Source organism: Zootoca vivipara, chromosome 5, assembly GCF_965207765.1.
Source record: "Zootoca vivipara chromosome 5, rZooViv2.hap1.1, whole genome shotgun sequence".
Taxonomy (NCBI): Eukaryota; Metazoa; Chordata; class Lepidosauria; order Squamata; family Lacertidae; genus Zootoca; species Zootoca vivipara.
This window is the reverse complement of record NC_142588.1, coordinates 44,053-105,000: the sequence shown is the minus strand read 5'-3', so window position 1 is coordinate 105,000 and position 60,948 is coordinate 44,053. Positions and strand designations below refer to the sequence as shown.

At 44.6% G+C, this 60,948-nt stretch overlaps 4 protein-coding genes across 5 annotated transcripts in view; 2 read left to right on the top strand and 2 right to left on the bottom strand.

The window, feature by feature from the left end:
- The first annotated feature begins 1,158 nt into the window (after positions 1 to 1,158).
- On the top strand, positions 1,159 to 25,333 carry TTLL12 (tubulin tyrosine ligase like 12). Its single transcript, XM_035137845.3, has 14 exons — positions 1,159 to 1,325; positions 9,405 to 9,580; positions 10,449 to 10,647; positions 11,188 to 11,347; positions 11,987 to 12,120; positions 14,786 to 14,862; positions 17,045 to 17,161; positions 17,267 to 17,461; positions 18,570 to 18,681; positions 20,031 to 20,182; positions 20,285 to 20,366; positions 22,281 to 22,349; positions 23,573 to 23,711; positions 24,656 to 25,333. Exons 1-14 carry the CDS (start codon positions 1,206 to 1,208, stop codon positions 24,805 to 24,807), a joined length of 1,884 nt encoding a protein of 627 aa, XP_034993736.2. The 5' UTR covers positions 1,159 to 1,205; the 3' UTR covers positions 24,808 to 25,333.
- Positions 25,334 to 27,085: 1,752 nt separating this feature from the next.
- On the bottom strand, positions 27,086 to 37,904 carry TSPO (translocator protein). 2 transcript variants are annotated; one of them, XM_060275196.2, is made up of 4 exons: positions 37,833 to 37,904; positions 33,865 to 34,054; positions 28,028 to 28,166; positions 27,086 to 27,413 (listed from the first exon to the last, which is right to left on the bottom strand). In XM_060275196.2, exons 2-4 carry the CDS (start codon positions 34,050 to 34,052, stop codon positions 27,240 to 27,242), a joined length of 501 nt encoding a protein of 166 aa, XP_060131179.2. In that variant the 5' UTR covers positions 34,053 to 34,054; positions 37,833 to 37,904; the 3' UTR covers positions 27,086 to 27,239. The 2 variants fall into 2 exon arrangements, with proteins under 2 accessions (XP_060131179.2, XP_034993737.3); XM_035137846.3 differs by having other exon boundaries at positions 37,861 to 37,904.
- A 520-nt stretch (positions 37,905 to 38,424) lies between these two features.
- On the top strand, positions 38,425 to 44,500 carry MCAT (malonyl-CoA-acyl carrier protein transacylase). Its single transcript, XM_035138478.3, has 4 exons — positions 38,425 to 40,627; positions 41,195 to 41,282; positions 42,398 to 42,615; positions 43,713 to 44,500. Exons 1-4 carry the CDS (start codon positions 39,962 to 39,964, stop codon positions 44,124 to 44,126), a joined length of 1,386 nt encoding a protein of 461 aa, XP_034994369.2. The 5' UTR covers positions 38,425 to 39,961; the 3' UTR covers positions 44,127 to 44,500.
- Positions 44,501 to 48,018: 3,518 nt separating this feature from the next.
- The window catches only part of LOC148685540 (uncharacterized), a 31,973-nt gene continuing 19,043 nt past the window's right edge, over positions 48,019 to 60,948 (bottom strand). The window contains exons 5-7 of the mRNA XM_088669670.1: positions 56,826 to 56,974; positions 53,301 to 53,402; positions 48,019 to 48,544 (exon numbers count right to left, since the gene is read on the bottom strand). Of these exons, the coding sequence (XP_088525796.1) occupies positions 48,526 to 48,544; positions 53,301 to 53,402; positions 56,826 to 56,974 (270 nt within the window). The 3' untranslated portion in view covers positions 48,019 to 48,525. The remainder of the gene's footprint in view (positions 48,545 to 53,300; positions 53,403 to 56,825; positions 56,975 to 60,948) is intronic.

The window sequence follows — 60,948 nt, the reverse complement described above, 5'->3', positions numbered from 1 at the left end:
TATGTAGAGAAAGGGTGGGGGAGGGGTATGGGTGATTGAATGACTGATAGCTGTTGACGACTGTAAACGACTGCAACATTTGTATGCCTGTATGTAGATTGAGCCATCTGCTACTAAAAAAGACACAAATTTGCATAACATTTGCATATATTTTATGTGACATGCAAATTTCTACCCTCCTTTAAAAGTGGGGCAAAAAAAAATTCAGGGTTAAGAATATTAATATACCTGACAGGCAAAATATCAACCGGCCAATCTTTCCCCATAATTGTAGTTATATGGAAACCAAGCTTTATGAGGGACTTTAGGATGCTTAGTCTAGAAAAGAGGAGATATGATCGCCATCTTCAAATATCTCAAGGGCTGTCCCACAAAAGAGGGAGCAAGCTTGTCTTCTCCTGCTCCAGAGGGTAGGACTCAAACCCATGGCTTCAAGTTGCAAGCAAATAAATTCTGACTAAACATCAAGAACAACATCCTGATGATGATGGTAAGAGCTGTTTAGTTTGACTGTTCTATGTGATCTGGGATTTATAATTTCACTGCTAGTTCTTCCAGAAGTCATCACTGGGAACAGAAAGCACATTTCCTTGTGAGCAAAACCAATAGCCTTCAGAGTTCTTTTACTCTCTAACATGTTGCATTCGGACTTCCCTGATCGCAATAAAACCCTTAAATAAATATCTATTTTCTCTAAGTCGGGGTTTGTCTTTTGGAGGACAATGTGCTTTTCTACTTTAAAGCTCCACTTCAAGTTATCACAACCCGTGCTGCCAGGCTGTTTTGCTTCTGCACATCATTAGAAGATGATTATTTTAGTCTGAGGAGCAGCTGCCCGGACTCGGCTGCTGCAGGTGAGTCATGCAACGGGAGGCGGGTCTCTTCCGACGCTGCCATTCTCTCGGAGGCGCCTAGAAGACAGGACTGCCTTTCGGGCCCGCCTGGGGGGGGGACCAGCGGCGAACCACCCACCCGTGGAAGAAGCGCGCCCGGAGCGCGCGCTGCGACTGCTGTTGCTGCGCTTCGGCTTTCGCCCGCGTCCTTCGCTGGCGCGCAGCCCAAGGAAGCCGCTGCCGCCGGGGCCCTTTAAGAGCCGCGCGCCCGCCCGCCCGCCCAGCCGGCCTCGCGGAAGGAAGGGCTGCGCCACAGCCGCCGCCCGGAGGAGGAGGAGACGGAGACGCCGCAGCAGCAGCAGCAGCAGCAGCATGGAGGGCGACTGCGCCGACGACTACAAGGCGTTCGTGTCCCTGCACGGGCCGGCGCTGCGCGCCTCGGCGGTGCCGCCCCGCTACTGGCAGAGCCTGTGGCGCAAACTGGAGAGCGAGGTGGGCGCAGCCACGGACGGGGGAAGAAGCGCGCCAGGAAAGGGCGCAGGCAGGCAGGCAGGCAGCGCGCTTTGGGGCTGGCAAGGCTTGAGCGCAGCCTCCGGTGTCCTCCGGGGACCTCGAAATGCCCCTGCTGCAGCGGAGGCCGTAAGAGGAGCAGCCCAGCTGCTGGATCCGGCCCGCGGCAGCCTGTTCTCGCAGGCGCCTGTTGCGGCAAACCAGCGAGCCCCAAAGGCTCTCTCCGGCACTTTCCGGCCGCCTCCAAGGGGGCAGGCCGGACCGGGCCCGCGTGCCTCCTCGCCCCCTGCGGCCCTTTCTAAGCCTCCCTGTCTCCTGGGGAAGCGATTGTCCCCGAGACAGGGAGGAAAACTATGTTTCCATCCTCTCTTCCCATACCGTGCATGGTTATATAAACTTCTATCATGAAGCCTCTTGCTCACTTTTTCTGTAACTAAAAAGCCCCAAACGCTGCACAGCCAGATCTTGGCAATATGGCACCCTGAGCAAGGACGAAATCTGGCCACTTCCCCCCCCTTTTTTTTTTAAAAAAAATTCACAATACCTTTTGGTACAGTTGCCTTTTATGGGTTTTCTCAGTAGGTACTGTACTGTACCTGCATAAATACAGGGGGAAACCGACTGCACCACCCTAAATCTGGCAGTGAATCCTGCAACCTTTCTTCATAGGGGAGTTTGCTTAGCTGGGAGTAATTTGAGGAGGACCTATTTCTCTCCCTTGCGCCTGCTTCTGCCTAAAGGATCATGGTGAACGACTAAGCCAAATTTTGGGAGTAAGCATCATTGATTTAAAATTGGTTACTTCTAAGGGAGGATGCTTTGGGCTGAAATGCTAACCCTGCACAGCTAGTTGTAAGACCCATTGAATTCAATAGGGTCTTAGGTGAGTTGTTGGTGATTGGTTTTAGAATCGAAGGCTTGTTTGAACTTGCCCTTTCTGGCTTTCAAAAGAAGACTGAGACTTGAAAGTGAGTTTGATGAAGGGATGAGATTCCCTACCAAGTTTTTTGAGCGGTTATTGGTAATTAACTTGGGGGGAGGACTGTTTTGAAAGTGGCTTGTGTTTTTCTTTTAGGAGGTGGCTTAATTTTGTTCCCTGGTTCTAAACATTGCATTTAGTTATATATGACGGAACTGATGAGAGGAGCAAAGAGGAGGCATTAATTCCAGTTAGGAATCATGTAGGCGGTGGACTAGAAACTTGATACCTGTGTTTATGGACAAGTGATGTTTTTTAACCGAAGTGTAAAGGCTTTAGGTACGGTAATTATGATTTAAAAAAAAATAGAGGTGTTCAGCAGCCCTGTTTGGAAGTACCAAGCAATTGTGCTTGTGCAAAACATGTGAAAATGGAGGGAGGTTGAGAAAGAAACTTGTCCAAGAGCAGATGTGACAAAGAATTTTAAATCCCATCTGCGGAAAACTTGTTGGACTCTTTATTTTCACAGTTAATAATTCTTTCAAACACTGCCGTATTTTGAAATCAAGCAGTAAGTGTAATACTAAACGTCCAGCATTTTGGCATTGTCTCGGTTAAGATGTGCAATCAGCCAAGGATTGCCTGCCTGCCTGCCTTTGGGGACCTGTGGGCACATTTGCAAGCTGGAGGAACTGTCACAGCCTCCTCCACAAAGCATGCGCTGCAACCTGTTCTATTGGCTACAGTAAAATGAATGCATCTTTCACGCCAAATTTCAGCAGCCAGAGGGGACCCTGTGGGCACCAGGAAAGGCCCTTGTGAGTGTGTAGGTGACCATGGCTGTTACCGGTATGTTGACAATCCCTGCCGTCTACCATGGCTAAGGTAGATTAGGCTTCCCTCATGTACCCACTTGCCTGAGTGTCAACAATGGCTTGCTGCCCTAGAGCTACATGGCCTTAAAGCATGAATCGGAATGAAGCAATTTAGAAAGCTGTGGCTTTTGCTGATTGTGGTTTGACTTGACGTCTGAATTGACGGTGGGCTATTGCTGCTCTGTCACCAAGACTGGAATGAATCTATCATTCTGAGTTCTTTTAAGATCCATTTTATATAATCAAGAGATCGTGAAGTTTGTATAGGGGTGGCCAATATATTCCATGTAGGCTGTGTTGCACCCTTAGCAGCAGCAGAAGAAGAAAGTGTGAAGTTATATCTACTAGTTGTCCCAGTTTGTGCAAGGACTTCTGCCAGTGCAACAGGACTCCCCCGCCCCCCAAAATGCCCTGGGTGGTTGAAGCCTCATAACCGATCTGAGAGGGGCCACAAGGGCATAGGAAATTCTGTTCTGGGTACAACCCATGGATTCTGCTTTTGTTTTTAACCTATACTTAGTGGTTCTTGTACTGTTTTAACAAGTACTGTATTTTAGTTGTTTTTAAGGGCATGTTTGTTAATCACCTTGGGATATATATGTGGAAGGCAATTCACACATGAATGAATAATAATACATGAAATGTGAGTTACTTCGGATAACCTGCCCCACCCATTCCTGTACCGCCCGCAGTGAAACAAGAATAAAAAACATGTTTGTTGTAGGCTTAGGTTCTTAACTTGCTTTTCTTGCTTTCCCTTATCCCCCGTTTGGTTTTTTCCTTCTTTATCCCAGTGTATGCATAGCTTATATGAATAGCTTTTTGTCTGTACTTGTAAAAGCAAATCTGAGCAATGATTCCCCCCCCCACTCTATGAATTAATGTTTTTCACTTCATTTATAACCTGTGGACCTTTCCGTCTTACTGCGATGACTTCAGAAGAGCAGTTTTACTCTTTCATAGTTGAGTATTAGCCTAGCTTGCTTTTTAAATTGCTCCATGTCCAACATAATTTACCTTAGAATCATAGAGTTGGAAGAGACCACAAGGGCCATCCAGTCCAACCCTCTGCCAAGCAGGAAACACCATCAAAGCATTCCTGACAGATGGCTGTCAAGCCTCAGCTTAAAGACCTCCAAAGAAGGAGACTCCACCACACTCCTTGGCAGCAAATTCCACTGTCGAACAGCTCTTACTGCCAGGAAGTTCTTTCTAATGTTTAGGTGGAATCTTCTTTCTTGTAGTTTGAATCCATTGCTCCGTGTCCGCTTCTCTGGAGCAGCAGAAAACAACCTTTCACCCTCCTCTATATGACATCCTTTTATATATTTGAACATGGCTATCATATCACCCCTTAACCTTCTCTTCTCCAGGCTAAACATACCCAGCTCCCTAAGCCGTTCCTCATAAGGCATTGTTTCCAGGCCTTTGACCATTTTGGTTGCCCTCTTCTGGACACGTTCCAGCTTATCAGTATCCTTCTTGAACTGTGGTGCCCAGAACTGGACACAGTACTCCAGGTGAGGTCTGACCAGCGCAGAATACAGTGGTATTACCGGTATTATTTCTCTTGATCGATGCTATACTCCTATTGATGCAGCCCAGAATTACATCGGCTTTTTTAGCTGCTGCATCACACTGTTGACTCATGTCAAGTTTGTGGTCTACCAAGACTCCTACAGTAGATCCTTTTCACATGTACTGCTCTCAAGCCAGGTGTCACCTATCCTATACTTGTGCTTTTCATTTTTTTTGCCCAAGTGTAGTACTTTACATTTCTCCCTGTTAAAATTAATCTTGTTTGTTTTTGCCCAGTTGTCTAAGGTCATTTTGAAGTGTGATCCTGTCCTCTGGGGTATTAGTCACCCCTCCCAATTTGGTGTCATCTGCAAACTTGCTCAGGATGCCCTCAAGCCCATCATCCAAGTCATTGATAAAGATGTTGAATAAGACTGGGCCCAAGACAGAACCCTGTGGCACCCCACTAGTCACTACTCTCCAGGATGAGGAGGAGCCATTGATGAGCACCCTTTGGGTTCGGTCAGTAAGCCAGCTACAAATCCACTGAATGGTAGCATTGTCTAGCCCACATTTTACCAGCTGCTTTACAAGAATATCATGGGGTACCTTGTCAAAGGCCTTGCTGAAATCAAGATAGGCTACACCCACAGCATTTCCTTCATCTACCAGGCTTGTAATTCTGTGAAAAAATGAGATTAGATTAGTCTGACATGACTTATTTTTCAGAAACCCATGCTGACTTTTAGTGATCACAGCATTCCTTTCTAGGTGCTCACAGACTGTTTACTTAATGATCTGCTCTAGAATCTTTCCTGGTTATTGATATCAGGCTGACTGGGTGGTAATTGTTTGGGTCCTCTCTTTCCCCCTTTTTGAAAATAGGGACAACATTTGCTCTCCTCCAGTCTGCTGGGACTTCGCCTGTTCTCCAGGAATTCTCAAATATTACTGCCAGTGGTTCTGAAATCACCTCTGCCAGTTCTTTTAATACTTTTGGATGTAGTTCATCTGGCCCTGGAGACTTGAATACATCTAAACTAGCCAAGTATTCTTGTACTACCTCCTTACTTGTTCTGGGCTGTGTTTCCCTTGCTGAATCATCTGCTCCATATTCTTCAGGTCGGGCATTGTTTTCTTTCTTGGAGAAGACTGAGGCAAAGAAGGCATTGAGGAGTCCTGCCCTTTCTCTGTCCGCATTTCACCATATTCTCCTCTAAGTGACCCCACTGTTTCCTTGTTCTTCCTTTTGCTACGGACATACCCATAAAGCCCTTTTTGTTGCTTTTAACCTCTCTAGCAAGCGTGAGTTCATTCTGTGCTTTAGCTTTTCTGACTTTGTCTCTACACGTGCTGGCTATTTGTTTGAATTCCTCTCTGGTGGTTTTTCCCTTTTTCCATTTTTTGTACATATCCCTTTTAAATCGTAACTCAGTTAAAAGTTCTTTAGATAGCCACCCTGGCTTCTTTAGGCACCTTCCATGTTTCCGTCTCATTGGTATTGCCAATGATAAATAAAAGTTGTGCTTTTAATATCTCCCTTTTACCAAACTCCCAACCATCATGAACTCCCTTCCCTTTTAGTATTACTGTCCATTGGAATCTCACCCAGCGTTTCCCTAAGTTTTCTGATGTCAGCTTTCTTAAAGTCTAGAATTTGAGTCTTAGTATGCTTGGTTGCTCCTTTCCGCTGTATAATAAACTCCAGAAGAGCAGGATCGCTCCCACCTAATGATCCTGCCACTTCTACCCCACTAACCAGGTCATCACTATTGGTTAGGATCAGATCTAAAATGGCTGATCCTCTTGTTGCTTCTCCCACTTTCTGGACAATGAAATTGTCTGCAAGGCCAGTGAGGAATCTGTTCAACCTTAAGCTCTTGGCTGAGTTTGACATCCAACAAATATCAGGATAGTTGAAATCCCCCATTACTACTATCTTACTTCCTTTTGAATGCTTGGTCATCTGTTCCAGGAAGACTTCATCTGTGTCCTCAGTTTGGCTTGGGGATCTATAATAAACTCCCACAATGAGATCACTGTTATTTTTCTCTCCCTTAATTTTGACCCAGATACTCTCAACTTGGCTTTGAAGTTTTAAATCCTGGATCACTTCACAGGTACAGTGGTACCTCGCAAGACGAATGCCCTGCAAGATGAATTTTCTGCAAGACGAATGCGTCTTGCGATCTGATGGTGACTCGCAAGACGAATTTGTTTTGCAAAAAAAATTGACTTGTGAATCGCGGTTTCCCATAGGAATGCATTGAAATTTAATTAATGCGTTCCTATGGGCAAAAAAAGAGGAAATTTCAATGCATTCCTATGGGAAACCGCGATTCACAAGACGGATTTTTCGCAAAACAAATTGACTCGCGGAACGAATTAAATTCGTCTTGCGAGGCACCACTGTATACACATCCCTAACGTATAACACCACTCCTCCTCCTTTCCTGTTTGGTCTATTTCTCTGAAATAGATTGTATCCCTCTATTGCTACATTCCAATCATGAGACTCATCTCACCAGGTTTCAGTGATGCCTATTATGTCGTATTTAGTTTGCTGTACCAAGAGCTCAAGTTCATCTTGTTTATTTCCCATGCTCTGTGCATTAGTATACAGACATTGAAGACCATTGATCATTCCCCCATGTCTCTTATTTAAGGATTTTTTTTCTCCCACCACTAGGTCTGCGTGCTGTTTGCTCCATTTGGTACTTGACATTTGGATTATCACCTTCAGCACTCCTACCTTCAGGACCACTGTCTCCCTCCCCCACATAAGTCAGTTTAAAGTCCTCCTGATGAAGTTTTTGAGTTTCATGGCAAAAACATTCCTCCCAACCTTTGTGAGGTGCAGCCCATCACCTTCTGCCTCTCCAAATACGTGCCACAGTGAAAGGAAACTTCCTCCAGAGTGCAAGACTCAAGACAATTATGTTTGACGAGTTTAAGGAACTGCTCAGTATTGCAGATGATTTTTGGTGGGAATGTTTGAGTTGAACACTCGGTTTACATGGGGCACTGGGCATGCCAGTTAGACATTGCTCCAGAATGCTTCGGATACTCCAGTTCAGCTCCAGAATGCTTCGGATACTCTGCAGATTTGCACTGTATCTGGAAATTGGAAATAAAGGACAAAATGATTTTCAGATAGGGGCAGCCAAGGTTCTCCTGATCTTTTCATTGAAAAATATCCAAATAGCTTCTAGGGACAGGGGCGTCTTAACCATTGGGAGTGGTGGTGCGGTGAACCAGGGTGCCAAGCTATGGGAGGGCGCCATGAGGAGAGTCCGGGGAGGGGAGCAGGGAGGTAAGCAAGGCAGAGCGGGGGCTTGGTGCCTTTGCGCCTCCAGTGCCCGTCTGGAGGCACTAGGACCCTGTTGCGCTCTGCAGTGCCAGGGTCATCTCTCATTACAGCACTGTGTTTCATTGGTAGAGCTCTACCAATGAACCGCAGCGCCGGGGTCATCCTTGCCAGCGGGAAGGCTCCAGATGCTTTTCCGCAGTCCATACCACCTCTTTCCTGCTGGCCGATCTGGCCTCCAAGCTCTCCCCGCTGGCTCTGCGGGGGGGGAGAGAGATCCATGTGGCAGCAGGCATTGACACTTCTCTCTTTAATTTTGCCTATGTGGGGAACAGCAGTGAACGGGGGGATTTTGGGGGGATAGGATGCAAGAAGCATGGAGAGAAAGTGGGGAAAGAAGATATGGGGGAAAGGAGGCGAATTCAGAGAGATGGGGCCGTTTTTAAAATGAGTTGCCTGGATCGGACCAGAAGATCTGTCTAGCCGAGGATCCTATTTCCTCTGGGAAGGCTCTCCAGCAGGGCTGGCACAAATGAATGTGTTGTCGTGTCTCCTGCATGTATATTTTTCATCTCCTATGGGAGTTTAAAGTGATATTCTCCTGTCATTGTGGATGAGATCGCTTCTCAGCCATTGGAGAGTGAACTAAATGGCAGAGATAATAAATATTGAATAACACAGCTGAGACTTGCTGCTGTTAAGGTGTGAACAAAATTAGTAGTATTTTTTAAAAAACACTGTTTTCAGAGATTTGTGACAAGTTCTAGGTGCTAACCGTGATCCCTGTGCTGCCTCACTAATATCTAAGACAAGCGCTTGTGTATTCAGTGTTGGTGTGGTATATTAAATAAGGACCATGCAAACTGCTTGTAAATGGCCGAAACCGTTCTCTAAGCCCCAAAAGCCACTTTGGGATGAAGGAAGTGGGAGGGAAAGGCTTCTTGCCATTTACCTGGCAGTCGTTTCTCTACCAAGGCTCCAACAGAACTTTTTGAATGTTGCGAAGGGAGGATACTTGGAATGATTTGGAGCCGAGAAAGTAAGAGCAGGTTGCTTCTCCTGACTCTCCACTCTAAATCCTCACCTCCCAAAACATCTCTTAAAGGGGGGGGGGCTAGGTTAAATATGCTTGAAAGGAACAAGTATTTAGCCCCAAAGAACAGAAGTGAGCAAATCTCTGAACCCTGAACTCTGGAGCCATTGTTTTCTCAGCCCCGCCTGCAATGTACAGATAAGGATGGGTTAGTGGAATACATTCCCCAATACAGGTGTCTCTCCACTTACAGACTTAAGCACACTGTACTTTGTAGTTCATTGGTATTATATAGTGGTGAACTCCTACTTGATGCTTAACTTTCAAAGTGTTTTTTTTTTAAATATGATGCTCAGTCCGCTGGGTCTAGTTTAAGGCTTTGCCCCTTCATCCTTGTGTACGATTTTAGGTGTTTGATGCCGGGGAGTATTTTGGGATAATGCAAGTGGAGGAGGTGGAAGAGGAAGAAGACGGCGATGAAGAACTTGAGGGAGAACTGAAGAAGGTTTCAAATCCTGGGAATGAACTCTGCTACAAAGTGATAGTAACTAACGAAATGGGACTTCAGGCGGCAAATTCTAACAGGTGAGCCATTATTCTGAAGCAGATCTGAATGTTGTGGTGTTTGCAAGGTGCCCTTATGCTCATGACCTTTACAAAGTATGAGAAGATAGGTCCCTGCCCTGAAGCGCTTACAATATATGCCAGGCATAGGCAAACTCGGCCCTCCAGATGTTTTGGGACTACAACTCCCATCATCCCTGACCACTGGTCCTGTTAGCTAGGGATGATGGGAGTTGTAGTCCCAAAACATCTGAGGGGCCGAGTTTGCCTATGCCTGACATATGCAATCCTTGGAGCAACACAAGCAAGACAGCAGAGCAAGAAGAGGCAACAGAAGGAGCACAGGTAGATCGTGCAGTTATTTTTGTTACGTGTTCATGGAGTTAGTTACAATTTGGGGGATTCTGGGATGGTTCTGAAGGATCCATGGAGAAGGTGGGTTTTGAGGAGAGATTTGCTGGAAGAAAAAGGGGCCTTCAGGTATTCTGGAATGTGGTTCCAAGCATATGGAGCCGGAAGGGAGAAAGGAGAGAGGTTATTTTTGGGAAGCAAAGGGCACAGATAAGGCTATATTGGGATACAAGGACAGGGAGGGTTTTGACACCTGTCGGGATCCAGCAGTGGACAGGAGGGTTATGGATGGATGTTGAATGGCCAAAGCAGCAAGAGAGATTAATAGTTTTGGCAGGAGAGTGCTGATGGCATCAAAGATGGCAAGGTGGAACGGGCGGGGGGGGGGCGGCGGCAATAGTCACAGTAAGTGGTGGCCAGGGTATCAGCAGTTTTAATTTGGACTGTTATTAGGGCAGAGTTTTAGAATGCCTTCAGAGCATTTGTACCTGTGTTCTGTGTTTTGCTCTTAACCTGGCATGTCTTGCCGCCTTCAAAGCATTTTCCTCATTGACCATGCCTGGACATACCGCGTTGAACATGGCCGCCAGCAGCTTCTGCAGGTCCCTGGTCTGCTTCACAGAATGGCCAATCTGATGGGAATAGACTTCCACGGAGAAGTGCCGGATGAGAGAGCCGTCACTCAGGTCTTGGAGGAAATGTGGAAATACAACCAGACCTACCAGCTGTCACATGGGGTATGACCATAGTAGGAAAGCGGAAACTCATAGAATTGAATCATAGAATTGTAGTCGGAAGGGACCACAAGGGTCATCTAGTCCAACCCCCTGCAATGCAGGAATTTTTTTCCAAGGTGGGGCTTGAACCCACCCTTGAACCCTTTTTTCCCAAGGTGGGGCTTGAACTCACACTGGGGCCTAGCTATAAAATTAAGAGATTGTGAAGAACAAGCTTTTAAAAGCATTTTCCGGGTGCAAATGAATGATACTTTACATCACAGGCACAGATTTAGCACTTCCTGCTTCTGCCTCATTTGTTGAAATGGAGAACTAGTTGGGTATCATCTGCTTATTAAAGACACCCCACCTCCAAACCTCTGAACAACCTCACTCAGCCTTTTGTGTAGATATAAATAACATGGGGCAATACCAGAGCCTGTGAGACCCCATAGCGTGACTGCCAAGGAGTCGAGCAGCAGTCCTGCAGAAACGCCCCCTGAAGTCAGATGTTACAATCATTTTTATAACACATGACCTGAGTTTGTTCTCCTTGTACAGACTGCAGAGGAGAAGGTCCCTGTGTGGTACATTATGGATGAATTTGGATCCCGAATCCAGCATTCAGATGAGCCCACTTTTGCAACAGCCCCCTTATTTTACATGAGGCAACAAATTGCTTATACGGTTCTCTGGCCCTTAAGGGACCTTGAGACCGGAGGTAAGTGTATCTGTATACTAATTGTGCTATCTGGGTAAGTCAGTATTGTCTTTGCCTATAAGACTTCCTTGCAAGACGCTTCTGCGTTGTTTTTTAAGAGCAGAGGGTGAGGAACAGGAAGCGGTGTCTGTGCCGAATCCTGAGCTTCCCCACGGACCACTTATCGGTGCAGCTACCCACCTCTCAGTTTCCTAACATGACCATGACTTCAGGTGACCCAACTTCAAAGGAACTTCAAGCTGGGTTACAGAAGAAGATGCCTGCCAAAAATGGGACTCGTGAGCTCCACCTTGGCTGATTGGGAACTCCCTAGTGTAGTTGATGCCAGCAGGGTTTCCTATCAGTATTGATCAGTTGATGGGCAGTCATATCAAGCCTGGATTTCAGCAGGTGGCCATGACTTGGGGAAAGCAGTCCTGCAAGCCAAATCAAGCCTACATTGGCCCAGTGACTGTTTCAGAGGACAGGTGAATTAGTAGTCTGGGTTGTGTTGTGATTTTTTGTTTGTTTTAAATGTATGGAAATTTTCTGCAATTTTTAGTAATCTCTGTTTATGCATAGCTATTGCATATTCATATCGACGACACTGAGTTGATGCCAAGTGTACAAAAATACCTACAACTTTTCATTTTCTTACAGAGGAAGTGACCCGTGACTTTGCCTATGGGGAAACTGATCGCTTAATCAGGAGGTGTCGGCTGTTGCCATGGCTACCCAATGATGTTCTGGAGATCAACTCTTTTACTGCAGAGCCATCAGATGATCACTACCAGGTACAATTTTTATCTTTAACCGGATTGGTTTATTACAGATAACTACTGTAACTCGCTATCGGTGTCAACTATTTCTGCATTTACCTGTTATACACATAGAGTCCATTCCTACTCACCAGAAGTACTGTAAATTAAAATCCTGGGGACTAAGGCCGATCTCCTGACCATAGTTACATCGGCCATGAAGGGGGAGCAGGAAAAAACTTAAACACGTAGCTGAGATTCCAAAAAATTAGACCAGAGGCAATTGTACTTCATCCAGAAGAGCTTTTACTTGCTACTGAAGCCAAATGAGCATAATGGCCACAAATCCAGAACATAAGAAATCCAGTTGCAGCACTTAGGATAAAACTTACAAACTTAAAATAAGACTAAACTGTAACACTATAGCATACAGAAAACAGAACACTGAGAGAAAGAGTGAGACCCAGGCTCCTCCTGCCCTGACTTTTCTAGTCGGCACGACCTTGACAAAAAGGATAACAAAACCAGTTTAAACCAGCTGTACTCGGCTTCCCAGCAGAAATAACCCAAACAGAAACCTCCTTCCTGTTTCTTTCACATAGGAAGGAAACTTTCTTTCACAAAGAAAAGAAACCTTCAACCCTCTTGAACTAATCAGAATAGGAAAGGTCTCTAGACACCAGATCAATACTTTCTGTACTAAGAAATGCAAACTGACATGTTAAGAGGTGGGGGGCTCACACGTCCACTTCTTCATGGACTTATACGTCACACAACATTATGCAGACGTGTGATTTGCTTACATCAGTTCTTAAATTTGTTTTAGATATTTTATTGACCTGTATTGTTTTTAGATCCCTTTTTATCTTTCAAATGTGTTTTTATTTTATTTTTAATGTGTGTGTGTTTTTAACTACAGAGGTGTTTGCCTTCTTGTCTCTTTTAAAAGGAAAGGCAGGTTGTAAATTTAATAAAGGAATAATAAATAAATTGCATCTCCACTGGTGCTAATCCAGTTGTGTACATTGTTGCGCCATACTCAGTCCAAACTACAGGAGGAGGAAGGGAGAAAGTTTGCAGAACACTAGTAGCAGATAAAAATAGGAATACTTGTGTCAGTTTACATTTTAAACTTTAGCAGAACAAAGAATAGCCTGGGAATGAGATAAATTTCTGGTTTTGAAGTGTTCTCAGTCCATGTCCTCCCAAGCACAGCTCCTGTGCCTGCCCTTGCGAGAGGCGGGCGGCGGCGGTGGGTCCAGGGGCGAGAAAGGGCTCCTTTCTCACTGCTCATCTCTCCGCCACTGCCCGCCTCACTCAAGTATAAGCTGAGGGGCTTTTTCAGCACAAAAAATGTGCTGAAAAAGTTGGCTTATACTCGTGTATCTGTGTATCTGAAGAAGTGTGCATGCACATGAAAGGTAAAGGGTAAAGGGACCCCTGACCATTAGGTCCAGTTGTGACCGACTCTGGGGTTGCGCGCTCATCTCGCATTATTGGCCAAGGGAGCCAGCATATAGCTTCCAGGTCATGTGGCCAGCATGACAAAGCCACTTCTGGCGAACCAGAGCAGCCCACGGAAACGCCGTTTACCTTCCCGCTGTAGCGGTACCTATTTATCTACTTGCATTTTGACGTGCTTTCGAACTGCTAGGTTGGCAGGAGCTGGGACCAAGCAACGGGAGCTCACCCCGTCCCAGGGATTCGAACCGCCGACCTTCTGATCAGCAAGCCCTAGGCTCAGTGGTTTAACCCACAGCACCACCTGGGTCCCTGCATGCACATGAAAGTTCATACCAAAATAAAAACTTAGTTGGTCTTTAAGGTGCTACTGAAGGAATTTTTTTTATTTATTTCGCGTATATATGGTGATTGTTATTTAATACTCAGCATTTAAATCACAAAATACTGGCATCCTTTCTCCCTAGGACTGGGGTGAGGCAACTGTGCCCCCCCTAGAGTGGTTGAGCTCCAACTTCCATCAGCCACAAACACAATTAAGAGTTGGGGATTACAGATGTTCAGTAACATCTGGAGAGAGCCACAGGTTCACCCCCCCTGTATTCCTGCCATAGAGGGTGCCTAGATTTATTATAATAAAAAATACAATACTAGGAAGAACATGGGGGGGAAACAGCAAAACTCAGGTTACAAAAGTGGTTCCCAGGTAAGTATTTCAGCACAAAACTTATAGCAGTAACAACAAGGAGCTTGCTTCTGGTGTGAATTTTTGTTTAAAAAAAAATCATTGTCCATTTCTGGCCTATTTCATCTTTCTGTGATTCAGCTGGCTATACATGTCAAATAAGAAACTCCTTAAGAGTTCTAAAATATTTTTTTTTAATAGTGATGAAAATAACTTCTTTGAAGGGCTTCATGAAGTGCAGATTACTGCACACAAATCACTAAATAATCCCAGCAAAATTTATCTGACGGGTTTTTATACAGCTTGATAGAGTTGGAAGAGAGTGGATTGAGCGAGAGCGGAACTAGATGAACAAGGAATTTAACTGAGGCGTTATGTCAAAATAGATCTTTAATTGAGTTTTCTGACTTCTGCGCTTTGCTGCATTTCAGTAGGACTTACAAGTCAACACATATGTGGGATTGGCCTGCAAGTTGTTCTTACCACGATTGATAACTGTTGTGTGTTCTATAGTATAAATTATCTTCCTAACACTGGTGCTGTTTTCTTTTTTAGGCCATCTTAAGTGAGAACAAGGAGACACTTCCCATTCCAATAAAGCTTCCTTTTTATGGCAAGAATAAAATCTTCAGGTACGTATTTCCAAATGGTGTGTTTTGCAATAAACATGTGACTTCTGTGGGTGGTTTTCCAACAGTGAAGGATTAGTTCCCTTTATTGTATACTGTAACATTTAGCACTGGATTCAAGTTCAATGTGATGCAGAAAAGAGAGGAATAATGTTGCTTTCAAATAATTGTAGTGAATGAGTTTGTGTAAAATTGTAAAGATTATAGGTTGTTAATGTGAATCTTCATGTCCAACCCTGGGGAGAAAAATAACAAGAAGGCAATGCATTTTAAAGAGAGGCTATATCAGTAAGGAATACTAGCAAGAGAACCATTTTAATTCTTGCAGTAAAAACAAAGGAGAAGATGAGTCATTGCAGAGAAAGGAAAACAAAGTTTGGTGTGTTTGTTCTGCAGGAGGTTTGCCAATGTTTTGCTTCCTAGTTAACTGAAAAATCGGCAACAATGAGAGAGCAGGTTTTTTTAATACACAATTATGGGTGTTTGCTGCTAGGTAGAAATATAGTATGTTTGGATAGTGGCCTAGCAAGCAGCTGTTGTAGCATGCCAAAAGGTCTGATTCCTTTATTTGGAAATCTGTATTCCCTATTGACAACTGTTAAGTGGTATGTGCTAGATTGAGTTAATGCAAATCCATCTCCTCTCCATCACACATTTTGAGGGGGAAGTGTGTTTGCCTATATACAGTACATGTGTGTTTTTGAAAGACTTGAGAACAGGGTTTTTAGGTTTTAATGGAAAGATTTTTATAGAGGCATGACTGTATTCTTCTAAATCAGGGGTCAGCAAACTTTTTCAGCAGGGGGCCGGTCCACTGTCCCTCAGACCTTGTGGGGGGGGCGGACCATATTTTGGAGGGGGGAAATGAATGAATTCCTATGCCCCACAAATAACCCAGAGATGCATTTTAAATAAAAGCACACATTCTCCTCATGTAAAAACACGCTGATTCCCGGACCGTCCGCAGGCCAGATTTAGAAGGTGATTGGGCCAGATCCAGCCCCCCTAGCCTTAGTTTGCCTACTCATGTTCTAAATAGACCAGAGACCTATTTGCATATTGCACTAAGTCATAATTTATTTTGAACAATGGCATTTTTTATTTTTATATACCACCCTTCATCAAGGGATCCCTGGCGCTTCACAAAATAAATTTCAAGATAAAACACAAGTGAATAATTAAACCAAAACAACAAAACCACCACCCCCACAGGTAAATTTGTGAACATGCTTCCCCCACCCCATGGTTTGTCATATTGTCCAAAGCTAAGTTTGTTTGCTTGCTTGCTTGCAACAAACCCCAAGAGGGGAAACAGAAATAGGCCATGGTTTCTTATCATGCTATAAGGAACACTTGGGGGACGGCACATTCATGATGAAGTCATGTTTAAAATAAACTATTGCTTAACGTGACATGCACACTAGTTTACTGTTTTGGCTAAGAGCAAGTAGAAAATCTAGTGAACTTTCCTTGTTTTGATGATGTGATATTTTGAGCAACGTGATCTCATGTTAAATTCCCAGTAACATATTTCTGCTACTCGATGAAGGTGGTACTTATATCTTACTGGGACCTCAATTCTTGGTTCCAAACTCAGTAATTCCAAAAGTGACTTTCAGGTTTATTTAAATAAGCACCTACCTTTTGGGTAAGCATTTTTGTGAACTGTATTATCTAGGTACAACTGGCAGGTGTTGTTGCTTTCATATTATGCTAGCACTTGCCCCCCCCCCCCCCCACTTTTTAAAATTGGTTTAACATCTTGCCTAATAAAGACTTCTGGGGAACACAAAAGCTTGCTCGCTCTTTTGTGACATTTTGGTTAGTCTTTTTATTCCTTACTGTGGGTTTTGCATCCAGGTCGGGTAATGGGGAATTTAGCAGTCGTGTTTGTGTGTATGGACGGATGTATCATGGATGTATGGTTGTATAGAGGGGTCACGAAGAATCGGACACGACTAAACAACAACAACAACAATGGATGTATACTGGTGATTTTTTTATTGCTGTTTTGAATTGATAGTTCTAGTTACAGGTAGGTAGCCATGTTGGTCTGGTAGTCGAAACAAAATAAAAAATTCCTTCCAGTAGCACCTTTGAGACCAACTATGTAAGTTTGAGACTCCCGCCTGAGATCTATTTTCATATATTTTCTTTCTCCCCCCCCCCCTTTTTTTTTTACCAGAGTTTACACAGACCTCCAACAGGTCCTTCAGAATCTGACTCACCCCCGTTTTGAATTTACGGACTCTGAGCAAGAAGCTGACATTCTCTACAACTTCTCTCACTTCAAAGATTACAGGTTACACAGCTATTTCCCTGCAAGTAACAATTTTTCTTACCTGTTCAATATGCGTATATTCGGCTGTGCAGTTCTCTGTTTTTAAATGCACTCCTTCTCTTGTAGGAAACTGAGTGAGGAAAGGCCTCATGTGATGCTGAATCAGTTTCCTTGTGAGAACCTCTTGACCGTGAAGGATTGTCTGGCATCCATCTCACGGCGCATTGGGGGCTCAGAGGGCCCAAAATGGCTGCCCCGCACCTTTAATCTTCATACAGAATTACCACAGTTCATCAGTTACTTTAAGCAGCGTGAAAGGAGGTGAGTCCACTCGCTTCTTGCACAGAAATTACAATTTGCACCTGTAGTCAGTATCCCTAATTTTATGTGCCAAGCCTGATTCGTGCTGAGCCTAATTTTATGTGCGAAGATAAAGTAAATAGTGGCTGAAATAATTGGAAACTATAGTGGAATCCCACCCTCTTTGTCTGCTTTGGCTCTCTGGGTCACCCCTGTGGGAATCACATAACTGGGGGGCGAGGGAGAAGTGAGAGGTGAAGCGAAACCACCTCCACCCATTGATTTGCTCTGGCCTCATCTGTTGCTGGCAAGCAGAGGCTGACAGGTCCACTGTTAAAGTCATGTGGCACCGGGAAGGGAAAAGTGACCCCCTACCCCGAACGAAAGCTTTTATTACTTAGTTACTTCAGAGGGACAGTTTTAATTGGGGAGAACAACTTTTAATTGCTGGCGCTAAAAGTGGAGGAGTACCCAGTGAGTGTGGTGGCTGCCTTCTTCCTAACCATGAGTGGTAGCCTTTATGTTTGCATTGTGATTAATACTTATTCGTTATCTCTGAAAACAAAACGAAAGTTGCTAACCTGAGAAACACATAAATTTTGGCAATGTGTAGACCGGAGTGCCTGGCGTGCTCTGGTCCATGGGGTCACGAAGAGTCAGACACAACTAAACGACTAAACAACAATAACAACAACAGATATATCTCAAATTCATCTAACACAGGGAGAATTAAAACAGATGATAGTCTCAATTTAAACCAATATAATATAATCGTTGGGTGTAAAGAGGGCTGCCTAACTTGTGGTCCACACAGCCCACCTGCTATGCCTGTTGCCGAGCTTGATGAACCCATTTCCGTTGGGCATCTTTTATCCACTTGTGCTTTGTGCCTCTTCTGTTGGGCACTCTGCATCTCTTGATCGAAGAGGAAATGTGGAGGACTAAGCAGAACATGCATTTGTCTTGGTGAATCACAAGTTGTGCGTTCTTGCCTGGGAGTGTTTGCATTCAAACATGCAATGGACAAACGCCTGCTCTTTCCTTCCTTCCTTCCTTCCTTCCTTCCTTCCTTCCTTCCTTCCTTCCTTCCTTCCTTCCTTCCTTCCTTCCTTCCTTGGGCCCACTGTAGGGAAGAGGACAACCACTGGATATGCAAACCGTGGAACTTGGCCAGGAGCCTGGACACCCACATCACAAGGAGTCTTAGCAACATCATCAGGCAGAGAGAGAGCATCCCTAAGGTCAGAACAAAACAGGTCTTTGTAACGTGGCTTCTTATTCCCTGGAGCATCTCACTGTCATTTCCTTTTACATTTAAAAAGGTTCTCGTATGTCTTCGCTGCGACGTGATCTTCGTTGTTCATGTTAAACTTGCATACAAATGTTTATCAATGGTCATTGCATTACAACATTTGAAGTGTTTTTTCCAGTGACTCCTTTCAGTCCATGTCTCTGTACATTTTTGACAGTAATAAACATTGGATAATTGCCACTTTATGCCTTGGCTACCACACTGTTTTGCAGAGAAGTAAATGCCACTTGGGTATTAACGTCAAGAAGTGTATTGCTCCTTCTTCCTAGACTGGCTATTAAGTTTCCAGCATTAAATAAATTTTTAATGCACACCTTTTTCAACTCTAGTATCCAAGTATTTAATACCCTTTTGTAGTCCAAGGCAATCAGGTAATCTTGCATCAAATTGTTTTCATAATTTCTGGTGATACTTGGTGATATGTTGGGTTTGTTCCTTAGAATCATAAGTTCTTTTTAAGCGCAGTGCAGAAAATCACTTTTGAGTCAAAACTACATTAAATTCGAGTATAGAATCACAGAATCATAGAGTTGAAAGGGGCCCCCGGGACCATACAGTCCCCCCCCCTGCAGTGAAGGAATCACAGCTGAAGAAGAATCCATGACAGATGGCCATCCAACCTCTGCTTAAAAACCTCCAAGGAAGGAGAGTACACAACCTCTCGTGGGAATCTGTTCCACTGTTGAACAGCTCTTGCTGTCAGAAAGTTCTTCTTGATCTTTAGTCACAATCTCCTTTCTTGTAACTTGAAGCCATTGGTTCGAGTCCTACCCTCCGAAGCAGGAGAAAACAAGCATTCTCCGTCTTCCATATGACACCCCTTTAGATATTTGAAGGTGGCTATTATATCTCATTTCAGTCTCCTCTTTTCTAGGCTAAACATACCCATTTCCCTCAACTCTTCCTCATAAGGCTTGGGTTTCCAGATGCTTTGCTTGCTTTGATAAAAAAGCAGGACAACAGCTTAAAGGAAAACAAAGCTGAATAAAGGAAAGCACGTTCTTTTTTATTTATAAGCCATCTATGCCTGAGAAGAGGCAAATCCACATTTGGCAGGTTCATTGTGAGGTTCGGAGATTTGCTACTCTCACTGTTGTGTGTGCAGCACCTTCACTTTGCTTTTTGTAGTTAATCCCACAATTTTTCTTAATCGTGTTACTGTTTTTTACACAAATTGTAATTATAAGCTGCTTTGAGGGGCCAGAAGGCGAGGTACAAATATTTGAAGTACAAAGTTGAAATTGTCTGATCTTAGGTTTCTTATTCTTCTGTTTCCAGGTGGTATCCAAGTACATTGAGAACCCAGTGTTGTTCTTTCTTGAAGATGTGGGATTAGTTAAATTTGACATCCGTTACATTGTGTTGTTGCGATCAGTTAAGCCACTCCGGCTGTATGTTTATGATGTGTTTTGGCTACGGTTCTCAAACAGGTAAGAAGGCAGCTTCTACCACACATTGAGAAAGGCTGGACTCGTGGAATTGCTGAATTTAATGGAGTGAATGTTGTATTTCATTCATTTTTTCCTATTCAGAGCATTTTCACTTGATGACTTGGATGATTATGAGAAACATTTTACGGTCATGAACTATGCTTCTGGAGTCTCGTTAAAACAGGTCAGTAAATTATACAGGAAAAGGAGAGCTTGGTGGACCAGATGGTGTGATGGGTTGGAATGTGGCCCACCTGCCCCTGACTCCCTTTAGCCCAGTGGCTTGGCTTTGCTACATGGTTGTTTGACACCCTGGGCTTATTGGGGAATTAAGGGTGGGATAGAATTGTAATAAACAACAAATTACAGTCGTACCTTGGATCCCGAACACCTTGGTACTCCTCCGTTTTGGCTCCCGAACGCCGTAACCCCGGAAGTGAGTATTCCGGTTTATGAATGTTCATTGGAAGCCGAACGTCTGATGTGGCTTCTGATTCCATGCAGGAAGCTCCTGCAGCCAATCGAAAGCCATGCCTTGGTTGTCAAATGTTTTCGGATGTCGAGCAGACTTCTGGAACAGTTTCCGTTCAACAACCAAGGTGTGACTGTAATGATAAATCTGAAGCCACCTTCTGCAACAACCCTATCAAAGCTAACTAAACACATATGAATTGGGGGGGGGGGCGGCACTTGGAAACTCCCATATGCTGCCTGGAACAAACGCAGTATTATAAATGCAATACCCCCACCACTGCAACTGCACCCATGATGCAGCGGCGAGGGTGCAGGTGAAGCCGTGGCGAGGCTGGTAGTGGCACAATGACAGGACAAGTCTGGCACCTGAGGCAAATCACTTTGCCCTGCTATATGTAAGCAGCAGCCTTGCTTATTACCTACTAGTGTAATTCAGCCCGTTGAATAAACGGGCACTAGAACATCCCGGGGTTCGGAGAAGCGCTTGCGCAGCGCTTCTCCGAACCCCGGGACCTGTCCTTGTTGTCGGCGGCTGGGGGACAGGAACGAAGGAGGAGAAAGCAGCCCTTTCTCCTCCTTCCTTCCTCTCCCCCAGCCGCCGATAGGAAGGAGACATCCCGGGGTTCGGAGAAGCACTTGCGCAGCGCTTCTCCAAACCCCGGGACCTGTCCTTGCTGGACGCACACACGCGCTCTCTCCCCCCGCCGCCAACGCTCAGTCCGGCTGGGAGCAGCGGTTGGCGGCCGCAGGGAAACGGTAGGTGGGGGGGTGGGGAGAGCGTGTGTGTGCGTGCAGTCTCTTCGTCCAGTCCCTGTGTCCGTGGGGCACATGCGCAGTAGCGCGGACACAGGGACACAGGGAATCTGGACGCAGAGGCACTTGCACTTTATTATATAGGATTTAATGGAGCCTTATGTGAGCCAGTGTTGCTTATTTCCAGGGAAGGGATTTCCAAATCCAATCAGCCCCAGTTGACAAGAGTGATGAGCATTGTGGCTATATTGTTGGAGTGCAGGCTCCCCATTTCTGGAGTTCACCCTCAGCCTTCTGAGGCTGACAGTTTCCCTTGGAGACTTAAGTTTTATGGGCTAGCACTGTGGTCTAAACCACTGAGCCTAGGGCTTGCTGATTGGAAGGTCAGCTGTTCGAATCCGCGACGGGATGAGCGCCCGTTGCTCGGTCCCAGCTCCTGCCAACCTAGCAGTTCGAAAGCACGTCAAAGTGCAAGTAGATAAATAGGTACCACTCTGGCAGGAAGGTAAACGGCGTTTCCGTGTGCTGCTCTGGTTCGCCAGAAGTAGCTTAGTCATGTTGGCCACATGACCTGGAAGTTATACTCTAGCTCCCTCTGCTAGTAAAGCGAGATGAGCGCTAGAACCCCAGAGTCATCCACGACTGGACTTAACGGACAGGGGTCCCTTTACCTTTACCTTTTTATGACAAGTCTTCAGAATGGACTGTGGGAGGGGAGAGAAAGCAGCCTTCAAATACAGGACATAAAATTGCAAGAACTGGACCCTAACGTGTAGGGGTGTTGTAAGGATGACAGAGGTGGAAATTGGTAAAGTTGCGTGATAATGCTTAAAAGAATACCTTGCTAACCAAATGGTCTCTTCTTTTTCAGATCCACTATGATGAATTTATTCCTCTCTTTGAGAAACAGTATGCTGAGTATTCTTGGAAATCTGTGCAAGTAAGGCACCTGTGATTCAGTAATTTAATTTTTTTTCTCCTAGTGGTAAAAAATGACCAGAGCTTCATTTTTCTGCCATAGATTACTTTATTATCATAATTACCGTGTTTCTCATATTATAAGACATGTCTTATATTTATTTTTTCCTCAAAAACACACACTATGGCTTATTTTCAAGGGATGTCTTATTTTTTTCCTCCTCCTCCTGCCGTGGCCAGCATTGCTGCTGCGCCTATCACTATGTCTTATTTTCGGGGTATGGCTTATATTCCTTGAATGCTTAAAAATCCTGCTATGGCTTATTTTATGGGTATGTCTTAAAATATGAGAAACAGGGTATGTCTCACACAAAGGTCATCCTATATAATAAAGTGCAAGTGTCTCTGCGTCCAGATTCCCTGTGTCCCTGTGTCCGCGCTACTGCGCATGTGCCCCACGGACACAGGGATTGGACGCAGAGACTGCACGCACACGCTCTCCCCACCCCTCTGCCTACAGTTTACCTGCGGCCGCCAACCACCGCTCCCAGCTGCTACCCCCAGCGACCAGCAGCCAGCGGGCGTCGCACACGTGCGCACGCACTCCGCCCCCCACCCCGGCCGCTCCGCTTTGACCTTTCGGTCTTCAAAGCCCCGTCTCATGCTGGAGGTGCGCGGCAAGGCAGCGGGGGAGAGAAGCTGTAGCGCATCGGGGAACAGAGCCGAAGATCGGCGGGCGCTGTTTGCCAGGGTTGACAAGCCCCGGCAAGCAGCGCCCGCCGATCTTAGTGTCCCAGGGCTTCCCCTCCGTTCCCGCCCGGCTAGTGCCCGTTTACTAAACGGGCTGAATGACACTACGTAGTTAATCCATAAAATGGACCACGGGTTGTTCTAATCATACCTACTGAGATTATCCCCCCCCCCCCTATGGCTTCAGTAGTGGTTCAAGATTTCACATGGTTGCATCCTGTGTCTTGTGCTAATTTGGCAGGAATAGTCATCAGTAAGGTCGCTTAGACTCAATCACTGCCCCCCTTTCAAATGCTTCTGCTATTATTTGACAAGTTTTTGAGTTGAGCAGAAGGAAGGAGTCTCAACTTAGTCTGAGAGCCTAATGCTTTGTGCGAAAAGGGTCTGTGTTTCATTCCCCGCCATCTCCAGTCAAATCACCTCGGGAAATAATGTTAAAGTTTGTTTGCTCTTACACCTGCATTTATTGCAAATGTGACTTTTTGTTGTTGCTAGGAAGATATTTTCAAGGCATTTGCTGAACTGTTCCAAGCTGCTTGTGCAAAACCTGCACCATTTGGCATCTGTGATTATCCATCCTCACGAGCTGTTTATGCCATTGACCTGATGCTTAAGTGGGATACATCCAGCACTGGTAATTTCTTCTTCTGTCTGGTCCTTTTTGTCCCGCATATTTTTAGGGCTCTTCTGAAATTTGGGAAACCAAAAAGGAGATTTAATTGCTTTTATTAGTGGCCATTATATAGGGACCCAGGTGGCGCTGTGGTTAAACCACTGAGCCTAGGGCTTGCTGATCAGAAGGTCGGCGGTTCGAATCACTGTGACGGGGTGAGCTCCTGTTGCTTGGTCCCAGCTCCTGCCAACCTAGCAGTTCGAAAGCACGTCAAAATGCAAGTAGATAAATAGGAACCGCTACAGCGGGAAGGTAAACGGCGTTTCCATGTGCTGCTCTGGTTTGCCAGAAGTGGCTTTGTCCTGCTGGCCACATGACCTGGAAGCTATACGCCGGCTCCCTCGGCCAATAATGCGAGATGAGCGCACAACCCCAGAGTCGGTCACGACTGGACCTAATGGTCAGGGGTCCCTTTACCTTTACCTATTATAGCTTTGGTGTAGCTAAAGAGCAGAACCTTTAAAGGGGTTACTTTTTGGGAAAATGGAAAGATATTACAGTGTTTCAGAGCAGAGGGTCTTCAAACTTTATGTGTAAAGGGGTGTATATTGAAAAAGTTCTTCACTGCCAGCTGAAAGGGTCTCCTGGAGTGCAAGTGAATAACTTGGGATGTGCAGCAGGTGGGAAGCATTCCTTCTCTGCCTGGCCCTCCTCTCTGGACAACCACCCACCATCCCGGCCACCTGGAACTTGGGTAGCTGGGAAGTTCCCATCTCTCGGGGCCTTTGGGCCTCATCCTCTTCTTCCAGCAGGAGGGCTCCTCATAAGGGTCCTCTGAGAGCTGTCCAAGGTGCAACACAAGTGCTAAGGGTAAGCAGGAGAAGGTGTGTTCCATGTTGGAGAAGCCTCTTTGTGTTTAACATACGTATCTCAATAAAACTGTGGTATCTCTCTCTGTCTTCTAGGCAAACGGTTTATGCAGCCTCAGATTCTGGAGGTGAATTTTAACCCTGACTGCGACAGAGCCTGCAGGTATCACCCAACTTTCTTCAACGATGTCTTCAGCACCCTCTTCCTGGACGAAGCCAAGGATTGCCATGTGACTGCCATTGTCTAGGGCTCGTCTTGGCTATTTTGTGCTTCACAGCGAGATGCTTATAATTTCAGTTCTATGAGCTGCTTATGCAAGAATCTTTCCTGTACTGGCAATCAAGACAGAAATCTACTCAGTCAGGTGGAACATGCATATAATGTGCTTGAAAGCAGTTGTCTGGGTTGCCTTAAAAAAATATTTTTTTTTTACTTTCTTGCCTGTCTCAATTACTTTATCACTAGTTCACTTTCGCAAAGTGTATGTTTTATTGCATTCTGATGCTCACAGAAATGCAGTATCAATTTATTATTTTTTTCTCAGTAGTTGGTATATTTTGTTGGTTACAAAGAAGTATCCATACAGCTTTTCCCAACGTGCTTTGTGTTTTTATAACTTGCTGCAGATTTACTGAGGCCATTGTTTTTATTAAGACCATTGTGCTCCCGCATCTTAAAAGCCTTTGTTTTACAAGTGAATATGAAGCAAATTATTTGAAAGCCATAGCCGGCTCCTGTGCCCGCAGAATGTCAATAAACCATGTCCCCACAAATACCAGAAGCTGCCTTTGAAATGACACAAGAGCATCTGTAATTTATGTTTCTTGGTGTATCAAGTCTTCACCTTGAGAAGTCACTTCAGCTTCCTTGTTTTGCGGTATAAACCTTACTTGCTTCCAATATTTCCATTCTTTATTCTAGCAAATAAAATGGTTCAGCCACTGGCTTCCCCCTCCTGCCTCCCCCTACACCTTAAAAGCATCACATTTACATGTTCATCCCTTCCTTTATTCTTGGCCTGACTACAGTGGTACCTCTACTTACGAATTTAATGCGTTCCGAACGCACATTCGTAAGTCGAAAAAAATTGTAAGTCGAATCCCATAGGAATGCGTTGGGAGAAAAAATTCGTAAGTCGAAGCAACCCTATCTAAAAATTCGTAAGTAGGAAAAATCCTATCTAAACCGCATCCAAGATGGCGGACGGAGCTCCGTTCATAAGTAGAGTTATTCGTAAGTAAAGTTATTCGTAAGTAGAGGTACCACTGTACTGCCCTCCCTTTTAATGAGCTCTTAATGTATTTGAGTTGCAGCACTGCTGGGGCAGGGGATAGTTCCCGATATCCCAGGCTTTTGACAACAGGGATGGTGGTTCAAACATATTTTTTTAAAGAATTCACCTTTTGACAGGAGTACATGTGTTTTAAAGCAGCAAGCGGACTTCCATCTCTTGCTTAACACAGCACATCTTCTGCCAGCTGGACAACTCCAGTCAGATAAAATGTTCCCCCTGTAATACAGTGTTTCTTCCCTGCAGTGGGGTCTCCAGTACGGCAGCAAAGTAAAAAAAAGTTTTGCCTGGAAACTGAGTCTTGTCTCGCTGGTTTTATGTGGGGCCAGAATCAGGTTGCCTTTCAGCTCAGCCCCTTGGCAAATTGCTGTGCTCTGGTCTTGTTTGTCCATGCCTAAAAATGAGCAAAATGCCACATCTGCCATTAGCACTTACCGTGAAGAGGCATTAGACGGGAATATAAGGGATTGGTTGTTACAGCACTGCTTTTAAATGCTGAATTCTGCCAGCGCATATCTTTGCCAGATAAGGTGCCATTAGATCGCGTCATATCCCCGATGGATAGGTTCTTCCTTCACTACTGAATACCAGTTGCTAGAAACTGCAGGAGGGGAAGAGTGCTGCTGTGCTCAGATCCTGCTTGCAGGCTTCCCACAGGCATCTGGTTGGCCACCTTGAGAACAGGACGCTGGACCAGATGAGCCATTGGCCTGATCTGGCAGCCAGGCTGTTCTTACATCCATACTCCCCATGTCTGGCTGGCCAGTATCTGCTTTGTTTATAGCATCAACAAGTCTCGTCAAGAGTTTCTACCCAGCTCTTAGGAAGCCCAAAGGGTTTCCTGTGTAGGCCGGGAGACTCAAATACACAATATATTTTTCTATTAAAGGTAAGTTAAAGAAAAGGTCTTTAGTTTCTCTATGAAAATCTCAGCAGGAAGAACTTCCAGACCCCTTGAAGCTCAAGAACTCCATGACTTTTTCTACAGCGCTATTCACCAATGCATGTGGCTACCAGACGGCTGCACCTGCAGGTCAAATGTGCATGCCGCCTCAAACACGGTACTTTCTGAATGAAGACAGCTCATAATCAGACTGCAAACTCTTGTGATGAGCAAGCAATTGGGCGTACGTTTGTGTGTCAGTTTTAAATCAAACCTTGCCAAGTGCAGATCCCAAATCAAGGACATGTGGACATAAGGACAACCTGGCTACAAATACATTCGTAATCACAATTTCTGGGTCCGTTACTGAAGTTTATTAGATTTATTAAGCAATAAACCTGAGACAGCATAATGGTTTAAGCAGTGGGGTGGTGGAACTGGAATCCAACTTAGAAAATGTTTCTTTTTTAAAAAAAAAAAAGCTCGGGAAAAATGTGCATTACAGTTACAGATGTTTCTTATTGCGATTGTCTTTCCAGATACGATAGTTCAGCACAGAGGCAAAAGTTAGCCAGGCTAAATAAGGGTACATCAAATAGGCTGCTGTTTTGTTGACATGGTACCAGACAGTAGTTGTAGCTGTTGCTGCTCCTGTGGTGAGCAATAAAGTCACCAGCCCCTGAAAAAGAAATGAATGGCATTAAAATGAGCTCTTCATATGATCCTAGAGCAGAGAGGGCTACAATTTGGCCACACCCTCCTTTGCCTTGTTTTTGTGCTGATTACATGGCATTTACCCAGTGTAGTACTTGACCCCTTTAACAGCAACATACCCAAATATCCAAGGGTTTTTGTAAAGCAAAAAGTCAAATAGCCAGAGCTCCAAGGATTTTGGTTGGGCTTGCCGACATGATCTGTGTTCATTATTGCTCACATTCCCAAGTCCTTATTGTGGAATCTCGTTCCCTCTGCCATACATGAAGGATCTTCAGATGTCTCTGAAAGTCAGATTTCTGGCCAGACTTCACGTGACTCATAAAATTGGACCGCATAATTGCTGCTTTTCGGTTGTATTTTTGTATACCGGTTAGCAATTTATGAATATTAAGCACTTTAAAAATGCTTTAAAATTAATTAAAAACAAATAAGCATTCCTCTGACAACTCTACAACACGCACAAGTTTCCCAGCAGGTAATTTATTGCTGAAAGAATTCCCTTAAGGCAGAAAGCTGGCAAACCACTGCTCTAAGCCACAAGGTCACAAGACTGACACACAGCATTGCCCCACTTACCCAGCCTGTCTGGTGCTTTCCGAAGAATATGGGGACCCAGGACCAATTTAATGCCAGGTTTCCTGCGTACAGCCCAAGGGGAACCAGGGATTTTTCGTTGAAGCCTCCCAATTCCCTCCACACGAGGTAAGAACCATATCTGAAAGAATGGGAAATGTCATTTGTCAGAAAATGCCGATAAATGCCCAAATGCCTCACTGATAATAGCAGGCGATTTTAATGCCAGAGTGGGAACCAACAATGAACAATTATGTAGCAAACTAAATGGGAATACTGACAATGATATCGCACGTGCCCTGAAAATAGGACGATTCTCCAGAGATAGGGTTGTAAATAGCGAAGGCTTACACCTACATGAATTATGTAACAACTTTAATTTGCAGATTGTGAACGGTTCAACAAAAGGGGATAGAAGCGGGCAGGGCGCCGTGGCGCGAACTATCCCTCCGGCGCCCCCCCTCCCGTTGCCGTGCATGGCGCTGCGCCCCCCTGGCGCCTTGCATCACCCAGCCTTGCCTTAGGGCCGGCCCTGGAAGCGGGGAGTTTACATACTTCTCCCCCCTGAGGATGCAGTGTTAGCCATTACATTTTTGTCCCTTATAATACTATAAATTCAATCATGGACCTCAAAATTGGAACGTGTACTGAAAGCGGCCATCAGCCATTATTGTTGTCTATTAACTTAAAGCATGAAACCAAAATAACCAAGTACAGTATCATAGAACTTTGTCAACACAAACAAATGACCCAATTAAAATGGTCCCAGGAAATGAGTGCAGCAGTGGGGCAAAAACTTACAGCCAACCAGAGAAAACAAGTATTATCAAACTTAAAGACCACTAATTCCCACAGTGATATTTTGAAAATTTATAATGAAATTTTCCAAATGTTCGTAAAGCTTAATACTCCACCTAAAGTTTGGGTACTTAAACATAGCGCCAGCCCTTGGTTTGATGGTGAATGTTTCCAGCTTAAAAGAAAACTGCGCCAAACATTTAAAAATAATCGCACTAAATTAGAGCCCTCTTATTTAGATGAAAAAAGAAAATATCATTACATTCTGGCTGAAAAGAAACAAAAATATGCCACAAAAAAATGGTTACAACTATTCAACTCAATTCAGAGTAAAAATAACAAAGCATTTGGAACCTAGTGTACGGAGGATTGAAAGCCAAAAATCAACTAACTCTTCCACCAATTGCAGAATCCAAATGGTCCCAATACTTTACATATGTATTTAACAATCTACATAGTGAACTTAAAAGAAATGAGGCCACTAAAAATAAAATCGACAAACTTCCGGAGTGGCCAAGGGTAGAAGAAGAGGAAATTTGAGAGAGACAGTTAAAAATTTCAAATCGTGGAAATCTCCCAGGCCAGAAGGTTTACCGATAGAATTATTCAAGACATTTATAGATTGGTGGGCAGAACCCTTAGCACAACTGTTTACTCTCATCGATAAATATGGGATAATACCTGAGATATGGTTAAGATCAATAATCATCCCAATCTTTAAAAATAAGCCTATTATCAGTGATAGGGAAAATCTACGCTAAGCACCTTTTATCTAAACTCCTTACCTGGATGAAAAATCTAAATTTACCAGGGAAAGAACAAATAGGTTTCTCTAAAGGCTGCTCTACTTTAGACCACTGCCTTATACTTATGCATTTGGTCAAAAAATACAGATCCCAAAGGCAATCTAAGATATATGCTGCTTTTGTAGACTTTCGTGGTGCCTTCGACTCAATTGACTGCCCAAAGCTGTGGAGGAAACTCGCTGAATTAAAAATTGACCAGCGCTTACTGATTCTAATACAAAATCTATACTCTTTCAATACCTGTCAAATCAAACTTAACACCAAAGGTCACCTTTCATCAGATATTCCAAACTCGAAAGGGGTAAAACAAGGGTGTAGTCTTGCCCCCTTTCTATTTAGCTGATTTTTAACAGACTTGCCAGATCACCTCCAAAAAATAGAATCACATGCCCCCAAACTTAATCAGAAACCAGTTCCTCTCTTATTATACGCAGATGATGCTGTCTTACTATCACTAATGAGCTTGGGTCTGAAACGTCTTATATCTTCTCTGATCCTTTATTGTGAATCTAACAAACTATAAATTATGAAAAGACAAAAAATTTGGTCTTCTTGAATGGTTGGAAATTAGAGATATGGAAAATAAGAGGGCAAGAACTCCAACAAGTGAAAATCTATAGGTATCTGGGAATTTTATTCCAGAGCCGTTTAGGGTGGGCAAATCATTGTACAAATGCCATAAAACAGGCAAAGTGTACCTCATCAGCAGTTGCCCATTTTTATTATCAGAAAGGTAATAAATTTATTCCTGTGGCCAACCAGATACTGTATTTCAAACAAAAGTGCTATACCAGATATTCTATGGAATCCCGCTATGGGTCCAAGCATATAACAGTGATTTAAAAAAGATTCACTCCAGCTTTCTGAGATGTATTCTTGGACTCCCAACTGTGATCAAATATGAAACAATGTGTGCAGAAATAGGCATACACACAATGGAATATTGGGCTTGGACCACCTCAATAAAATACTGGTTACGCTGCCATTTTCGCTGCTCCCCATCAAGTCTGCTCGCTGATTTGCTCAAGGACTCCTATAAATCAAGATGGTATCAGTACCTTGAAAAAAAGATTGAATCTATAGGCATCGAGTTGGAGCCCTTGTACAATTCTAGCGAGCAATACATTTCCCATAATATCCTAACTAGACTAAAGGATGTTGAGAGACAAAATATTGTGGCAGCTGTAAACAAAATTTGCTCCCCTATATTCTATGATTTAAATATCCTAGATAGCGGAGCCAATTACATCACTATGTTAATAATCCCAGCCCAACGTAGGGCTTTTATGTTGGCCCGTCTGAATGTTTTTTCCTCAGCATTTGTCAGGGGAAGATATCAAAACATTCCTAGAAACGAGATTCTGCAGATGTTCCTTGAATGTCCCGAACACTGTAGAGCATATTCTCTTTCATTGTCCATTGTACAATATGCTCAGTCAATGTGTGCTGTCCCCTCTTTTGGGTGGTCTGGAACCCCAGCAAGGTGAAAGTGTGGGATTCTGCCTATCTGACGTTGACCAAAGGGTAACGGTAGGGGTAGCCGAGTTTATTTGCAAAATGCCTAATAAAGGATTGGTAAGTAAGAAAGAAAGAAAGAAAATGGACTGGGTGCATGAGGACACAAATCCTAAACTCCATACTGAGAATAATGCAAAAGTCATGAGACACTAATACTTGCATACAGTACCTTGCCAGGGTTTCTGAGCCAATAGAGAACACTGAAGTCTCTCATCCTCTACAAAGCCACAAATGTCTCTATATATTGCACAGTGTTACTGTAACTATTATGAGTAAATGTTACAAACCTGTTAACAATAATCCTCGATAACCCACCCCACCACAAAATGAGTTGAATACTTGTCACAATTGTTAATGTCACCATGTTTTTTCACAATTATCTATGTATGTTTCCCCAACTTCCATTATTACTAACTATAACTTATTACCTTTCTAGAACATTTCAACAAATTGATAGATACAAGAATTAGAACAGAAATAAAACAATTTATAATCTTAAAAAGTAGATTAAAACTAACTGAAATGAAATGCAACTATTAAACTTTTGGCCCTTTGCCCAAAGGCCTTTCTAAACAAAATGTCCTCTCACCCAAACCTGCCTCCTAAAAGACAGGAACCATCAGGCATCTGGCTGGCTTTTTGAGAATAGAAATTCCATTACTGGGAGTGTCGCAACCAAGGAGATCTTGCTTATTGGAGTGTGAGGACAGTTGGCATAAATCAGGAGACCAAAGCTCAAATTCCTATTCTGCCCTTAAGCTTGTTCAGTGACATTTGCTGCTGGACTCCTCTGATAAGGATAAAAACGAGTTTCTTAGAGGAAGGGTGGAATATATTGCATATGTGAGAAGTAGAAAATAAATGTGAAAACATTAAAAGATGAGGTGGAATGGTCATATTGTGCAGATGCCTGATTATCGGCTTCCAAAGCAACTACTCTATTCTGATCTTAAAAATGGAAAGTGTAGTGCTGGTGGTCAACAAAAGAGGTTTAAAGACTGTCTTAAGGCAAAAATTTTAAAAACGTAGTATAAACAACAACAATTGGGAAACACTGGCCTGCGAGCGCTCAAATTGGAGAACAGCCTTTACCAGAGGTGTCATGGGCTTTGAAGACACTCGAACTCAGGACACAAGGGAGAAACGTGCCAAGAGGAGGAGGAGGAGGAGGAGGAGTAGGAGTTTGGATTTGATATCCCGCTTTATCACTACCCGAAGGAGTCTCAAAGCGGCTAACATTCTCCTTTCCCTTCCTCCCCCACAACAAACACTCTGTGAGTTGAAGGCACGCTTGGCAAATCCACACAGTGATCAACTCCTGCCCGAAAACCAATGTCCCCACCATGGAAGGACACGTGGATCCAGAATCCACAGTCTCTTACGGACTCACTGTTAAAACCATGTTTACCCGGCTACGAGTGATCACCAAAGAAGAAGCAGATGTGTAATCTTAGCTTGTGAAAACTAGCTTTTGCGTTCTCTTCCACCAGGTGGCACTGGACAATGTGGAAAGCACTTTGTGGAAACAACCTGTTCAAACAGACGGGATCCTTTCCTTGTCCTGCTAGCTAGGTCCCAGTGGCAGGGTTTCAAATCCTGCTTTTAATAGGCAACCCAGTCAGATGGGCAGGGCACAAAAAATAACATTGTTATCGTGATTGCTTGGGTATGCAAATACCAAGGGGCAGGGCTACCTAACAGCCATTCCCTAAGCAAGTTCTCACCTGCAAACCACACTATGGCTGCAGCTCTGAAGGAAGCTGTTTCTTGCAAGCAAACAGAAGGTGGAGCATAAGTTATCTTATGAATGTCACGTGGCATTGGAGGAAGGGCCCATCCGTCAGCAGGAGAGCACATGTTTTGCATGCAAAAGGACCCAGGTTTGATCCCTGGCATTTCCAGGTGTTGCTGGAAAAGACCTGTTTGAAAGTACTCAGTGAACACAAATACTGATGCACCTGGAGCAATGGCCTCACTCGGCATAAGGCAGCTTCATACAGGGCTACTGCACCTACCCCAGCATCTGTACTAGCAAATGTGCTTGCTAAATCATAACACTAATGAAATGCCCCACTGTTATTTATAGGTACCATACGTATATTTATAGGCATAGTACCAAGTGATACATACCCCAGCCTGTGCCCTTAGGTTCTAGATCAGGGGTCAGCAACCTTTTGCAGCCGTGGGCCGGTCCACCGTCCCTCAGACCATGTGGTGGGCTGGACTATATTTTTTTGGGGAGGGAGGAAATGAACGAATTCCTATGCCCCACAAATAACCCAGAGATGCATTTTAAATAAAAGGACACATTCTACTCATGTAAGAACACGCTGATTCCCGGACCATCCGTGGACCGGATTGAGAAGGGGATTGGGCCGCATCCGGCCCACGGGCCTTAGGTTGCCTACCCCTGTTCTAGATTGCAGACATCAAAACTTTACATCTCTCTGCAAGTGCTAAAAAAAAACCTGGAAATGAGCTTTTGCCACAATCTTCAGGAGCATGGAAATTCTCAAACTTCATGTTCCTAAGAATCTCTACTTTCATTTTTTTATAAGCAAGTTTTCTAGCCCATAGGGTAAAATATGGGCATAATCCCTTCAGATATCCAAAACCAGAAGAGAGCTTGATGGGATTTACTTAGGCAAGTTCAGATTTCTTAGTGTACATATTTTTAAAGGCCCTAAACAACTATATTGTAAATATAAGACTACATACCCCATTGACGAATATAAAGCTCCCCAGACAGGGGGGAAGACCCAGTTGGGGGGACGCCAAGATGGCTTCTCCAGTGATTCATACCATGTAGGCAGTTCTTTCTTGACAATCCTGGCTCCCCAAAGGCTTCCGGCATTTGGCAAGAGTGTGAAGGCAACAGCTGGAGCCCATGAGGGTAGCACGTCCATTTCTGAAACAAATATGCAAACTGGGTGAGAGTTGACTTTGCAAAGTGCAGTTTCACAAATACCAACAAGATATCAGCAGTGCAGAAAAAGGTGATAGTTGGGCCTATATGCCTTTGTGTGCCCGAGGCTGAGGGTTCGACAGCAAGGAAGGGTTGGTGCCCTGCTGCAGCAACAAACTGGCCACCTCAACTGGTTTCCCAAAGACTGAAGGTGGGGAACTGATTCTGTTGAACAGTGCTGCGTGTTTTCAGTTCCACCAAAAAACTCTGTAGTTTGATTGGTGAGCTCTCATCCAAACATAGAATCTTAGAGTTGGAAGGCACCTCTAGGGTCATCTAGTCCAACCCCCTGCAATGCAGGAATCTCAACTAAAGCATCCATGAACTGGACACAGAATTCCAGGTGTTGCAGAAGAGAGCAGGACTATTACTCTCCCCTTGAGCTGTCTGTGGTTACCCAATCCGTGTGTGTGCATGTGCAATTCAGCATTTTTCAAAGTGCAAATGGGATTCAATTCGATTTAGGTGGAAAGTAGAGGATGAAGGTTGCAACTTTCCCAGGAGAAAGGTATTACAGAAAATACGGCGATGGAAGCAGGCTGCAGAACCAGGGAGGCCAAGCCTTATAAACAGCATCAGACACGGGAAGGTGTTACAGAAACCTGTATAACTTGTTTCAATTAATTGTTCTAACTGTTGCTTAACATACTTAGAAAAGGTTCTTTTTGTGTGCAGCATGGTAAAAAGAGCTCAGAGTTCACATATACTCTACCTGCCTGTTTGATGAACCTGAATTTCTGGGCATGCTCTATGGTAGCAATCCTAGAAGAGTTTGGATTTGATATCCCGCTTTATCACTATCCGAAGGAGTCTCAAAGCGGCTAACATTCTCCTTTCCCCTCCTCCCCCACAACAGACACTCTTTGAGGTGGGTGGGGCTGGGAGACTTCAGAGAAGTGTGACTAGCCCAAGGTCACCCGGCAGCTGCATGTGGAGGAGCGGAGACGCGAACCCAGTTCCCCAGATTACAAGTCTACCGCTCTTAACCACTACACCACACTTGCTTGGAAGGAAGCCCCATTGAATTCAATGGGACGTACTTCTGAGTTGACATGGTAAGGATTCCACTGTATCTCACTAGGTTATCCTTCGTGCCATAGTCAATAAAATGTTTATGCAAATAATTAGGATTTTTTAATTACAACATCAGCAGCAGACCAACATGCAAAAGGTAAATGTTATCTCCATGCCAGGAAAAATGTTGATTGTTTCATTTCTCTATATACAGTATCCAGGTTCACTATGAAAGGCACAGGAACATCAGGGCCAGGGTTGTTGTTTTCTAAAGAGATTGACTCTGCCAATCACAGGAATGAGAATTAATTCCCTACTGGAGGCAAATGTGCTAAAGGAAAACTCTCTTCAGTGTAATTTGAACTCTCTACATAATACATTTGGTAACATAGGGCAGAGGTTGTGTAAGTTATTACACTGCTTCTACAACAAGCCTAACAAGAAAAAGGTGGCTTCAAAAGTAAGAGACGTGATCAATTAAACGTATATCAAGCTGTCCTGTGAAATCAGACTTGTTTCATAATGTTTGCTAAACTTCCCACCCTTTTCTTGCAATCTCTCCATGTAATGGTTGCGGCTGAATTGCAGCCATTTTACACATTCACTATGTTTTGTAATAGCTAGTTCAAGTGGGGCTAGGGATTAAATTTGGTATAATAAAAAAGGCGCTTCTGCTGCCCCCACCCCAAGTAACAGTACCACACCCAAAGTTGCTCATTTGCAGAGTGGACTGGCTGACATCAATTGACAAGCAACACAAGCCCATTTATTTCAGTAAATCTGCTTAATTTGGACAGGCATCACTCACTGGACATAGTAGAGGTTAATTGCTATGCTTAAGGGACCCAGGTGGCGCTGTGGGTTAAACCACAGAGCCTAGGGCTTGCTGATCAGAAGGTCAGCGGTTTGAATCCCTGTGACGGGGTGAGCTCCCGTTGCTCGGTCCCAGCTCCTGCCAACCTAGCAGTTCGAAAGCACCTCAAAGTGCAAGTAGATAAATAGGAAGCGCTACAGCGGGAAGGTAAACGGCGTTTCCGTGTGCTGCTCTGGTTCGCCAGAAGCGGCTTTGTCATGCTGGCCACATGACCTGGAAGCTATACACCAGCTCCCTCGGCCAATAACACGAGATGAGCGCCGCAACCCAAGAGTCATCCATGACTGGACCTAATGGTCACGGGTCCCTTTACCTTTACCTTTTAACCAATCCAGGAGCAAAGAAAGTCAAAAGCTCAGGATACGCAGGCTGGGAAATTCATTTTGGAATAAGAATCCACCCAAGAAGAATGTGTCTTTAACAGCCACTTGGCAGGCCAGAAATTAGGAAGTGAAGTGCCCCCCCCACCAGCATGCTGTGATAAGAAGGTCACTGAGACTCTGGGAACTGCCCTGAGACCTCTGGATATAGGGTGGTATATAAATTCAATCATCAACAACAACAGACCTGAAGGAAGTGAAAACTTCACCCTCATGAACTTTGAAGACGCTCAAACTCAGGACAAAAGGGAGAAACATGCTAAGAGGAAGGCACACTTGGCAAATCCACACCGTCATCAACTCCTGCCTGGAAACCAATGTCCCCACTGTGGAGACATTGGCCTCCAGTCACTTACGGACTCATTGTTAAAACCGTGTTTATGGAAGACAATCTTACTCGGCTACGAGTGATCGCCAAAGAAGAAGAAGAAGACCTACGAAAGCCTCTAGAGCCCTGGCATTAAAAAGGCAGCAACAGAGGCAGACTTATAAAGTTGCTTCTCTCCTGTTGAATGCTCTGAGCCAATGTGGAATTGTAGAAGAATCCAAAGCAAGGTTAACTTTTCAAGAAAAGGCACACATCACCAAACAGCCCTAATATGCAATTGATTCAACCCCAATGACCATAGAAGCCCATTTAAATTGTGGGTGCTAGGCAGTTAGTTTTGGGTGAAGTGGCTGGTGATGGGGGCTGTTTTGCTGTAACTGCCCCCATCCCCCCACCCCAAAAAAATTCTGAACAAGTTATACAGTTCTTTATTCAGTTGCTGTGGTTTATCAAGGCATTGGGCAAATTGTTGTACCGGTATGTACTGTATTATGGTTCCAAGTCTCCAGGAGGGGATGGAAGAGATTTATTTAATACAGAGGTGTTAGAGGATCTCCTACTCTTTATGAGAAGCATGGAAGGGGGGGAGCCAGGGTAGCACCCCAACCCATCCTCTGCAGCAAGACTTGCTCCTCTACAAACTTGCTCGCCTGCCAGAGGTGGGGATCGCCATTATGGGCTGCTGGAGATGCGCTGCCAGGAGGATTTCACGCCGCCCTTTCAGCAGTTACCATGTTAGCGAGCAGGTGCCGGCTCAGGGCACCCAGGTAACAATATCTCCGGCAACAGGAAGACCATCGGGGATATACGCGGCCGACTCGGCGGAGCCCCTGCCTTCCTCGCAAGCTGTGGATAACGCCCTTCCAAAGTTAAGCACAACCTCCTCATGCCTGTGCCTTTATATGGACTCCCTTCCCTTCCCTTTTCTATGATCCTGTAGGTTTTTAAGCAGAGGTTCAGGACAGCTCAGTCAGGAGACCTTGAAACTCTTAAATCTCAAGGTCGCGGGTTCGAACCCCACGTGGCAGGTTCGTGCATTGCAGGGGGTTGGACTAGATGACCGGGGTCCCTTCCTGCTCTACAGTTCCTAGGAAGCTGCCCACGCTCCTAGTCCTCAGTGCGCACCTGCTTTCAAAGGCGTTAGATCCCGTACCTGTGTCTGCTGCTGCTGCTGCTGCTGCTTCCTCCGCTGACCTCGCTGCTCGGAGAAAGCGAAAGGGTTGTGGGAAAGGAAGCGAGGGAGGCCCACTGGGCGGGCGGGAGGCGGGGAAGGGAGCAAGGGGCGCGCCCATCTCGAAGCCGTGGAGAGCAAGGAAGAGGCGCTTTGGAAATGCTTTGGGAAGCAGAGAAAAAGCAGGGCCTAAGTTATAACGCAGAACGCAACCATTTCATCATGGGACCACGGGGCATCCAGAAAATATAACACAATGCAGCTGCATAAGAACAGGAATTAACCGCAGCAGAATGTAATTATGCACGAGCCTCTTACACAGGTGCCCTTAAGTATGTCTGCAAACTTCAGTGAGAGGTGCGAGTTTGCTTTTGCCGGGTCATCTCATTAGGTCTGCTTTGAGACAGAGTCTCATTTCCTTTTTCTCTTCAGATCTTTCATATTTGTCGGAGTTGAAAATCCCTGCTCGCAACTATGTGTCACGAACTGTACAATAGCCAATGCTTTTAAAAAGAGGCGTGGATACGGTTTCTGGTTGTGTGTGTTCATAAAAAAATATTTTTATGGCATAGTATACAAGATGATAATAATACGGTTATTACTATTATTATTACTATTATTATTATTATTATTATTTATACCCCGCCCATCTGGCTGGGTTCCCCCAGCCACTCTGGGCGGCTTCCAACAAAATATTAAAATACAGAAATCCATCAAACATTAAAAGCTTCCCTAAACAGGGCTGCCTTGAGATGCCTTCTAAAGGTCTGGTAATTGTTCTCTTTGACCTCTGGTGGGAGGGCGTTCCACAGGGTGGGTGCCACTACCGAGAAGGCCCTCTGCCTAGTTCCATGCAACTTGGCTTCTCGCAATGAGGGAACCGCCAGAAGGCCCTCGGCGCTGGACCTCAGTGTCCGGGCAGAACGATGGGGGTGGAGACGCTCCTTCAGGTATACTGGACCGAGGCCGTTTAGGGCTTTAAAGGTCAGCACCAACACTTTGAATTGTGCTCAGAAACGTACTGGGAGCCAATGTAGGTCTTTCAGGGACGGTGTTATGTGGTCTCGGCGGCCGCTCCCAGTCACCAGTCTAGCTGCCGCATTCTGGATTAGTTGTAGTTTCTGGGTCACCTTCAAAGGTAGCCCCACGTAGAGCGCATTGCAGTAGTCCAAGCGAGAGATAACTAGAGCATGCACCACTCTGGCGAGACAGTCCGCGAGCAGGTAGGGTCTCAGCCTGCGTACCAGATGGAGCTGATAAACTTGCTAAAACGTCTAAGATGTTTATTTGATTGTACTTGAATCTTCCTGCCAAACTTGCCATTCTCTCCTGCAACACCCTTGGAGAACCACTGCTTCAAAACCTGGTCCTTTGCCGGAAACGGACTTTTCCCTTCTCTCTCTGACTCTGTCTGCAAACCAACGCCGGCTTCCTCGGCCATTAAAGCGAGATGAGCACCGCAACCCCGGAGTCGTCTGCGACTGGGCTTAACTGCCAGGCGTCCTTTGCCTTTACCATTATGGTCATGAAAGAAAAACACAACCTTTACTGTTTTATAGTTGCCGTTATTTTTTATTTTTTTGTCAACAGTTTAAGTTAAAGGTAACTTCAACACACCGACTGAGCTCATCAGGCCTTAACTTCTGAGCAGAGGTGTATATCTAATTGCATTATTAGATGGGAAATTTAAGAGAACTTAGAGGATAATAGAAGACAGGAGTGCCTGGTCCATACGGTCACGAAGAGTCAGACACGACTAAACTACAACAAGAGGTTAATAAATGCGCACATCAAAGTCACCAGAATGTCTATGGGGATTAGAAATGTCTATGTTGCACAAAAGAAAAAAAGTTGTGGAACCTTAAAGAGTATCAGATTGGAGACTATCTCCCTTTACATCTTCACACTTTAAACATATATCTAGAAAACTCTTTAATTCTGTCTCTTTAATTCTGTGACTCACAGTACGCACGCGTACACGCAGCAACCTGGCACATATCTACTCCTCAGAGTCAGACGTGCCACTGAATTTGTGCCTCTGCATTTTAGTGGTAGATACGTATCTGGATTTGTGCCTCTGTATATGCTGCTAACATCCACGTGTAAGCATTACTCAGTCAGAGAGAGGGGGGACCTTGGGTGCGGTGGAACCCTCTTTTCTACGGTTCGGGTTTCCCGTCCGCGGCGGGGGAAGCTTTTTGCTAACGGACCAGGCCTTGCATTTTTCACTTTCCGACGCCGCACGCGAGACGAGGCTCCCGTTGCCATGGTGACCTCCGCCGCGCCGCGCCTGATGCTGTCGGGCCTCTCCGCAGGCCGCGCTCTCCCCTTCCCGGCCCTGCTGCTCTCCGCGCGGCGATGGCTCAGCCGAGGCGGAGCCCCGAGGCCTCCTGGCGCGGAGGAGGCGGCGAGCGCGGCGGACCTGTTGCGGGACGCGGCGGGGGAGGCGGTGGAGGAGGAGGCGACGAGGTCGGGGCCTGGCGGGAAGGCGCGCCGGGCTCCCGAGGATGCTTCGGTGCTGCTCTTCCCCGGCCAAGGCAGCCAGTTCGTGGGGATGGGCCGCGGCCTCCTGCGCTACCCGAACGTGCGGGAGCTGTACCGCGTGGCCGAGGGCGTCCTGGGCTACGACCTGCTCGGCCTCTGCTGCGAAGGGCCCGGCGCCGAGCTGCAGCGCACCGTGCACAGCCAGCCCGCCGTCTTCGTCAGCTCCCTGGCCGCCGTGGAGAAGCTCCACCAGGAGCAGCCCAGGGTGAGGATGCCGGCAGGGCGCCCACGCTCCCACGGCCTTAGGAAGGGGGACCCCCGGGGTCATCTAGTCCAGCCCCCTGCCAGGCAGCAGAATCAGCTAGAGCAGCCGCGGCAGGCGGAAGGAGAGCCCGCCGCCTCCCCTAGAAAGGGGCAGAGAGGGCCAAGCAGGCGCCCGCTGGGGTGGGAAGGCAGGGGGGAGAACAGGAGCATCTCCCACCACCAAGGGCTTCCAGCAACTGGCATTCAGAAGCTCTGGCTGTGGTAGCCATTGGTTGCCCTCTACTGCCATGCTTTTGTCTAATCCTCTTTTAAAGGCCCTCACCTGTGGGAGGGAGTGCCCTAACATTCAGCTTCCTGGGATGCTTTTTCTAGAGTTTAATGTTAGGAGAGGGGGGGGGGGAATGTTCCTCTGCCCACTTTCTCTGTGCCAATGGAGGCTGCACCACAATTGACAGTGCACAAGGGGATGGGGTGCCGTTCCTGCGTTTCTCACGCTTTGTGAACTGCGTAGGGTTTTTCTGGATCACTTCCACTTGTTACTTACTGAAGAATTTTTAAATTTCTACAGGTAGTGGAGAACTGTGTGGTAGCTGCTGGATTCAGCATTGGAGAATATGCAGCCCTTGTTTTTGCAGGAGCCATGGACTATGCAGAAGGTATCAAGAAAGTAGCCTTGTGCTCTCATATTAAATGTTTATCCTTTATCTAACATCTTTTCAATGAAAGGATAGCATGTAGCTCTGGCTGGGGGGCATAGCAAGGGGGGCAGGGGGGCCGTAGCCCCGGGTGCACAAGTTGGGGGACACAAACCAGGCACCCCCCCCCCCGGGATCCCCATCCTGCCCTGCCTGCTGCTGGGGGTCTCTGGGCCCTGGAGCCCAGCCTCTGCTGCATCTCCAGCCCGCTTGCTGAATGGCTGCCTGGCCAGTGTTGCGGGGGGGGGGGGGGGATTCACACGCCAAGGCTCTTTGGCTGGGCTCCTCCCTTTGTTAATTCAGATGTGCAAGAGCATAGGCTACATTGGACATCACACTGAACTATGTTTCAATATAGCGTGCACGAGCCCAGCTTCTCTGCCTTCTGTGCCTCCCCTTTCTCACCTCCCACACAGTTGAGAAATATTGCTTTTTGTTGTGTTATCCTGGAGAGAGAAACTTTGGTTAGCGTTCACTAACTATGGTTAGTTTCAAACCAACCAGCTTCAAGCCATAATTTCAGAAGCCGGCTTGTTGAAAGTAACCATCATTAGTGTTAACCACAGGTCCTAGCTCTGTTGACATGGGAAGCAAAATTTAAATAAAAGCAGAAGTGAACACTTCAGTACTCTTCTCAGCTGTGGGACTCTACAAGCCTAGGAGAAGGCTAGACTTGTTTATGCCATGCTCAATGATAGTTTGGTGTGATGTCCAAATGACTAAATTTCCTTAGGCATGGCTTGGCATGTTATGTGAATGCAGCCTATCCATGTTAACCAGTGAAAGCATAAAAAAATACATTTGGGTCCCAGAATCTTCTGCACCACATGCAAGTACTGTGGTGATCAGTTCGATCGGAAAGGGTTCCCCAGAAGTAAAAAGATTGCAAGCTGCTACTCTACATCACAGAATACAATATTGTGTAATTGAACATTTCATAGTTTTCACCTGTTTAATAGTTACCGGTACATGGAAACATGCATTTAAGTTTGTAAAGTCGCAGCCATTTTTCTTTGTAGCTTCCATTTATCTTATGCTGAAGTCAAGTCCTCTTAGAGTTTCTTTCTTTTCTTTAGCCTTATATGCAGTGAAGGTGCGTGCTGAAGCCATGCAGGAGGCATCGGAAGCTGTCCCAAGTGGAATGTTATCTGTTATTGGCCGGCATAATTCAAATTATGTCACTGCTTGCTTGGAAGCTCGTGAATATTGCAAGTCATTGGGCATTGAAAATCCTGTATGTGAAGTTTCAAACTACTTGTTTCCAGACAGCAGAGTCATTGGAGGACATTTGCAGGTATTATTTCAAAATAATGGTTCTGAATATCTTGAAATTTGTGGGGTTTTCAGTAGCATTGCTGACAGCCAAGAGAACAGTAGTACTTAGTCATATTCTGTATTTTTTTGGGGGGGGGAGAAGTTTGCTTGCTTGTTATATGAATTGTATTTTTATCCTGCTTTTTTTTACATGCAAAGTACATGTAAAATAATAATAATAAACACATTAAAAACCATTTCACAATAATAAGAACAATAGTAATGAGAACAGAAGAACAGCATTAAAAATAAGTTAATGTTTGAAAGGAGCAATGAAAAGATTTTCACTGATTTCTAAAGGTAGATTTAGCCAAACAGGTCTTACAGACAAGCGCTTTTGCAATGGGAAAAGGGCTGCCCTCCTCAGACAGAGATATCAGGGCCAGATGACCTCATAGTGAAAGGGGCTCCCTGGTTTACCCGACTGCAAGTTTTTCTAGCTTTAAAATTAAGCATCAGTACCTTGGATTGAACATAGGCACTGACTGGTGGAGCTCCTTAATACTCCCAATGCATGCTGTTCTGCTAACCCTGGCCAACAGCTGTGCAGCTACAGTTTCTGAACAATATTCAAAGGCAGCCGCTTGTAATTGGGATTAGAATTGCAGCCTGTCACCTGGCTGCTGGATCTAACTGACATGCAATGACGATGTAAAGCACATGTAGCAACCTAGTGCTCTCCAAATGTTTTGAACAAAGCTCTCCTCAGCCCCAGGCAGCATGGCCAATAGTCAGAGATGTATTCCAACAACATATGGAGAGCACCACATCGGCTACCCTTGATATAAAACAAAAATGGAAGCGCTACAAATGCAGTTCAGCTATAAAAGCCACCTGCCAACTTTTGGGTAGCAAAGTCTAAGCCAGTACTTTACTTTTCCCTATGAAGTTTTAAGTCTCTGTTGTATGCTTTTTATGTCCTTTATTTTCTTCCTCTTGGAGACCTGTGTCCTCTGACTTGTAGGCCACAATGAATTTACAGGGTTTTCATAAGAGCCAAATGACATTAACAGCAGTTCTAGATTGAAGGCAGTAACTGTTTTTGTGGTTCAGTGTTCTGTTTCGTTTTTATTTCAGGCTTTGGAGTTTTTGCAGCAAAATTCGAAAAAATACTCATTTGCAAGAGTGAAAATGCTGCCAGTCAGTGGTGCTTTTCATACGCAACTTATGGAACCAGCAGTGGGACCTTTGTCTGAAGCCCTCAACTCAGTTAATATTCAGAAGCCTCTCATCCCTGTCTATTCAAATGTGGAACACCGGAGATACACTGAACCGAAACAGATCCGGCGCTTGTTAGTGAAGCAATTGGTTTCTCCAGTGAAATGGGAGCAGACGATGCATGCCATCTACGAAAGGAAAAAAGGAGTAGGATTTCCTTATACTTATGAAGTGGGGCCTGGGAAACAGCTAGGAACAATCCTCAAATGCTGCAATTTGAAGGCCTGGAAGTTCTATAAACATATTGACGTTTCAGAAGATGAAAAAGCATAGAGATGTCTGTAGGAAAAGTTTTCATTTTAAATGGATTTATTATTAGGTAAAAATGAAATCATGCAATCCCTGGAGGAAGACACAACATTGGAGAGGGAGATGTATACCGTTGTGCCATTGCTATCTCCCTACACAACTAGCACAGAAGAATTGCTTGTAACCTCAGAGGCCACTCCGGGTCTCACTTCTTCAGACAAACAGATTTGATTATGACTCATCAATTACTTTGCTACAAACTTTTTAAAGAATTGCTTTATATAAGCCTGATCAATAGTACCTGCATTGGCCAAAGAATCGTGGTGACTTAAGCTCAGTGTCTTGCTTTAACTTTTAAGAATCAGTGAAATAATAATAAAGTTAAAATGTTCTTCTTAGTTTTACATATCATTTATTGTGGGTGGGAGATCTGCATTTGGTATATAATTGGTAACTGTAACTCACCCCACTGAGATAATATATTGGATGCAGTGATTGTGTGACCCATTGTATGCTATCTATGCATAATATCCCATTAGTGTTTTAGAATACTCAGACTCACACTATTAAGCTCCCCATTTTGCAAAATACCTCATCAGTTTTCCTTCTGGACATGAGTAAAATTATAAATTGGGGCCACAGGTTTTTGGAGAGTTGGGTCTTGCTGACTGTATATAGAAAAGGCTCTGCTAAAGACAACTGAGTGGTACTCAGAATAGACCCATTAAAATTAAGGGGCTGAAGTTAGCCGTGCCTTTTAATTTCAGTGGATCTAGTAGGAACATGAGCTGCTTTTATGTAGCTGGTAACAGCATTAGTGTTTAAGATAAGAGTCAGGAGTTTTTCTTGTTCAGAAGGTGTCAAGAAAGAAAAGCTGGGAAATGTTTCATGGCATCCCAGGCCACTCTCAACTTACACGGGGGTTGTGTTCTACGGAGAACAGCTATAGCCAAAATCACATACAGTATAGTCAAAGCACGTTGGGTTCAACAGCAGGTGAGATTGCCAAAAAAAATTCCCTCAGATGCCCACCACCTTTTTAAATTATTTTTTTTAACCAAGTGCGTAAAGCTGATTGTGCAAAGTTAAGCGTGTGTAAATTGCAAGTTACCTGTATTCTTGCTAACAGCATTCCAATATATGTTTGCTTTTCAGTCAAAAGCAGTCCCGAGAAAAGACAGGACTACAGGCAAAACACAGGATATTGGTCCCATGATTATATCATAAGGATGCTGCATAAAAAGCGAGTGAAGAAAATGTTACCATCCCACATTGAACACTTGATGTGGAAGCACTCCTAACAGTGGATGGATTTTTAGATACGGTGGTGCTATGGGTTAAACCACAGAGCCTAGGGCTTGCTGATCAGAAGGTCGGCGGTTCGAATCCCTGCAACAGGGTGAGCTCCCATTGCTCGGTCCCAGCTCCTGCCAACCTAGCAGTTCGAAAGCACACCAAAGTACAAGTAGATAAATAGGGACCGCTCCGGCGGAAAGGTAAACGGCATTTCCGTGCGCTGCTCTGGTTCGCCAGAAGCAGCTTTGTCATGCTGGCCACATGACCCGGAAGGTGTCTGCGGACAACGCCAGCTCCCTCGGCTTATAGAGCGAGATGAGCGCCGTAACCCTAGAGTTGGACACGACTGGACCTGATGGTCAGGGGCCCCTTTACCTTTATTCTTTCTAGAATCACCTTAGGTAGTCTTCTGCCAGAGGATGGCAGCAGTGTCTAAATCATTTCTTACAGCTGAGATAGGTAAAAAAAAATCCTGTTTTCTTTTGTAGCAAATATGTAAGCGTGCTTTTTGTTTGTGCGACACCTGTGGGATGAAATAAATCTGTGTGCAAAAGCACTGAACTGCAATAAAAAAGTTAGTTCCTGGATCTTCCTCGTGTCAAGTCAGTGAGTTAGAGACTGAAAGATAAACTACATCTTCCAGAGTAAATTATATTTTTTGAAACGTGGGGATTTCAGTTCTAATAAAACCAGTGCATTGTGTCAATGTGGTTTCTTGATTCTTGGCTATTAAACAACAACAAACCACTTCTAGATATGAAAATCCACCCTTGGAGCTGAGCTCTGCTGCCGTGATTTGCAGACATGGTACCGTATATTTAGGGCAGGATCTTATTGCTGGATGTGAGCCAGCAGTAGAAGGCTTAGGTAAGCTGGCACAGGATTATAGCCAGCATGGCACTGCACAGTTCAGTGTTATCTACAATAGCAGCACCTTTCTGAAAGGAATAGAGGTACAGTTTCTATGAAGAAATTGTTCATTGTAAATCTGAAACTGATTTTCTTCTAGCCTGTCAGGACAAATTCCACTCTTGATGTGTGTAAACATTAACTACACTAAAGCTTAGAGGAGGCCTCTGTATACTTTATCATAAGGGTGTGGCATGATGTCAGCTCAATGTTCAAATTCCTGTTTTGAAGCTAATTCTTGTTTTTGAAGCAAGAGTGTGTCCTGCAAAGAAACACTGATTCTTTGCTTTTAGAATCTGATTGCTAAAAAAAAGCCTTGCAAGAGCCCTAGCAGCAGCAAACTGGTGGAGGCGGCCTGAAAGGTGTCTTCGAAAAGTTCTGTGTCTTTCTGAATGTTTTCCTGGCAAACTTTTGTCAGTGTTGTCATTATTGGCATATATATTAATAGCAATTCCCTTCATCCAAGTGCTGGTGCATAGGCAGCCAAATCCATATAAGAGGGTGGTATTTGCAGACTTGGGGAAGCTGTGAAGTGGCAGAAATACAAAAAAGGAGAAAGTTTTAGGGGAGAAAGGCACAGGGAGGACACTGGCCACCCCTGCAGCATACGTTGGCCTAAGGATGCCAGCCCCAGCCCCTGCATCTTTTAAGTGGGCCTTGAAGACAGGAGTGCCTGGCGTGCTCTGGTCCATGGGGTCACGAAGAGTCGGACATGACTAAACGACTAAACAAACAAAAGTGGGCCTTGAGATTCATTTCTTTTCCATAGCTTTCAATGTGAAGTTATAAATAGTGGCTGTTTGTTGAGTTATGACCAAGTTTTTTTACTGTCTCTTTTAATTTTCTTGTAATTGATTACATGTTAAAGATTTTTATCAGTCAAATTTATATTTTAAAAAACATAAGCCACTTTATAATCCACCAATTCCTTAAACACATAATCTTTCTGAACTACAAGCTTTCTGTCTACCCATGTTAATTTATGTGTTTCCTATCTTCCTCCAAGGAGCTTAAGGGAAAACATACAGGTTTTTAGGTATCTTATTTTTAGGGATTTTCTTATCAAACATGCAAGCCCCCTCTGCAGTCTGAACTGGTAAATATAGGTCCCTGGAACATACTTTTGTGTTAACACCAGCATTTTCAAGTTTTGTCCTGATAAACTTTATTGAATACAGGTGGCAACCAGAGCATTGCTCCCATTGGCCGAGCACACATGAGCCCACCCTGCCCCCATTCTGTCCTCTTCTGAGTCCACTATATCATATGACCAGCATCAGAAAGTAACCCCCCCCCCACTATTTTAAGTGTATTTGTTCGAGCAGAGGACCAAACCTCATGGGGACCTTCTGAGGCTTCATGCAACCAAAGACAACGGTACAACGTAAGAAATCAATATGTATGTCATTAAGACATTGCCTCTGTCAAAAGCTACCAGCCAAGAGAGCTCAAGAGTGTTATCAACTTCAGATGTCATTTCTAACATACAGTATATTCATATAAAGCTTGAAAGAATGACACTAGGGAGAAAAGAACCAACTAAATGGGTGTAATACTAATATCGGGAGTCTGTGGCAAAGCAGTCTCTGATATATGTGGATGAAAGTAAGTCCTGAAAAGGAGAGAGATGGCTGGATCGGTAAATGGGATGTGTGCAGTATGGCTCACGCTCAAACATACATTGAAAGAAATAACGTAATTAGATTTGACATATTTGGAACATCAGTTTTATTTCTCAAGTCTTTTAAGATCTCCAATTTTCATTAGGTATTTTACAGAGCAAGTGTTAAAAAGGATGGCCAGCATACCCTTCTGTCAACTTTCCAAATTCCCTTTTACAAAACAAAAAAACCCTCTCTTTTTTGAAATAAAGTATAAAAGTCAGACTTGAATCACTTGAACATACATCTTTCCAAAACAAGCAATTCAGGTAGTTATCCAGCAACAACCCCATATCAATATTTATTTTAAAAGTATGAAAACAGCAGTGACCCAGCACTAGCCTACATTTTAAATAGAAAAAAAGTTATCCATAGCCAACTTCTTAAAAAAACAAACAAAGCAAATGCCACCTCCTGGGTGAGTTGAAGATTGGTCAGAGTCCAGCAGTGACCTTCAATTGGCAACTCTTGCGACTAGTCCTGCAGTCCATAAGTGACCAGACCCCACATCAAAACAGCAAGCAGGGCGGCTGGCCACCATTTCTGGCACGCGCGGTTCAGAGGGACCCAAAGAATCTGTGTAGGAACAGAATAAACAAACCGATTAAAAACCACCAGAATTAGAGAATGAGAGCAGGAAAAAAAATACCTGCATGTAGAATAGTGGGTAAGAAGGATGAAGACACAGCTCTCAAGACAACCAGCTCTTTATTCTAGCTCTGAGTCCAGACTGAACAGCAGCTTAGCCAACTGGCTTATATAGTACTCAGTAACTTGCAACAGTAACAAACTTCCCCTAGCTACCCAATCCGTGAACAGCACTCTCAATCCTTCATTTGCATGTTGTGGACCTGAGTGAGAACTGCAGCCACAGTGGGCAGGGTAAGAACTGCAGCCATGGTGGCCAGAAGGAGTACTGCAGTTAACTTAATACATAACACTGCAGTAGTTCAGGAGTGGCTGACCTGCAGTCCTGGTTTTGGACTCCAGTTCCCCTCAGCCTCATAACAAAGGCATTTTTGTTTTAAGAAGGCTTCCCCGGAAGTGTGTCCCAGTCATTTACGAAATATTAATTGTACAACTATAAAGGAATGCTTTCAATGGTTTTTTGAATCTGCTTGTTTTGCACGTTATCTTCTCAACACTGTGCACTGCTTTGATTTCCCCAGGCTGTGGAGTGGTTTATCAGTTTGTAAAATAAATGATGGGAGTTGGAGACCAGCAACGTGGTACTTCCTCAGCTGCACCAGTTCAGAATTCAGGAGCCGCAAAATGTTTGTTCTTCACATCTTGGGATTCTCTCCCACATGAAAAGCTCCCTGTTTGCGCAATGCTAGTGCTGCTTAAAAAAAATAAAAAATCATAGGAAATGCCTTTGTTAGGACCAACCAATCTACCAAGTGTAGTTTTGATGGAAGCGTTCCCAAGCTTAATTGAAAGGTAAAGCCTTTGCTTTTCTTCACTGCTGGGGGCAAGGAAACAAAGTGAAGAGTGGGGAAATGGGATCAAGCAAGCCCAGTAGCATTCCCTAGGTTTAGATGCCACAGCATTGTACAACTAAAATGGGCTTAGGCAGTGCTGTGATGGACACCATCCATAACCCCTTCAAGAACCACTCCTAGCTTCACAAATAAGAGTTAAACTTTTCTAAAAAAGGTAAATATAGAAAGCCTACAATCATCATTATTTTTTGCTCCCTTGGAAATCTAGGGAAAACGGAGGAGGAAAGAGCAATTAGTTAATGCAGGATCTGCCAGCCCAAAGCATAACACATTAGGTTGGATTTTGGACCCATCGAGACTGATGTGAAAAGATAGCCATGACTTAAGTCCAGTTGATTTTAATGAGAATTTGAGTGCAAGACTGTACCCCTATCTAGGAGGAGATCTCATTGAACTCAGTGGGGCTGACTTCTCAGTAAGCATATCAGAACTGACTGCTTCTCTGGATCCAACCCATAAATCCTATTTTGCACTAATTTGGGGGTTATAGGGAAGCACACTGTTTTCTGGCATTCACTGACAACGGTCTATGTATTTATATGGAGGTTATCCCGATTTGCTATTACTGTAATAGTTCTCAAGGAAACACAAGCAAAATTGGGCAGGAACCTAATAGCAGTATAAGCCACGAACCTTTAAAGTTCAGTTCTATGAAAACCATCAGGCCAAAGCACAAAAGTGGGCTGAACCGCATGCTGACAATGCAATTCTTGGGAGGGAGCCCCATTGAACTAAATGGACTTCAGCTTACAAGGAGACAAGCATAGGACTGCACTGCAAGATTCCAAATTCCCCTTTACTACGTTTTTTTCTTCTTTCCAGCACCTCAGTTGAAAAATTGCAAATGAAAATAATATGAAATTTACCCAGTTACAGTCGAGAATCTTCTTTCTCCAGCCACTGTTCAAAAAACTCCCAGAGGCTTTTATAATACTTCTAAAATTACTCCAGATACAAGTGTGAAAAACATTGGCAGCTATCCTATTGAGAAACAAAATAGTTGGGAGAATTAGAATTTAGTTTAAAATTAAACAGGCGGCATGGAAATGAACCCTGAGCTCCAAATCAAGTATTAAATGTGCTTCTAATCAAACAAGCAGGGACACGGATGGTACTGTGGTCTAAACCAGAGCCTTGGGCTTGCCAATCAGAAGGCCGGCGGTTTGAATCCCTGTGACGGGGTGAGCTCCCGTTGCTCGGTCCCAGCTCCTGCCAACCTAGCAGTTCGAAAACACGTCAAAGTGCAAGTAGATAAATAGGTACCGCTCCAGCAGGAAGGTAAATGGTGTTTCTGTGTGCTGCTCTGGTTCGCCAGAAGCGGCTTTGTCATGCTGGTCACATGACCTGGAAGCTGTATGCCGGCTCCCTCAGCCAGTAATGCGAGATGAGCGCTGCAACCCCAGAGTCGGTCATGACTGGACCTAATGGTCAGGGGTCCTTTACCTTTACCTAACAGTGGGAAGGTAAACAGCGTTTCTGTGTGCTGCTCTGGTTCGCCAGAAGCAGCTTAGTCATGCTGGCCACATGACCTGGAAAAACTGTCTGCGGACAAACGTCGGCTCCCTCAGCCAGTAAAGCGAGATGAGCACCACAACCCCAGAGTCGTCTGCGACTGGACTTAACTGTCAAGGGTCCTTTACCTTTACCTTTATAGTTTGGCCATAGATATGTAGCATAGACAATATAAATATGTACATATAAATCCACAGTTTCTTACAAGTCAAGCCTGTGCCAAATTTGAGCACACAGATGAGTCAGCTTTGCAGACGTTCAAACAAAAATTGGCTGCCAAGAATTGTAGTTGTCTACGATGTCTATAAGCCACCTGGTGGCTTGAATGTGAATGTAAGAGCTGCACTTCATCAGATGAAAAGGACTCTCTAGTCCAGAATCCTGATCTCCCAAAGGCCAACCTGATGCCTATTAGAAGCCCATCTAGAAGCAGGACTCTCCCCTTCCTGACACACATGGCCTCTGATTCTGCAGGCGTCACAGTTATAATGACGAGCAGCCATTCATAGCTTTATCTTCCATGAATTTCTTCAATTACCTTTTAAAGCCATCCTAGCTTTAATTCCATAGATTAACAATGTTCTGTACAAGGAAGTACAGTTATACCTCGGGTTGCAAACGCTGCGGGTTGCGGACCGCGTCGAACCCGGAAGTACCGGAAGGGGTTACTTCCTGGTTTCGGCGCTTGCGCATGTGTAGAAGTGCAAAACATCGTGCGCATGCACAGAAGTGTCGAATTGCATCATGCGTGTGCGCAGGCGCGGCGCTGCGGGTTGCGAACATGCCTCCCGCACGGATCACGTTCACAACCCGAGGTATGACTGTACTCCTTTTTTGTGTGCCCTTCATTTTTCAACAGTCAGCTTTATTGGACAAACCCGGGTCTAGTATTATGAGGAAGGGATAAAAACTATGCTCACTTTCTCCACGCCAGGGATGCATAATGTTCTTTGATGTCCTCCCTTTACTCCTTGCCCTTTCTCGAAGCTTAAAAGCCCCACCATTGTAGCATTTGCTCCTAGGGGAGTTGCTCCAGTACCTTCATCTGCTTGGTAACCCTTTTATGAACATTTTGCAGTTCTACAATATCCTTTTTGAGCTGCGGCAACCAGAACTGCGTGCAGCATTCCAAATGCTTTCAATTCACATACAGTTATATAAAAGCATCGTGATTTTGGCAGTTTTATTTTCAACCCCTTTTCTAATTATTCCTTACATGGCATCCACATTTTTCACAGCAGATGCACACTGGATCAGGCACAGGCAAACTCGGCCCGCCAGATGTTTTGGGGCTACAACTCCCATCATCCCTAGCTAACAGGACCAGTGTCAGGGATGATGGGAATTGTAGTCCTGAAACGTCTGGAGGGCCGAGTTTGCCTATGCCTGCACTGGATCAACATTTTCACTGTGATCCACCAGAATCCAAAGATCGCTTTCCTGCTCAGTCACCTGCAGCTCAGACCCCGTTAGTATTTTTTGCCTCAATGTGCACTAATTTACACTTGCCGACGCGGAATCACACTTGCCATTTTAATACCTAGTTTGCGGAGATCCCTCTGAAGTTTCTCTCAATTCGTTTAGTTTTTACAGCCCTAAACAACTGGGGATTATAAGCAAACTGCAGATCATTTATGAACAAGTTAAAGGTAAAGGGACCCCTGACCATTAGGTCCAGTCGTGACCAACTCTGGGGTTGCGTGCTCATCTCGCATTATTGGCCGAGGGAGCCAGCGTATAGCTTCCAGGTCATGTGGCCAGCATGACAAAGCCACTTCTGGCAAACCAGAGCAGCACACGGAAACACCGTTTACCTTCCCGCTGTAGCGGTTCCTATTTATCTACTTGCATTTTGACGTGCTTTCGAACTGCTAGGTTGGCAGGAGCTGGGACCGAGCAACGGGAGCTCACCCCGTCACAGGGATTCGAACCGCTGATTTGTTCTGCACCCTGGTCAAGTGGCCAACTGCAATCCTGCAAACAAGTGGGCACCTAGGCACAATGAGGACTCTTCAAAGAACTGAGGCAAAAAGGCAATTTATTCCCTTTTGAAGGAATAAAGGTGGTAGGATGGAATATAACACTTCCAATTTCAGGTTGGGTCGGTTATTTTTTATGTTCCTCTACATTTAAAGGTGAAATGCACAACGCAAATGAAAAGTAGCAACACTTACAAAGGAAGTTTCTTGCCTTGCTCATTTTTACTTGCAGAGAGGTTTTGTTTGTTTGTACAAACTGGTGAGCATTTAAAAAGCACTTGCTATTGAAAGAGGCATTTCAGAATTAGAATACAGAAAACCCACCTAGGCGGACCTTACCCCTTTGCAAGATGAAGCAGTGAATCCTCCCGTTTCCCAGTGTACGTCCTGTTACACTCGTCCCCTATCATTGCAAGCTGATATCCAACTTGGGTTGCAGCCCTGGAAATGTTGAACACACATGAAGATGATCCTTCATTACAGATCTGTCCCAATGCTGAACAAATTAACAGGCAAACAGACAGCTTAACTGATAAATGACTGAACATAAATAATGCATAATAAGCTTGTGGTTGCCCTCTCAAAAATGATATAAGAGAGTTGATAAAGAAACAATTAAAATGGTCAAGAAGTTGGAGCAGCTTCCCTATGAGGAACAGCTAAATGTTGGGAATTTATAGTTTTTTAAACGAAGGATCAGCAATGGGAGACATATAATTAACTGATGAAACTCATTACCATCTAATGGGGTGATGGCCGCTAGCTTAGATGGCTTTAAGTGGCTATAATCACTATATGAACTGAGATTCTTAAGTATCTACCAAGGAACAATTCTTCAAAATAATAAGAGTAAATAAATAAAAAAATGTTTAAAAAAAATCTCTAGGTTGCTGTGATTCTTCCACCCCCTGAAGTCTAATAAGCCGCCATTAGGCTATTGTAAAAGGGTAAAGGGGCCCCTGACCATCAGGTCCAGTCGTGTCTGACTCTGGGGTTGCGGCGCTCATCTCGCTCTATAGGCCGAGGGAGCCGGCGTACAGCTTCCAGGTCATGTGGCCAGCATGACTAAGCCGCTTCTGGCAAACCAGAGCAGCACACGGAAACGCCATTCCCACCAGAGCGGTACCTATTTATCTACTTGCACTTGGCGTGCTTTTGAACTGCTAGGTTGGCAGGAGCTGGAACGGAGCAACGGGAGCTCACCCCGTCGCAGGGATTCGAACTGCCGGCCTTCCAATCGGCAATCCCTGTGGTCTAAACTGTGGTCTAAACTGTGGTCTAAACCACAGAGCCACCCACTGCAGTACCTTATGACAAATTCTGCATACTGCCTTAATTTGCATAATTAAGGGATACAGAGTTTGGATTGTCAGAGGTCAGAATTTGACCCCCCCCCCCAAACATACAAATCCAATTCTGCTGTAGATCAGAATTCTCTTGCGGGAGGGAAAGCAATGTGCTAATTAGATTAGGACTTATCAATCATGTAATCTATAAAGCTTATTTGATGCTTGCGGAAGATAACATTGTGAATTTTGCTGTTGTTTCTAAAGGGAAAGCTTAACAGAAGCAGTGCCTTTGTGTCCTTATTGCAGAGCGGTCAATGTGGCTGTTTGTTGCCGCTAACACATGTCCTACGGCAGATGGGCATATGATGTGGCCTGACCCTGTGTCAGACCACCAGCACATCTCGTTCACAATTGCGTCCTATGACTGATAACAATTTGCCAGGGTCTCATGAAAAGTCATTTCAACTGTGAATTCTAAGAGTTGAATCTGGGACTAGAGGTGGGTCCCTCTAGTCTTCTTTGAGGACTAAATGAATTTATTGCAGTCTTTTGTTGTATTAGAGCAATGTATTTTGATAGGTGCCCAATAAGCATTTGGATTCGCACAGAATTTGTCTGATAATGGGAACAGGAGCCTAGCAAAGCTTATGCCACAAAACATTTGCCAGACTGCAATCCGATACTGAATATAAGCCCTACTTACAGTCACGGGAAAAAGAAAGAGCACCCTCTTTGAATTCTGTGGTTTTACATATTGGGACATAACAGCAATCATTTGTTGCTTAGCAGGTCTTAAAATTAAGTCAATACAACCTCAGATGAACAACAACACATGACATATTGCGCTGTGTCATGATTTATTGAACAGTTAGCAAGTTAAATGTCAAAGTTCATGACAGTACAATTGGAAAAAGACTGAACAAGTACGGTTTGTTTGGAAGGGTTTCCAGGAGAAAGCCTCGTTTCTCCAAAAAAGAACATGGCAACGCGGCTTTGGTTTGCAAAGTTGCATCTGAACAAACCATGAGACTTCTGGAGCAATGTCCTTTGGACAGATGAGGCCAAAGTGGAGATGTTTAGCCATAATGCACAGTGCCATGTTTGGTGAAAACCAAATGCAGTATATCAGCACAAACACCTCATACCAACTGTCAAGCATGGTGGTGGAAGGATATGATTTGACCTTGTTTTGCAGCCACAGGACCTGGGAACCACAGCTGCCAAGTCTCCCGTTTTCCCCGGGAAATCCCCGTTTTTCCAGCTATTCGTAGCTAGAAAAACGGATTTTTTTGTTTTTTCCTCGGTTTATTCTGGCACAGCGGCCATTTTGGAACTGGGCGGAGCATGCTCAGAAGCGACTTTTGATGCTGCTCTGCCCAGTTCCAAAATGGCTGCAGTGCGACTTCTGGCGCGGCGGCCATTTTGGAACTAGGCAAAGCAGCATCAAAAGTCACTTCTGAGCATGCTCCGCCCAGCTCCAAAATGGCGGCAGCGCTACTTCCGGTCTGCTATTTCCGGCCCGGTCCCTTATTTCTCTGACAGCAACTTGGCAGGTATGCTGGGAACCTTGCAGTCATTGAGTCAACCATGAACTCCTCTGTATACCAAAGTATCCTACAGTCAAATGTGTGGCCATCTGCTCAACAGCTGAAGCTTGGCTGAAATTGGGTCATGCAACAGGACAATGATCCCAAGCACACCAGCAAATCTACAACAGAATGGCTGGAAAAGAAAAGAATCAAGGGGTTGCAATGGCCCAGTCAAAGTCCGGAACTCAACCCAATTGAAATGCTGTGCGGGACCTTAAGAGAGCGATGCATAAACAAATGCCAGCAAACCTCAATGAACTGAAGCAATGCTGTAAAGAAGAATGGGCCTAAATCCTTCCAAGGAAACATGCATTGGATTCCGTCGTTAGTCTTTAATTTAAAAAGTGGTAAATGGCCACTTGCCCATGGCAAGAATTGCCTACAAGTACGTGAAGTATGCAAGGTTTTTTTTTTGTAAATTGGAGAACAGTATTGCTTTCCTCTTTATTCTGTTTCATTTGGGCAGATGGACTAGAAACATTTTGGGGAACTCAATTGCAAGGCTACATCTTTGGTGTGTCACAAGGTTCTGCAGTCTTTATATTCTTATGTCAAGGTGTGATAAAAATTTAACAGGCAGCCAGTAGAAAAATAAAGGGCACATCTTTGAAATAAGTGTGTCTTGCTGCTGAGTTATTCCAAACAAAAATACCATTTTAATGAGGGGGGGAGTTTTATGCACTGATCAGTAGGTTAAGTAGCTTTAAAAGACAAGGTATCTAGAGAATGCAGTGAAGATGGTTTTGTCAGCTGCTCTTTGCAACAGCTGGGCTTCTTATGAATGACTGTTATTTGTGACCTGGAGACGGAAAAGACTGCTAGATATTTCATGATGAGGTCTAGATAACGCAGATCTTCAGAAATGGTAACACTGGATTTCCACTCTAGTTACTCATCTAACATATATTGTAAGAACTGACCTCATACAAGCTTAAAAACCAAACAGCTACCAGAAGGAAAAACAGAGTGTTAATACCATGTGATACCTGATATTCATCTCCATTTGCTCTGCGATGTCTACAGATCTGTTGTGACTGTTCTCTTCCGGAGCTGCACCGGCATTGTTGCGGCTGGAGAGAAGGAATTGTCTGGAGTTTTGTCCCATTTGGGCCATCGCTTCTTCTAGCTGTAGAAGCTGTAATAAAATTAAATGTAATCTTTTCATATTGGTTAACAATGCCTTTGGCACACAGCTACAGCTAAAATGAACAAACATTTCAGGGCAGGTATTTAAGGTTATATGCAGAATTCATCATGCGAAAGGCTGGACTAGATGAATCCCAAAACGGAATTAAGATTGCCGGAAGAAATATCAACAACCTCAGATATGCAGATGACACAACCTTGATGGCAGAAAGTGAGGAGGAATTAAAGAACCTTTTAATGAGGGTGAAAGAGGAGAGCGCAAAATATGGTCTGAAGCTCAACATCAAAAAAACCAAGATCATGGCCACTGGTCCCATCACCTCCTGGCAAATAGAAGGGGAAGAAATGGAGGCAGTGAGAGATTTTACTTTCTTGGGCTCCTTGATCACTGCAGATGGTGACAGCAGTCACGAAATTAAAATACGCCTGCTTCTTGGGAGAAAAGCAATGACAAACCTAGACAGCGTCTTAAAAAGCAGAGACATCACCTTGCCTACAAAGGTCCGTATAGTTAAAGCTATGGTTTTCCCAGTAGTGATGTATGGAAGTGAGAGCTGGACCATAAAGAAGGCTGATCGCCGAAGAATTGATGCTTTTGAATTATGGTGCTGGAGGAGACTCTTGAGAGTCCCATGGACTGCAAGAAGATCAAACCTATCCATTCTGAAGGAAATCAGCCCTGAGTGCTCACTGGAAGGACAGATCGTGAAGCTGAGGCTCCAATACTTTGGCCACCTCATGAGAAGAGAAGAATCCTTGGAAAAGACCCTGATGTTGGGAAAGATGGAGGGCACTAGGAGAAGGGGACGACAGAGGACAAGATGGTTGGACAGTGTTCTCGAAGCTACGAACATGAGTTTGACCAAACTGCGGGAGGCAGTGGAAGACAGGAGTGCCTGGCATGCTATGGTCCATGGGGTCATGAAGAGTCGGACACGACTAAACGACTAAACAACAACATTTAAGGTTAGACTCTGCAGCAGAACCCAAAGAATGTGTTAATGATAGTGGTTAGTTTCTTTGGGATGGATTCAACTAACTACTTGCGCTAGTGGGAGCCAGAGTGAGTCCTACTAGTGAATGGTGCTCCCCTCCCCTCCCCATGCACCTTTCCCAAGATGGCTTGGGGGCTTGGAAGAACCCCACAAACATTGGATGGGGCGGTCGCTCCATCAGGCAAGCAGAAATGCCTGCACTTGCGGAGTGATCTCCTTAATTGTTAATTCCACCCATTAACTGCATATTCCAGTTTTGCAAAACGAATAATCTTTTCAGCCATCCTTAGCTGTTGCTTGGCAGTTACCATTGACAGAGTGAGTGCTCTGCGGGTCTCTGGTAAGACACTGTTTGCTTGTCGCTTTAACTGTTTTGCCGGGCATACACCTCTTCCTTTTCCAGGGACTAAATTCAGCCCCCTTCTCAACACTTCTGTCTTTTCGTTGCTAAAGCTTTTTGTTGACAGAATGGCTGACCTGAATAACAGCCTATTTGAGATGCATCTGTGCTGTTGGCAACACAAAACCAACAGGTCGTTCATATCACGCAGCTGAAATCAGCTTGAAGACATCTGCTGCAACAAACTTGCCCTTAAATATATCCAAAGAACCACCCAAATTCCAGTGGCAACCCTGCATAAACTGGTAAACTGAGCTCTGAGCTACAAGAGTGCATCCATGCTACAGCATCCACTTATCTGTGTCTAGCTAGTTCCTCAGTCTGAGCAATCTGCTCTGGTTTGAAGGCACTGCCCAGCTGGCACCTTCACCTCTGCTTGACTTGATGACCATTGTGCCCTTTGGCTCCATTGCTTCTTGTCTGCTGCAGTAGACCAAGGGAGAGGAGGTCCGAATCTTGTTGGGATCCGTCTCAGTGATCAAATTCTTCTATTTTCAAAGGCCAAGGTAAAAAGGTGCATCTCCAGCAACCTTTGGAAGCTACATGCAGGCCATCACCATTAAGGCCTTCTCACAAGCTACCCGCGTCGAAGCTCTGGGATCATTGGGTCACCAGCCGGGCCTTCATATTAACAGAACGGTGGCATTTTTAATCATTTCTGATATCAAGTTAGACTTAAACTTAGGCCTCTAATTTTCTACAAGACAAACAGCCATTTTTGCAGCCTTGTTCACATGTCAGTTTGACTCAAGCTTTAAACCAAGTGCTCCCTTCCAGCTTTACAGTTCTAGGCTTCTATGAGCAATGTGCTCAAAAAGCTCAGCTCAAAACAATGAGTGCCACTCCTCTCCAGCTCCAGGTTTGTTTGACACTAGTTTGCTTATAGCAGCAAACCAACTTTTGGTTTGTTTCCTCCCTGACACGCTGAAGAAAGGAAAGGGGAATCAGCAGGCAGCTCTAAGTTGGTCATTCACGTTAAATCACTTCAAACTATGGTTTAACATGTTCTGCAAAACGGGCCAGTTGGAGTGTTGGTCTAGCATCTGAGAGACAAGGTTCAAATTTTCACTCACCCATTCTCCCATGCCATTCTTTTTCACACTAGTGATTTTTTTTATAATCCCCATAAGTGTCTTTGTTTGTTTATTTATGAATGATGTGCAGGTGAGAATATTCTGAGACTCTTGCAGGAACGTTTTAAAAATGTGTTTAAAACGAGAGCAGAAATGCCTGTATTTTGTACAAAGCCAAAACGGTGTTCTGAAAGGGACTGAGAATACGCCCATGTGCCTTAGAAATCAGACATGCAAACAAGTCATACAACATCAGGGCAAAACTGCCAAGCGCAACATATGCCAGATCACACCTGTTATGGTAATATAACCCTCCCTTTGGCTAATAAACCAACACAGATATTTGCTTACGCAGTCCAGAATTCGGCTGTAAGTTAGTATGCCGTTTTTCCAGCCAACTTGTTTAAAATGATAAAGCAAGGGAGGGGATATGCAGATTTATGATGCCAAGGTCGCCAGGTGGCCCGGTTTAAATGAATGCTGATAGCATGGAAGATAAATGCTTTATTTGCTTCTGGAATTAAGTCAAACCATATCGTCGTCGTCGTCCCCGGCGCATTTTTGGAAGGAGGCCTAAACTGGTGCCTCATGATCAACGAGGGTGGAACAGTTTAGCATGCAGAGAAGTGACGCAGCTTGGTGGCTCCGTGTAATTGAGACGGCCCCCAGTTCTGATCTCACCTCAGCCAGCAACTGAAAGATAGGACCTTAGAAACCCTGCTATTCTCTCAGCTGCAATAAGGGGCTAATAAAGCTGCTCAAATATATTGGGTGACTGTGTCGACCACGGCAGACTATGGCAAGTTCTTAAAGAAATGGGAGTGCCTGATCACCTCATTTGTCTCCTGAAAAATCTCTATGTGGGACAAGAAGCTACAGTTAGAACTGGATATGGAGTAACTGATTGGTTCAAAATTGGGAAAGGGGTACGACAAGGTTGTATATTGTCTCCCTGCTTATTTAACTTATATGCAGAATTCATTATGCAAAAGGCTGGACTGGATGAATCCCAAGCCGGAATTAAGATTGCTGGAAGAAATATCAACAACCTCAGGTATGCAGATGACACAAGCTTGATGGCAGAAAGTGAGAAGGAATTAAAGAACCTTTTAATGAGGGTGAAAGAGGAGAGCGCAAAATATGGCCTGAAGCTCAACATCAAAAAAACTAAGATCATGGCCACTGGTCCCATCATCTCCTGGCAAACAGAAGGGGAAGAAATGGAGGCAGTGAGAGATTTTACTTTCTTGGGTTCCATGATCACTGCAGATGGTGACAGCAGTCACGAAATTAAAAGACGCCTGCTTCTTGGGAGAAAAGCAATGACAAACCTAGACAGCATCTTAAAAAGCAGAGACATCACCTTGCCTACAAAGGTCCATATAGTTAAAGCTATGGTTTTCCCAGTAGTGATGTATGGAAGTAAGAGGTGGACCATAAAGAAGGCTGATCGCCAAAGAATTGATGCTTTTGAATTATGGTGCTGGAGGAGACT

Excerpts from the sequence above, each read along its gene's own strand:
- MCAT (XM_035138478.3), top strand. The coding sequence starts at position 39,962 with ATGCTGCTAACATCCACGTGTAAGCATTACTCAGTCAGAGAGAGGGGG. Across the intron at positions 40,628-41,194 it reads TCCACCAGGAGCAGCCCAGG|GTAGTGGAGAACTGTGTGGT; the intron begins GTGAGGATGCCG and ends AAATTTCTACAG. Across the intron at positions 42,616-43,712 it reads TCATTGGAGGACATTTGCAG|GCTTTGGAGTTTTTGCAGCA; the intron begins GTATTATTTCAA and ends TTTTTATTTCAG.
- TTLL12 (XM_035137845.3), top strand. The coding sequence starts at position 1,206 with ATGGAGGGCGACTGCGCCGACGACTACAAGGCGTTCGTGTCCCTGCAC. Across the intron at positions 20,183-20,284 it reads TGGCTACGGTTCTCAAACAG|AGCATTTTCACTTGATGACT; the intron begins GTAAGAAGGCAG and ends TTTCCTATTCAG. Across the intron at positions 20,367-22,280 it reads CTGGAGTCTCGTTAAAACAG|ATCCACTATGATGAATTTAT; the intron begins GTCAGTAAATTA and ends CTTCTTTTTCAG.
- TSPO (XM_060275196.2), bottom strand. The coding sequence starts at position 34,052 with ATGGACGTGCTACCCTCATGGGCTCCAGCTGTTGCCTTCACACTCTTG. Across the intron at positions 28,167-33,864 it reads GCTTTATATTCGTCAATGGG|ATATGGTTCTTACCTCGTGT; the intron begins GTATGTAGTCTT and ends CCATTCTTTCAG. Across the intron at positions 27,414-28,027 it reads GAAAGCACCAGACAGGCTGG|GGGCTGGTGACTTTATTGCT; the intron begins GTAAGTGGGGCA and ends TTTCTTTTTCAG.